The sequence below is a fragment of the Limanda limanda genome, chromosome 8 (assembly GCF_963576545.1).
Source record: "Limanda limanda chromosome 8, fLimLim1.1, whole genome shotgun sequence".
Classification (NCBI taxonomy): domain Eukaryota; kingdom Metazoa; phylum Chordata; class Actinopteri; order Pleuronectiformes; family Pleuronectidae; genus Limanda; species Limanda limanda.
In genome coordinates, this window is record NC_083643.1 from 15383664 (window position 1) to 15455752 (window position 72089).

The 72089-nt window shown below is 42.9% G+C and overlaps 3 protein-coding genes across 4 annotated transcripts in view; all 3 read left to right on the plus strand.

Moving 5' to 3' along the window:
* The window catches only part of roraa (RAR-related orphan receptor A, paralog a), a 171770-nt gene extending 145146 nt beyond the window's left edge, over window positions 1-26624 (plus strand). Inside the window, exons 3-11 of the mRNA XM_061076896.1 lie at window positions 12522-12607; window positions 14159-14300; window positions 16519-16914; window positions 17543-17664; window positions 17771-17903; window positions 18872-18979; window positions 19932-20042; window positions 20255-20367; window positions 20763-26624. Of these exons, the coding sequence (XP_060932879.1) occupies window positions 12522-12607; window positions 14159-14300; window positions 16519-16914; window positions 17543-17664; window positions 17771-17903; window positions 18872-18979; window positions 19932-20042; window positions 20255-20367; window positions 20763-20927 (1376 nt within the window). The 3' untranslated portion in view covers window positions 20928-26624. The remainder of the gene's footprint in view (window positions 1-12521; window positions 12608-14158; window positions 14301-16518; window positions 16915-17542; window positions 17665-17770; window positions 17904-18871; window positions 18980-19931; window positions 20043-20254; window positions 20368-20762) is intronic.
* A 2637-nt stretch (window positions 26625-29261) lies between these two features.
* Window positions 29262-38037, plus strand: ice2 (interactor of little elongator complex ELL subunit 2). 2 transcript variants are annotated; one of them, XM_061076568.1, is made up of 15 exons: window positions 29262-29357; window positions 30456-30557; window positions 30643-30970; window positions 31049-31174; window positions 31264-31398; window positions 31592-31708; window positions 32019-32178; window positions 32817-32998; window positions 33085-33895; window positions 33982-34148; window positions 34733-34862; window positions 36007-36091; window positions 36254-36304; window positions 36844-37087; window positions 37678-38037. In XM_061076568.1, exons 1-15 carry the CDS (start codon window positions 29344-29346, stop codon window positions 37831-37833), a joined length of 2808 nt encoding a protein of 935 aa, XP_060932551.1. In that variant the 5' UTR covers window positions 29262-29343; the 3' UTR covers window positions 37834-38037. The 2 variants fall into 2 exon arrangements, with proteins under 2 accessions (XP_060932551.1, XP_060932552.1); XM_061076569.1 differs by having other exon boundaries at window positions 30711-30970.
* A 264-nt stretch (window positions 38038-38301) lies between these two features.
* LOC133009099 (annexin A2-like) lies at window positions 38302-42938 on the plus strand. Its single transcript, XM_061076503.1, has 13 exons — window positions 38302-38337; window positions 38947-39004; window positions 39127-39220; window positions 40024-40118; window positions 40202-40315; window positions 40465-40555; window positions 41060-41139; window positions 41228-41287; window positions 41731-41824; window positions 41904-41999; window positions 42211-42269; window positions 42517-42639; window positions 42731-42938. Exons 2-13 carry the CDS (start codon window positions 38957-38959, stop codon window positions 42788-42790), a joined length of 1014 nt encoding a protein of 337 aa, XP_060932486.1. The 5' UTR covers window positions 38302-38337; window positions 38947-38956; the 3' UTR covers window positions 42791-42938.
* The last annotated feature ends 29151 nt before the right edge of the window (window positions 42939-72089 follow it).

Sequence of the window (72089 nt, forward strand, 5' to 3'; positions counted from 1 at the left end):
TTATATTAAACAAAGGGGAAAGACCATTGATTATTTAATTAACTTTCAATTAATTCTCGTGAAAAGGACAGGATGTCAACTACAAGCATAGCCGTGCTCCTTTGTCGAGGAGCTGTTGTGTTACGCCCGTGGGCAATCCCCCTTGCATCTTACGTGATGCATCTAAGCCACTAAAGAAATCTAATCTTAACTACACACAAAAAAAAGTGAGCGAGGGAAGCTTTCTCCACTTTCCATGGGCGGCAGGCACTTGGCTGTGTATCTAAATTTTAGGGAGCTAGTGTTAACTCTATATTTGGATTCCACTGGAGTGGATTAAGGATTCTTTACTGCAAACCCACAGGATTCTCAGAGACATAAAAGAGAAGACTGTTTGCATCCATGCTATACAAATAATTGCAGGTTTCAAATCGAGTGTAATTTCAAGCACCAGGCTATAAGGGAGAGAGTGGCCTTTGATTATACAAATCCACAATTCATGGGGGATTAGCACCCCAAAGGTTAGCAGTTGCTAATTACAGGAGATTGGTTATACATATCTAACAAGGCAAGAAGACAGCCTTATTAAATGTGAGGATTCATCAGGAACAAGGATAAGCAGCTGTGATGATTGGACGTGTATTTGAAACAACATGGATTGATGCTCTGTAAGACCCCTCTTCACACAGCGGAAGGAAAGAAGCACTGTCTCCTCCGGTGTCTTTATAAACAGCCTCTTGTGCGATATGGGATTTTCAAGATGCATTTGTGATCGCAGACTTGTGCAATCATATAAATTAACCTCTCAGATATTCTTCCTGTGTCTCTTACTGCAGCAATTTCTCTTTTACTGTATTTTGCTTGAAGCGTTCAGTGCCACATTACCATAATCCTTGGTTCCCTTCCACAAACCACCACTGGCTAAATGAATCTGTTATTTTTGCCTGGAGCCGAAAAGATGCAACAAAATGCAATGCATTAAAGGCACTGAAACTTGTGATAAGCCTCCCATTTTCTCAATAATAGCCTGTCTACAACAGAGTTTTTACCCACAGTTAGAAGTATCAGTCCACTTGACCTTTAATAATATGAATGGTAATAATCGAGTTAATAAAAAGGATTTAACTGGTGCGATCAAACCCTAAACCTTTCCATGAATAAAAAACATAATTCAATTCAGCACTCAGTCATTTAGCCGAGCGGTGGCTCGCCGGCGCTGTGTGTTGTTGGTTTCCTGACCGTAGCGGACCTGGCCAGAGTGGCCTTGTGTTTTCATATGGCCCTAAATTAAACATGTCCGAGCCGAGCCAGGCACTTGCTCTGCCACGGGAAACACTTTTTCATCTCCTAATGAATGTGCCTGAGGGTGTCCCACAGGGTGCTCCACTTCACCCCTCATTAGGCGCTATGCTGTGTCTGCCTTCATGTTGAGGAGCAACCTCCTGGAGAGGGGCCTCCCACTTCATCTGAACATCCCACGCTCCCCTGCCCTGGACCAATGGACTGCACTGCTCTCTCCCTCTCCCTTCTCCTTCTCACTCTCTACCTCTCTCTATCTCCGGCACTCATCACAATCCAGCTCGTCTTAGACCGGGGATAACAGGGATGAGAGGATGGCCCGTCCCCCTAATGTCATTTTAATGGCCTTTCTTGGTCTGTTGTTGTGATTTATTGCCATACACACTTTTAATGTACTCCTTTGTCTGCTTAACTATCTTTTTCATAAGTCAGAGAAGTGATTGTCTAGAAGGATCACAAACTAATCAGACTTCGTTATGGCGTTATTGAGCACTGATGGCAGACATTCTGTGTAGTGTCCTGCTCATGCTAAAAAATTCCCTCCTAGTGCGGTCCACTGTCATGTGGAAAATATTGACAGTTTCCTATCATTGATGAAGCAGTGAAGCACAAACAATTCGTGGCTGTTGTGAGGCAGCAGGAAGGAAGGGATGGATATTCTGTCTGTCAGATGACTCCAAGAGCTTTTGCGTGGCAGCAGAACAGGTTGAAGAGCCGATTGTTATTCTGGGGCTTTTGGGATGTGTTTATGCAATCATTAATCTTGGCACTTGTTTATTTGCCTGGGATTAGAAAACCACCATGCATTCACCGGCAGTCAGGGAACCTGGTTCACCAAAAGGTAGCAACGAGCGCTCAGGCCTACCTCTGTAAGCACAGCGTGCAAGGAGGGAAGCATGCTTTGCGCATGGATGCTTAATCCTGCCATGTTAAACAAAAGCAGGCCAGTGTTTGTAGGACTATGAAAACAGCAGTGCAGGGGGAATGTGCCTCACACGCTGTAAGCTGTCTGTGAACTCTGTATGGCAGTAGACTCTCCTCGTGCACCCCTGTCATCTAGGAATGTCTTTCATACGGTCTGCTACAACTAGAGGAGGAGGATGTCGACAGTGGCATTGCTCAGCAACTTATCCACAGTGTAGGCAGAGATTATTCCTGTAATCAATAGACCAAACAGGAAGCTAAGTAAATGGCCTGGTTTTAAACTATAATACAAGAGGGTTAGATATCCTAGAAGGTGTGTCACTGGACTGCAACAAGCATCTGTAGTAGAACTGTATAATGTGTATTAACATTCATTGCCTCAATATACTTACCATGGTCCGATAACAATTCCTTGGACGGGTAGGTGCTGATCAGGTTACGGCGTAGGGCTCTGCTTAGGGTACACATCTTTGTGTAGGCTAGAGCCTAGCTTATACACAGAAGCGTGAATTGGGCATAGAGCATAACATCTGGGAAGTGATTTAAACCTGACTGTAGCTTAATTGCTAGCTAGATTTTAAAGTATCTCTGGTATTCTAACAGTAACCCAACCGACATTTAAACAGCGTCTCTCTTTGTTACAGTCTATATTTTTTACTCAAATATAATGTTCTTTCAAATACAAAAAAAATTCTAGCTGAGGAAGGGATGAATAAGAGCCACAAAATATTAGGGAAAAAATCCTTTCCTCTCATCGCGCGTCATCACTAGGGTTGGGTACCGAGAACCGGTTCCAATATGGAACCGGTTCCAATACAACCGGTACCTACCCGGACCGAAATGCAACGGAGATTTCGGTGCCTCATTTCGGTTCCTGAGCCAATTGAAGACTGAGGTCTCCGCTCGTCCCGCCTCCTCACACTTCCGCTCCTTCCTTCACGGGAAGCGGCGGCTCCCGCCGGGCCACCGGGGACCCCCGGCTCCCGGTGGACAAACTCTTGTCCCCGCGCTGCCCGCGCCCCGCGTGCGTCAGGGCTCCAGTGCAGGTGGGAGAGGGGGGACCTCTCCCCGGCGCTGGCTGGCCCCGCCGGGCGCATCTCCTCCGTGGCGGTGCGCCGCGGGCTCCGGGTCGGCTTGCAAAGGCTCGGGGCGGGAGGAGCGAAGACCACGGCGAGACATGTTTCATAAAAGCGACCGCATTTTAGGGGGACGAAGGCGGGGGGCCGAAGCCTCCCTGCGACAGCCCCAGCCGCGTAGACACGGGGGTCTCTGAGTGATGGAAAAGCGACCCTCAGTCTTTATTTGGCTCAGGCATCGAAGTCAGAGTCACGAGTCAGAGTGTGTGTGTTTTGTATTTATTTTTATTTATTTAAATATAGTGTAAACTTTTGTTAACAGTTCGTATGTTATTCATAGTTTTAAGTTAAAAAGGGTTTTGTATTTATTTATATTTATAATCTACTTTAAACAGTTAATATATTTGGCAATAAAAAAGCCTTTCTTAGTCAAGCATCGTTTTGTGCGATTTTTTGAAAAAAGTATCGGTTCCGGCACCGTTTAGGCACCGGTATCGTTTTAAAAGTATCGGTTAGGAACCGGTATCGGATAAAAACCAAACGATACCCATCCCTAGTCATCACTGACATATCCAAACAATTTTTTTGCAGTCCATCCACTGGAGTTCCAGGTCTGATACTGCCAGGGGAAAAAATGAAAAAAAAGATTTTTTTAAAACCGCTTTACATATTTCATCTTAACCAAATATTTCACATGGTCACGATCATAATCAGCTTATTCATTTTGCACATTTAGCGGCATTAAGGATAAATGGTGCATGATGGAGGTGTTCTCAGTCACTTATTAAGACACTAATAGCCAAGGGCACTGTATATGGATTAGATAATGGCTCTGTCTCATTTTAATTTGCTCTATGCACCTGGAGGAGAGAGCAAGAAAAAAAGTATTTGAAGGCCAACTAGCAGCTTTGTGTGTGTGTGTGTGTGTGTGCGTGTGCGTGTGCGTGTGCGTGTTACTGCGCATAAAAATTTGCTCTCTTTTAAAGAAAGCAAAATATAGTCCCAGTAAAAAACAGAAAGAGTGAGACCAGTGAAGCAGATTCTTAGAAAAAACTCTTCTACTGGGGCCCCATGACACCAGTGATCTGTGGAAAGGTTGGGTGCCTCTAGTTTCAGCTCTATCAAGCTCTGGATCTCTGAGCAGCGGGATTCAGTATCCCAGCTAATGTAACAAGGCTCATTTGTCTCAATCACACATCCCTGGAAGTATCGGCTGGCCATTGATGTCATTCATCTTCCCTGTCCTTGCCTGCTCTTTTTCAGCTGATGAATACCAAAGACCTTCAAGCAGAATGGCCGAGGTGCTGTAAAAAGTGCGCATCAGCCTGGCTGTAAAAGAAAATAAAAACTGTTGAATAACAGAGGTGCAGTCTTTGTTGAGGCTTGGTGACAATAACTTCCATTGCAGGAAGAGTGGCACATGTTTAGGTAGCGTGCAGGGTTTTTCCATTACTTCTCTGGACTCTTGCCCGCCATATTTTAATTTGTCCCACCATAATGAGCCAACAGTTTTTACGCTGCATTGTAACATTACTTGATGTTTTTTCTCTGTTTCTGAATTGTGAAGCTGTCTGCAGCGCTATTTGCCACGTGTTTGCTCACACTAGAGTCCATTGCGTTTTTACCATCCATGCAGTCACACCTTCTAGTGTCAGCTGCAGTTGTGTGCTTACCCACAAGTTGTATGCAGTGAAGTTCTCCCTTGCATGCGGAGCTTGCCACTCTTTAGTCTGTGTACCTGTCACTTACATCCATAAATTGACTTCTAAATTCGTCTCTTCTTGAATTCTGTGGGGAAAACTCAGACTCCTTCACTTTCTTCACATTTTTTCATGTAACCGCTGAAATAGTTTGAATGAATTTTTCCCCTCATTACTTTTCACTCAGTATCATATGATGACAAACTGAGATAACACTTCAGTATACCTGCCACACTAACTCCACTCCTATCATCACATTTTTTAAAGATAGTTGTTCATTTGTCGTGATTTTTTACGGTGTGGATCGTCCTTTTTTGTACAGACATTCCTGACACAATGTGTTTTTCTCCCCCTCTCCAAATTTAATTTAAAATGTTTTGGAACAAAACTCTTCACTTCATTTATTAACACATGTCCTTGCACAGAGCTGTCTTCAGCTGATGTCAACGCCAGTGGAAATAGTGACTTGCGTCATAACTGGAGGCTTATGCTGCAGCTTCCCTCTTCGATGGAGCAAATCAAGATCATGATTACTATCTGGCCCGTGCAGCCAGTCTGCGTTGTCTGGAAACATGTTTTCCTAAGGAGACCACAGAGGGACAATTACTGTCAGCTGAACTATTCAGCCTGCTCTCCATGTGTGTTCTGGCTGCGTGCCTCTGACCCACTGACCCTTAGCAGCAGCATGAGATGGGACCTCCAGTCTCCCTCCAATTTTCCCCTCTCTTACACCCTCCCCAATATCCACCAGAAGTGAGGCACCCAAAAATGTCTGAGATGCTCACATAAAATGCTCTTTTCTCTGTCACCCCTCCGGCAAAAAGACAATGCAGGAAGTTGTATGGATGTAAGTTTTGATTTCTTTGTGTGAAACAGTAGAAAGATCCTTTTCAAAAACCCACAGCTGAATTCTCAATGTCTTACAGAAATGCATACTAATACAGCAATTACAGGAGGAAGGAAGTTGTACAGTGTGGCAGTAGCAAATTCCCTGGTGCAATAGAACAAGGCTCTTTGTTGTTATGTAAAGGTTTCTGCGTGTAATTGCAGTGGATGTTTTGAAGGATTCATTATTTATATATTCTTGTTTTTCTAAAGGAGCCTACTAGGCTGCCGTCCCTGCAGGGAGATGGGAGGCAGAGAGGTGCTTGACTAAGACACTGCACCGCAATCAGGGCCTTAACCACTGCCTGCTTAGTGCAAGTGGTCAGACTAAAGGTTCCGGAGATTCACCTGAACCTCAGCGAAATCTTAAAATTCAAACTGGAGCTCCTGCACCAGTCAATCAGGTGGTCCTGTGTGATTTCAGCTTCAGTGATTTTGAGTTTTGGTGTATCCCACTGCCTTGCTGCACATTGCATGCGTAAAGCAAAACAGTTCGCAAGCAACTCTGACTCACAATGTGAAAACTTCCATTGATATTCAAAAATACATTTTAATATAGTATATTGCATATGTCATCTCATGCAGGGCCCGAACCAAATTATCTAAATAGTTAGACAAAGGATGTAAATATTTGCAACACATTTTTTATTCCACTCTCCTGGCTTTCTATGACTAACTAGAGGCTGGTGGAATGCGTAAGAGAGCGCTGTCTCCAGATTGTATTTTGCCATCAGAGTAAACAGTATGAGCCTTTCTCCCTCCTGGCACACATGCACGCCTGCGCGCACACACACACACACACACACACACAGAAGGGGCGTGCCCTCCGGTCCCCAGCACCCGGGCACAACTTCACTTGTCACTGCAGTCACAGACGAGAAGGGGATAGGTGGGGGAAGATGGATAGAGGGAGGAAAGGAATGGGGAGAGATTCGAGCTCAGGTGGGGCAGACAGGGGAGGGGAGACGAGCGCCGCACACATGCTACCCTTCATGGTGCTCGTCTGCTCGGTAAACCGGGGCTTTTGTTGTTTCCCCCAGAGTGCAGGCGCGCAGACTCCCAGCCAGGAAGCTCGTCAATCTTTGCCAAGACAACACATAAATTAGTTCCCAAATTACTGTTACGCCGGTGGAGAAAGAGACGTGGAGAGAGATGTCTTGTGCTGTGGTTTGGGAGTACATCCTTCCCTCTCCTGCTCCCCGTCATAGAGGGTGTCAGAATGCACTTCAATAAAACAGTCAAGAAAATACAGGGAGAGACATGAAGAGAGAAGCACTGCTGTGTTGTACAGGCATCTTGAGTTGGGCAGTGTTGAAATATTAATAGGCCTCACACACAAACAAACACAGAGATGCACGCATGAGTTCATCCAAAAAGCAGCCCAGGGCGATGGTCCAGACCTGAGCTTAGCAAAGTCACTGCACTGCTATGAAGAAATAATAGGAAAGGCTTAAAGAGCCCATCTTTTGAAACAGAAATATCTCGTCAAATATAGCTAGTCTCTAGTGAAGGGGGATCACAGCTTAGGCAGCTAAATGATTGGAGGGGAATTAGCTACACGCAGCATAGAGACATCAAAATGTGTCAATTATGTCTTTCCTTGCTCTAATCCCTCTGGTCAGAGTATTTTTTGATGACTTCAGCGTGTTTATAGACTGAATGGAAGCTGTTTAAAGTGATGATATAGAGTTTTGGGTCTGCAGGTGAATTTCTGTACAAACGCTGTGCGCTTTTTTTGTGCTACAAACCAGCCAATGCTATTAGAGCATCTCTCTGGTAATATGCCAACTGCCTGCGATCCCTAAATAAATAACACATTTATACTATTCAGCTTGTGTTCCGTGCCACGACTGTCCTTTGCCGCTGACATTCAAATAACCTTTCTTCTGCTGCATAAATGGGAATTTAAAAAAAAGTATTGTGTCGTGCGACTTCACATGATGGCAGAGCCCTGGCAGATGAAAAGAGGCAGAATTCTGATTCCAGCTCTTGTTAGGCTGTCGTCTCTCTACAGCTCGATCCAACTGTCATGGGGATCTGTTTAGAGAAGACTCAACCGACAGCTGATTTCCGACGCCAAATGAGAGGTTCATGTAGCAAAAAATAAATAGCTGCGCATAATGCCGGAGGATCATTGCTTAGTTCACGTTTCCCAGCCAGCGTTTGTCTGTTGACCATGTGTAAAAGCTCTGTTTTCAAGAAAATCTGCTGCTGTGTAAAGCAGACATGTGATCCTTACAAGCTTTTATATGTTTTTTGTTCCAAAACATTGCAGAAGGAGAATGTATTTACACTGTTTGTCTGATGAAGGGAGAAATTGTTAATCGGCTAATGCTGTGCCCTGTCCAGTTCCTTACATAATCTCTGACATGAGCCCACTTGCTTGCGTCACTCTGTCATTGACAGCTGTCAACGCGACGCAACCGACACACACACACACACACACACACACACACACACGTATAGACTCACACTCACTGACACACTGCCATGCACAGAGAAGCACACATGTTTTTTCTTCCTACCATTTCACATGTGTTCTTTTCAGAATGGCGTGCGTTGTACATCTACCGTGAATCAGAAGGCAATCAGAAAATGATTTAATGGTCCAATCGCGTAATGGGTTAGGCTCTCAGCATTATGATGCTGGCCTGGGCATGGCTCTGTAATGTAAGGGATAATCATAATCCTCCAGCGTTATGTCAGTAGTCCAAGGGTTCAGTGGGAACAGCCAGGAGATTTTGACCAATGATTTTCCATGTTTGCACAAGCCTGTAGGATTTTCACCTCTATTTCATTTTGTCTATGTCACCAGCTATAGCTTACATTTTAGAAACATGAAATTACAGAGAAGTAAATCAAACGTTTGTTTATTTTGCAAACATCAGGTCCTTTCCAGTGTATACTAATTATTAAATTGACAGTGCACAGTAGTATCATCATGTCCAAATATTACACCAATTTTTCACTTTATTTCTCAGCTTCACAGTGTTATCGTGTCTTATGAATGATCCTTTATATCTTCGAATGAGGCAATACTAAGTGTGTAGTGCATAGAAAAAAAAGTGCTCCGTCTGACAGTGTCTTGTTTGTTGGATGCTTATAATAAAATAAAGTATGACAAGGCCCTTGTAAGCTGTTAGCGTGCATTTGGCAAATTGTTCTCAATTTTCACATTTGTCTGTCAGTTTCCAGGTCTTTGATAGTGTGGTGTAGTATCCAGCAGTGTGGGTTGATCTCAGGTCTGTGGAGAAGACGGTGAAGGACACTGGGCGATCATGCAGAGGCCACGCTGCCCTATTGTACATGTGCTCTGAGTGGCACGTCATCCCCTCAAAGGGCCTGAGAGTGTGGTGAATCAGTGTCCTTGAACTGCTCAGCCACAGACAGACAAAGAGCAAGCTCTAACATTCGGCTTGACTGTCTTTTCTTTATGCTCATGCCCATTGTCCAAAACACCCACGCCGGGCTGCAACGCCGGGTACAGGAAATCAGCGTTTAGCGGCTGTCCAGCTCTTACGGTTATGCACACGGTGTGATTGTGCCGCGATGTGATTCACGCATAATCTTGGCGTCTTAGCAGGTGACTTTGAAGTGGCCTGCATGCAGAGGCCATCTCGCAGTGCTGTGAGGAGCAGCAGGCTGCTGGGATGGGCTTTAGCATGTCTCCCAATCTAACTGTGCCTGGCTTTGATGTAGTAAACCGAGCAGGCAGGGCTGGCTGGCAGGGAGGGAGGCAGGCAGTCAGACAAGGAGTCGAGGAGGCAGACGGCCACAGTGAATGGGATCAGTGGCACTGTGCTGGTCAAGCTCAAGCAAGCCAACAGCTGCCTGTTTCACACCAAGGGACAGTTAACTCTGCAGCTCAAGTCAATAGATATTGACTGCCAGATTGGGAGTGCTCATAAGCAAAGCGTTTGACGGGGAATTCACTTTAAATCATCCTCAGTGTCTCATGTGGAGCTGCAGGGACCAGTCACTCAAGAGGACAACTTTTGACTTGATGGTGTAGGTGACTTAATGGTGTATTTGATCTCCATTGTGTCGCTGCTCTGTATTTATTCTCCTGGCCCCCCTCTTACTCTTTTTCAAAGCAGCTTATTCCAGGGCAGAAATAACTATATGTTCACGCTGAGGTCTTTTCTTTTACAAGATACTACAGAGCCTGCCTCAGTCGGTCCAGAGACAAACCATTTTTACTGTTGAGTGCACTGAGCATCCAGGGGCTTGTGCAGCGGTGGAGTGAGAGGGTGTTAGCTGGTGAGGCTCTGTGCACTCAGGGCCTTCTTGCTGCAGATAGGGCTTTGTGAGGCATGCTTGTGTGTGTGCATGCCCTTCCCGGCCTGGCACCCCCACGTCTCTACTCCCACTGCTTTCACCTGATGTGGCACAGCCTCTGTCAGGCCTGAGCAAACGCCTAGCCAGCTTCGCTTCTTCAGGAAAGATGAAGGCATCTCACAGCTATGCTGTGGGGGTGGGGGAAGCTAGCAGCAGCCTAAGCCTGGAGCTATCAGAGGCTGGAGCTCTGAGCCAAAAGCCTGTGGGTTGGATAGGGTGGGTGGAAGCCTGGCTTAACTTGGCAAGACAACCATAGCCACAGCCCTGCACTGCCACCCAATGGCTGGGGCCTTACACTACAACCTTTAGTTCAACCAAACCACAGCTAGTCATAATTACAACACGCTTCAGTTGTTGTGAGTGCATGTCAGAACAAATTATGTAAGTAATGAGGCTGAAAATGCTAAAGGAGTCGAAACACACTGCACTGCTAATGCTCATGCAGGGAGAACACAAAAACAAACAATAGAGTGCACTCATACAACGATAGACCTAACCGAAATAACAAGCAACTGTGCGCAGTAAGGAAAAGATTAATTATAAATTAACCCTCTCAGTTAGGTTGTCGGATCCCGCCTCCTGCCTGGATTTCACTCTAATCCGGGCCGACGAGGTGCAGTGCCCTCTATTGTATGTGAGAATCACAAATCACAGGAGGTGTTGTCTGCAAGAGAATTAATTGTGCATGTTCCACCACTCCCTTTTGTTCATTTTACTAAAATGTAGGCTAATTCCATGTAAACATGGCCGGTCTTGTTGACTCCAGCAGTGCGAGGAGAACAGACACAGATTCCTGAATGAATAGAGTGTGGCTCCGGGGCTAGTGGATTAGAGGCTCTGTGTTAAGGGCCTCTCCGGGGCATGCCTCAGGGACAAGGACATTATCCACATGACACACTACAGGCTCTGAGGCAGCTGATTAAAATGGGCAAGGATCTCTGGATTGAACCCCAGCAAACATACTTTTGATGTTATCACACTGTATTAAATAGGGTGGTTGTTAAGGTATATGAGGGATATTTGAAGCTCCTAGTCTTGGTTAGAGACACAAGGCTTCATAGGCCTGGCTGGAGGGGAGAGGCTGATGTAACACTTTGACATAGTGAATGTACCAGCACTTTTTAATAATTCAAATTTTTAATGCATATTATTAAGGCAAAAATCATAATTTTCTCCCTTAATTGGTATAGACTTGTGTTGCAATAGCTCTTTTGGCTCTGATTGGTTGGCTCCGTGGCTGGTTGGAGCAAAACCATTACGTTGTGAGGAAATATCCTGCAGTGATCTTTCCTCGATTTAGATCTGATAGCAGAGTTCGTCTGGCGCTGCAGTGCGCTGCTGGGATGGCGGGACCGAGATGTTGGAGATGTGGAGGAGGACTGTGAGATAGAGATCTCTGGAGGGAGAGAGAGGGGAAGACAGTGGGGGAGGTGGAGGTGGAGAGGGATGTAGCATCAGTGGCTGCAGTGATAAAGCTGAGAGCGTTGGGACAAGCTGGGAGTTCTGTGCCTCTGAAGTCTGTGTGTTCTGTCTGTTCTGCTGTGTTGCCCTGTGGTCTTCTCCTGAAGAGAAGGCCAAGGATGGATGAGGCCTGTCCTCTCTGTGTTTTGTCCTCTATGGCGGCTGAATCACAAGCCTGTCAACAGCGTAACACCACAGCTCAACCCCCACCGAACCCTTTTCTATAGCGTATAGAGATACACACAAACACACACACACACACACACACACACACACACACACACACACACACACACACACACACACACACACACACTCTCATACAGTCACTGCCATCGCTCCATCCAGCGCAGTGGGCATGTTATGAATCTTTGTGGCCACAGTGGATTTACGCCTGAGGTTTTTATGGTTTTGAAGTTTAAGAGGCTTCATGAAGTCAAGTTTTCCAAGAGGGAATACAGCTCCTCGTGTGGCTAACAGAGCCTTTGTCATTAAAAGGCTAGTATTAGTTCTTCTGTGATATATTAGGGTTCGTGGGCAGTTGGGTTTTTCCTTCTAAGTTGTGTTTAGGATGCAAATTGACACCATGTTTACATTGGCTGCTTGTGAGGACTTAAGATGGCCTCCCTCCCTTCACACACACACACACACACACACACACATGCACAAACAACTCCGTAAATATTCTGTTACGGCTCCGTGGAAGTGAGGATTCAAAAGCCATCGGATGACATGTTTTTAGAAGCACAGTGCTCTTTTATGTACCAACATGGATCCATGGTGCGGGTGTTGTACAGTGACTCGTGACAGCAAGATGTTGATTTTATTTATTTATTTTGTTCCCTTTTCTTCTCTGCAGCTCAAATCGAAATAATTCCCTGCAAGATCTGTGGAGACAAATCATCAGGCATCCATTACGGAGTGATAACATGTGAAGGCTGCAAGGTAAGCATCATGAGACTGAACCTGGGAAGAAGTGTGTGTGTGTGTGTGTGTGTGTGTGTGTGTGTGTGTGTGTGTGTGTGTGTGTGTGTGTGTGTGTGTGTGTGTGTGTGTGTGTGTGTGTGTGTGTGTGTGTGTGTGTGTGTGTGTGTGTGTGTGTGTGTGTGTGTGTGTGAGTGCGTTGGGACAGGAGAGCTGAGAAGGAGAGCACGGGGGGAAATTGAAGTTGTTAAGAAAGTTGCTTGCTAGGAAAAAGATTTGAAAAATGTTGCTGAAGTTTTCCCGAACGTTTGGAGAGGGGACGTCGAAGTGTAAACACCACGAACATGATCATTAAAGTGGTCAAGCACCGTGGAGGACATCACAGAAAACCACAATTAATAGTACAAAGTCATTCCCCTGCCTTGCTCTGTCTCTCCCTGCAGGGACATGTCTTTTCACTGTGTTTTCTGCCTCCACTGCAGCCTGCTCTTCTTGAAATGAAATGATCAAAAGGAGAGTGCTTTGAATTATAGCACATTGTTGGCTGTTTGCTACAGTGTGTTGCTTCAATTGAAGCCGCCTTTTGTACTGTTACAAATGCACCAGCCAGTCATAGAGAGGGGAATTTTGTGCTTAGAGTGTATTCTTGTCCCCGCGCTTGTCACCAGGCACATCATTAGCATTCCTCAGCCAGGCTGCACCTTTGCTGTTTGCTCCTGTGTGTGTGCGTGCGTGCATGTGTGTACGCGCATGTGTGTGTGTGTGTGTGTGTGAAGGAGAGAGAAAAAGAGAGAGAGAAGTTCCTTTCAGCCGTCCCAGCGCTCCGCTCCCTCACACAGGAGCTGGAAGGAACAAAACACTAAAGAATAAACTGCTGAAATCTATCTTTAATGATTGCTAATTAGTCCAGGCAGAGAGGCCTTTAATGATATGTGCGAGTACAAAAGTTTGGACCATAAATCATAGCATTATTAAAGAGTGCTGCTTGTCACTGGCAGTTATAGCCTGTTTCCGTAATGGCCTCCATTATAAAGCAACTTGGCAGCTGTCAGCTGTTTTCTTGTAATTAAACAGCCAATGAGCAGCTAATTAAGACATATGTGTATGGAGCAGTAGAGTGGGGCATGTTAATGACGTGCTGGAATCAATTCATTAAGTCAAAGGATGAGGAATCCAGTCGGTGTGCATTCGCAATCCTTTAGCACCGCACATGCCAGTGTTGCGTAAATCACTAATAACCCCTGTGAAGAAAAATACCATCCACACGTTATCATTCCTACCCAAACACACCTCCCTCATGTTGTACACACACTGCTGAAATGCAGTGCTCCTTAAATGCCACACATTACAGCCGGGAAATACCAGCGCGGTTGTGCTCATAACGAATCTATTTGGCAGCCGTAAAATACAAAATATATCACCACTAGGAATACAATAAATCACTATCAGTCGGTAATGATCTTTATTATCACTAAAGGACTTTGAAGACACGACTTCATCCTCTAGCCTCTGAAAATGTTTCCACCTACACACCAGTTCATACGAGGTGTTTTCGTGCTCTCTCCTGTGCAGGGCTTCTTCAGGAGGAGTCAGCAGAGCAATGCAGCCTACTCCTGCCCCCGTCAGAAGAACTGCCTGATCGACCGCACCAGCCGCAACCGCTGCCAGCACTGCCGGCTGCAGAAGTGCCTGGTGGTGGGCATGTCACGGGATGGTAAGTGCCTTATGGAAGGAGTGATGTGCGGGTGGGCAGATGCAGCAGGGTGGTGGGTAGACAGAGGGGAAGAGCTCAGGTCGAGTCCCTGTGTGGGAAAGACTCTGCTCTGCCGAAGTGCCTTTGAGTCAGGACTTCAGGGATGATGCTGTGGACTCAGGGAGAGGAAGTTAATTCCTTATGGGGAAACAAGTTAAAAAATCACTGTTATAAGTTATTGATGGTGTTAAGTTAAGGATTTTTAATTTTATTATATAAAGAAAATTCAGCAATTCATCTGTTTTTCCTTAAAGTAAAACGAAGGAAGACTGAAACACTTCATACTTTACTTTACTTATTTATTTCTATCTATGTTATCAGCAGCTAATTTGCTTTCTCTACACATTATCTCTGAACTTTATATCACCATTACATTTTTTAAACTGTGCTTATCACTAGAGGATGTTGTTTACTGTGACCTCTGGAATCTTACAGCAGGAAAAACAACTTACTGGTTTAGAAGCACCAATAAAAATGCAAAAATCTGAAGGTGTTTCAGATATAAAGACTGAAAATAAGGGTATATAACCTGAGGAGGGTAAAAAAAACCATCCTAGCTTAACTTGATATTGTTTTTAGCTTATTTAAATTTACAGCCATATATTGAGGTGCTATTGTTAATTGATATCTTGGACAGACAAAGAAAACACACCCTTAGTGGCTGCCAATTTTTTTGAAGCAACATAACACGTCCTGTAAGGAAACCGGTCGCTCTATGTTCACTTCCTGCAGGTGAGTGCTTCTTTGTCTGCGGCCCTAATTTGTTGCTTTGATAGAAACTAGGTTTGATGAAATAGGAGGTTGTCATTAGTGCTGCAGCAGCTGAGATGCAGTAATGGGAGCACACAGGTGGGGATGTGTGCTGGAGGGCTCCTGCTGTGCTGCGCTGGTCCAGACTGGGCTGAGCAGATTCCATCGAAGATGTTTTCACACAGACAAGTGAAAACCTGAACGTTCACGCACAGAGGCTGGCACATCCTCCTGCACACACTGCTCTGCTTTAATTCACTTACACACGTGCATGTATATAATCATGAATATGAATGAACACATAAGTACATTAGCACTTATGAGGGCCTTTGCACAGCCACACACATTGTCACTTGCACTCAGACGCACACACACACACAAACTCGGGACAGACGAAGGTGACTCTCGCCTTCTCTCTGCACACCGGAGCCCATCTGCCCGCACTCTCCTCTGTAAAAACACACACACACACACACACACACACACACACACACACACCAGACATATCCAGGCCCCTACAACTCTTGCCAAGGTGTCTCGTTCTAAGATCTACTGTTTAGTATAGAAACCTTAAAACAGGAGGCGGTGACTTTGTGGAAGGATGGGACATGGGCCAAGGAAGAATCCTTAAAAATGTTGGTACAGATCCTGATCAGGGGCAGATCCAGGATTTGGGGGAAATTGGTGTAGACCCAAATGAAAATCTGTATCTGGTGAATTAAAAATGTGCTTTCACAAGGGGACTGTTGGGCCTTGGCAGAGGTCTGCACTCTCTGAATGCTCTAATAACATCTGCTATTAATGACCACCCCTGAAATATAAAGACTAGCTTTTGTCTTTTTCAAATGTTATCTTATACGTGATTGGAGTAGGATGCTAATAGCAGATGTCTGTAGGTCTAATAGTAACATACCACTTAAATATGAACTGTCAGAGGAGCGCACATATTGAAAAAATGGCCTGAGTGTATAACACAGTTTGTAGCCAGTATGGATTTAATGTGCCTCCTTTTCCACTGTTGTCATTGTGTCTCAGACTCCACGATTTACTTCCTGATGAAAAGAATAAGAATGTAGCCGACACTGTGAGATCATTTGATTTGTCCTCAGAGGAACTCCACAGTTTCAAGCATTTTCCAGACACGAGTGTTACACAAAACCCCACCGTTGAGACTATTTCACACAGTGGAAAGTTTTTCACTTAATGAATCAGGAACTGGGAGGTTGCGTAAGGACACTGTTTGATTTGTCATTGACTCTTTAACTTGGGTTTTAATTTAAATCTGAAGAACAAATGTTGTGTTTAGTGGCTTATTTCACTTTTTTAAATGATATCCACATGTGGAATGATAAAGTACAGGAGCATCTGTTCAAACTGTTTTGGATGTTTCACTGGATTCTCACTCATATTTCTGTCCTGCTCGTCACAGCGGTGAAGTTTGGCCGCATGTCGAAGAAGCAGCGGGACAGCCTGTACGCTGAGGTCCAGAAGCACCGGCTGCAGCAGCAACAGCGTGAACACCAACAGCAGCCTGGCGAGGCGGAGCCACTCACACCTAGCTACGGCCTCTCAGCCAATGGCCTCACGGAGCTCCATGACGACCTCAGCGGCTACATGGACGGTCACACCCCCGATGGCAGCAAACCAGACTCTGCGGTCAGCAGCTTCTACCTGGACATCCAGCCGTCCCCTGACCAGTCAGGCCTGGACATCAACGGCATCAAGCCGGAGCCCATCTGCGACTTCGCCCCCGGCTCCGGCTTCTTCCCTTACTGCTCCTTCACCAACGGAGAAACATCCCCCACCGTGTCCATGGCTGAACTAGGTAAGGAGTGCGAGAGACAGAGAGGAGAGACGGCAAAATGGAGGGGGGGGGGGGGGGGGGGACAACTCAACCGTGGGGCAAACGACACAAAGGTTGCTTAAAATAGCAGGAGGTTGGAGACTCATCTCCAACACTCATTAAAAGAGCCTCTTTTTTGTAATTAGTTTCCATTAATTAGGGCCAATCAGGATCCAGCAGGGCAGGCGTCTGGGGAAATCATTTTTTTAGGCTCCCCTGTGCCCAGGAACTCCTTTTAACAGATGTGTTTTCAAAATCATTTAAATTCTTATACTCAATATTTCTCTCAGAGAAAATGTGACCTTTGTTTCAGTGAGTAACGTGGGACCCCTCCTCCTCTCCGTGCATTTGTGTCATAACTAGATTGGCTTTGCCTCAACCTTAAGCTATGAGCTTCCTGCAGGCAGTAAAAGCAAATGTCAACAAGCCTTTTCCCAGTCAAAAAAGCCCACGCGCATCCGCCTCTCCTCCTTTTTGAAGGCTCAGTAAATAAATCTTCTTTTCCTGTGGCACATTTCATCAGTGAGGTCTTCCCTTTCACACAGCCCTGTGAGTAACAGCCAGATCTCGACTGTGATCTTATGCGTTTGTGACAATGGTTGTGTTACAGAGCACCTGGCCCAGAACATCTCCAAGTCACACATGGAGACATGTCAGTACCTGAGGGAGGAGCTGCAGCAGATGACCTGGCAGGCCTTCCTGCAGGAGGAGGTGGAGAGCTACCAGAGCAAGGTAGCTTGACCAGGGCCGGGGTCTGTGCCGGTGTCCGCAGCAGCTGCAATAATCAAAAACATTCTTTTACAGTAGATAACCCACTCTCTTTCCTTTCTGTCCTTAGCCCCGGGAAGTCATGTGGCAGCTGTGCGCTATCAAAATAACAGAGGCCATTCAGTATGTGGTGGAGTTCGCCAAGCGCATCGACGGCTTCATGGAGCTGTGTCAGAACGATCAGATAGTGCTGCTGAAAGCAGGTATGACAGCCTGTCAACATGGCCTGCTGCTGTCAAACTCACCCACCACCACCGCCCCCCCTCTGGCATTGTCACAAGGGCGTAGCTGACCTGACTGCACAAAGCCCTCGTCTTCACACGCACAGACAGTGTCACAGAGAGGAGACCCTGCCCGGCCTGCTTCCCCTCTCTGTCTGTCTGTCGCCCTCTATTTTCCTCTGTTCGCTACATACACAGAAAAAGATGGACACGGCATTAGATAAGCAACGTGTTTCTGAGCGCAGATAATACCTATCACGACGGCTGCCATTTCCCTCTCTTTTCCCAGACACCAGTGATGTCTGCCTGCGCCCATGAAGACATACTTAAAGCACAGATACGAGTGTGTGCACACTGTCACCTATATTTACTTGTAAATAGAGACGCTCATACGCTCACACACAGAAAACAAACACCTCTCCTGGGTCTCTCCCTGGGCATTATTTACATTAGCGCAGCCACTATGAATAATGAAATAAAGACTGAGATCCCTTGTCAGACGTGGCATTTTAAAACAGTAGCATCTTCCTCAGAGGCAGTAATAGCTTCTGTTACATTTTACTTGATCCTCTTATCCACTCCCACAGAGTGGTACAAATTACAGGATAGAATAGTTCCCTACCTATGTCACTAAATAAAGGTTGAATGAATAAGCACTGTCACTGCTGAATGAAGCTCAATTCTTTATCTTGGCATGTCATTATGGAACAATAGCCTTCTGTTAAGATATTATCATCTGCAGAGGTGATTTTTTTTCTTTCCCTTTGATGGCAGTCGTCTCTTATTTCAAAGTCGTTGTGTTACTCACATTGTTGAAGAATAGCACAAAGCGTGATCATGTGTTTTGCATCCCTGACTGATGTGCAAGTGTTAGAGAGAGAGAGAGAGAGAGAGAGAGAGAGAGAGAGAAAAAGAACACAAAGCTGAGTCTCAGCATCTTGTCTCCACAGGCTCTTTGGAAGTCGTGTTTGTCAGAATGTGCCGTGCCTTTGACTCGCAAAACAACACCGTCTATTTCGATGGAAAATATGCCGGACCTGATGTGTTCAAGTCATTAGGTAAGTGGAGTGGGTTTGTTGCATGTGCCAGTTGGCGCGAGCGTGCATGTGTGTGTTTAAGTGTCCTGCTGCCTGTGTCTCCTTTCTGTGTCTTTCTCCCTCGCTTGGTGTAATAGCCAAAATTAGAGTGTGCTGTTCTGCTGAAGGCCTGGAAACAAACACTGAGCACTGCCTCACCTGGCATTGCTGTCTCTGCAGCGGTTATTTATGGTAGAACAGAGATGTTAGTGAGGCTCGGCTGCATATGGCTCCTGTAACTGCGGAATAAATAAAGCCAGACGGGTAGTCTTTTGGGAGAGAGCTATCAAAACCATCATTGATAGTCTGACATAAAACATCTCCGGCAAAAAAGCAAATAGCATTTGTGTTTGACTGCCATGACATTACTAAGAGTCTCCACCATGGATTCTCTCCCACTTCCAACTTGCTTTTGACGAACAAGAAAATGTAAATGTGTCCCATAGTGACGGTAAAAATGCGGAATTCTGTTTCTTAGTGTGAGTTGGCCAATCCCTGTACCTCTGTGTGCGTGTTTGTTTATGAGTGAGTGTGTGTGTGTGTGTGTCTGTCCCAGTGTCCTGTGCGTCCTGTGCAGAGGGGTCTGCAGCGGGGGAGGCAGAGTGATGGGCTTCACGAGCCGCGGTGGCATCCGTCTGTCTCTCTCTATCCCCAATAATTGATTTAACTAAAAGCCTCAATAGTGACCTCATTCTGGCTTGCATAACACCACCCAACTGCCAAAAGTGACTCGTCTGGGAGGCAAAACTCAGTAAAAGCATTGCCTGTTCTGCTTAAGACGCTCCCATGTGCTGTCAGCATGCCGTTCTTTTTCATTCCTTCCCCCATCCTCTTCCCTCCCTATGTGCCTCTCTCCCAATAAAGATCAAGAGTGAATGTTGTTCTTTGGTCTTCCTCATCCTAAGCCCTCTCTGTGTGTCCTTTGCTGTGGCAGGCTGTGACGACTTGATCAGCTCCGTCTTCGAGTTTGGGAAAAACTTGTGTTCTATGCACCTGTCTGAGGATGAGATCGCCCTGTTCTCCGCCTTTGTGTTGATGTCTGCTGGTAGGTGTCACTCACGGTGCAATGGAGAGAGAGAAAAAAAAACACGTAGACACACGTTCACCACAACAGAGAACTCGGTTGCCCTCCTGTTTCCCCCTCTATCAATTAACAGAGGCACTGCATCATTACTTTTCACACCAGCCAACCTGATGGTGAAGTGACCTACATGTGACTGCGCAGTAACAGAAAGTTTGTGATAATTAACTTTCCAGATCGGTCCTGGCTCCAGGAGAAAGTAAAGGTGGAGAAACTCCAGCAGAAGATCCAACTGGCCCTCCAACATGTCCTGCAGAAGAACCACAGAGAGGACGGAATTCTTACAAAGGTACAGGCACACGCCCCATCCATTATCCCAGAGAGGGGCTGACTGCTAACAATGTTTTACCCTTGTAGCAGTGTAATCTCCCACTGTTTAGGATCTTTATCCACAGGCCATCAAGCAGTTTTAGTGCATTAGATTAAACTGTTTTCAGGGGAAGCATTCATAATGTTACACGTCTTCTTTATCAGCAGAGAAGTGGTAATTTATCAATTGTACCGGCTCCGTAATATGAAATGTCAAGTTCTCCTCGTGTCTGAGCGCTTGTCTCAATATTTACAAGTCTGTTTGCCCCAGTGTGAGACGGGATACGCTGTAGGGAGGAATGTTTTCTCACTACCATTGCTCCATGTCCTTGCCTCCCTGTGAATCTAAACAGCCTGTCTCCTCTCTCTCCACAGTTGATATGCAAAGTGTCGACACTGCGAGCGCTGTGCAGCAGGCATACAGAGAAGCTCACAGCTTTCAAAGCAATATACCCAGACATTGTGCGTGCCCACTTCCCCCCCTTATACAAGGAGTTGTTCGGATCAGACTTTGAGCAGTCCATGCCCGTTGACGGGTAGCAGCCCTGCCAGGTGCCAGTGTGCCCACCGTAGGGGAATGTGGAGGAGGAATCTGAGACACTTTATCGGTGCCCTGCACAAACCAGAGTGGACAGACGGCACGCTGTTCAACTTCTTCTTTTACATTGGAGGGGAGGGCTTTTAGGGAGTTGATTCTCAAGGTTTACTTTATTGAATTTAGTTCTCTGTGGAAGACTACAGTTGGACCCGACACCCCGTGGGACATGAAGAGAAGATGGGCACAAATAAGTTTTGTCTGGTTGAATTTGACCTTTTTATGCACATTTCTAACATGGAACTCAAGACCCCTTCATTTCCACCAATATTTATTGCATTACAATGGTGAATCTGACTTGTAAACATAGAAACAATTAAGGAGCCAGTATTGACGCTAAAACAGCTGAAGACATCTCAAACAGAGACGAAGGTTAACGAATCAACATCAGTATTATTTTTCAGATCACACTCCCAAAACTGCTTCAGAATTTGTTCTTTCTCTTTTCATCCTTGAACACATGCCTGACAAATGCGCACACTTTGGTCAAGTTCAGCCATGTTTCTCTGGCGTTGATTGGTGTCTTTTTTTGAACGCAGTGCTTGGAATGAAAACTCACAGCAACTTTAGGGGGAGGCTCCGTCGGCATGGTGATGCACTCGGCAACTCTCTACGGACAATCGTTTAAAAAAGAAGAAAAAAAGAGAAACATAGAATTCTGGTAATTCTAATGAAACCACAATGATTTTAGCTGTCAAAGACTCCATCCACCATTGTTGCATAGTGAAATCATGTAAGGCCATCTGCTATTAATCCTTCTCTGGACAGGTGCCCAGGAGAAGCGAGGGGCACCAACACAATGAAAAGGGTCCATTCCACCTGTTTTATAATGTACTACAGGGTATATGGTCATAAGTACTTACTATACAGAAAAAAGTAATGTTTATAGAATCTATTTTAAATAACATGTATGATATTAGTAGTTAGACCATTCTTAATTGTTGAATTGATAAGGCACTTTTATTTACACCTTTCTTTAATTTAAGACGTGTATATTTACCTAGTGATGTGTTGCATGTGCACAAGAAATACAAGTTGAACCATGGTCACAGAGGCTAGTCCTGGGAGCAACAGCTGATTCTGGTGTGGAATTGTTAGGGCTGCGTGTCGGGGGGGCTGGCGTGGCGGCTCGCGGGCCGGCAAAGAGGCGTGTGGGAGGAGGCGGCGTGGAGACACTCAAATCACCGGCTCGCTCCGAGGTAGCGAGAGCAGTGGAGCTCTGTGACATGCACACATACGATAACAGCCAACAAACCCGTTCTGTGTCACCAACACTTTGACTGAACGGCATTTGTTTGAACCCTTGTAAAATTCAAGAAAACAGAGCTCACTCTCATATTCACATATACTCCTCATATTTCATTCGGTAGTTTATGGTGAAAAAATATAATTTACCTAGTGAAGAAAATCTCAGTCACGTGTAACAAATCAATCTTGAATATGTGGCTGGACTGGGATGATCACGCATTGATGGTAATCCAATTGTTCCATCTAGTGGAGGGGAAAGATACAGCATGCTAGTTACCAGCCTATTGAGAAACACATCTTCTAACCTAAAAGCACATTTATGAGTCTCTCTCAAAATATTTTGTGGGTTTTTTTATCTTTATTTTCGAGTGTCTCTATCCGCCTCCTTGCCGCAGCCTCGGCCCGGCAACGCCACAACAGGACACAGAGGAAAACAGGGAAGGGAAAGTGAATATTCAAAGCCTTGTCTGGTAGTAAAGCTTCTATTTTTGTAACATGTTTTGGTTAACGAACCCACGAGAAAGAGCGAGGGAGAGAAAAAGAAGTCAGGTAGCACTTAACTATATTCCTGCAATAATTAGACTAGCTGTTGTTTGTACGATTAGGGGAGAAACATAAACATGTTAGGACAAGTGCTATTTTCAGAATGCTTTGTTGTTGTGCTTCTGTTTCGTTGAGTGTGTCTTTCTTGTCAGTGTGGTTAGTAACGTAGTAGAAAAAAAAAAAAAAACCTGGATGTGCCAAACAGTAGTCGTTGCTTCTGCTTTCCAGTCTACTTGTCTGTAACGTAGAATTGATTCCTAAGACATTCCAGCAATCTCAGTAGCGGCGTCGAGAAATATCGTTGAAAAAAGGAAAAACAGGAAAAGAAAAAGAATTAAAAAAAGAAAAAATTTAAATATTATATCCCTTTAGAAACCCAACAAAGCATGTTAACACATCCGTCACCAACCGTAACATAGGATCCAGTTCTTTGTCTTTTGTGTTCTTGTTTGCACACTATCATTCCTCTGCCGTGCAATTTGTGCAAGGTGTTAATGCCTTGTGCTGTCACCCCTCAGGGAAGAGTTTTCTTTTTTTTGTGCTTTGTGTTCGAGAGGACATTTGTTTGTACTCATTAGGTTTTGTTTATGTTTTTGTTCAGGAACGTTCCATGAGAGGAAACGTTTGAATATTCATCACTGACTTGTTCAGGATTTTACATTATTGATCCTCTAACGGGGGCCTCCAGCCACTCACAAAAAAAATAAACAACACAGCGCCAAGTAAAAAAAATCCCATCTCATTTGTATAAAATAAAAGTACAAACCCCATCATTTTCACAAACCGTGGTTTTATGAGTACACACAGCATATTTGTGACACACAAAAAAAAATCTGATTTGGTTTCAAACGGTGTCATCAGGGTCTTTTAAAAAAAATGTTAACCCTCTTTGTTAGAAAAACCAAATATTCTTATGCAATACTAAATCTCTTGTGTTTTGGATTGTAGTAGATATGCTGTACCTAAGTAATAATCTCTGTTCTCATCCAATGCTATTTGGATATGCACAAGCCCTCTATATGACTAGCAAACCTCAGTCTCCCAGAGAAAAAAAAAAGAGAGAGAAACCCGGTCTGGAACCACTGCTAGACAATCCAGGTTGAGCGGCCCGGCAGGAGCAACAGAGAGGAGGAGGAGGTGTGAATGCTCAGGGAGGAAACAGGTAGACGAAGCAGCTCGCTTTCCTCTCGCCTGTTGCAGAGCATCGTAATTAGCTCTTTTGTGAATTTGTGAGCACTCGACTGATAGAGAGAGGAGGTCACGAACAAGCAGTACGACGCACACTGTTCCGAAAACAACCGCGAGACGGACATTCGGCTGATTTCCTGTTATTTATTCGCATAAAGAAAATGTGCTTTTCTTGAAAGTTGTTCGATTCCGTACGAGGTTCCTTTCTCATGAGGTGAAACATTTGTTTTAATTCAGGTTTAAAAAGCTGAGCGACTTGTACTATGTTCTACAATAGAAAACACACAATATGCCTTGTGTTGCAATTACGGGTCTCTACAGTGCAGTCATCATCCTTTTTTGAATTGACCTTTATTCACACGGCTGACGCAAACTAAAAAGTAATAAAACCCCATTACTCTGTTTCCATCGTCTTATGTACTGATACGGCTGCGGTAGTGGCGGGAAATGGTCGTCAAACACATGAACACTTGTGTCCAAGTATAAACTGCACCTTCGCACAGGCCTGTAAAGTGATGTCCTTCTGTATATTCTCACTTGAGAGATCCCGCTCTAAGCAAGGGGGTCGATGCTAAGTGTGCTATTCAATCAGTGTATAGTATACAGTCAAATGTGCTGGTCCTTCTGTCTCTGCTCTGTTGTCTTTGTACAAAGCAATAGTATGTTTGTGTGAGTGTGTGTGTGTGTGGGTGTGTGTGTGTGTAAGTATTTGTGTATAAAATAAACCCCAGACAAGGCTTTAATAATTACAGAGGAACAGGGTTATGTGGATGAGGAGGTCTTGATTTTATTTTATTTTTTAAATAAAGGTTTTGGAAAATGCTGAGCTTGATCCATCCATGATAGGTGTAGGTGATATTTAAAAAAAAAGCATGACATAATGCCTTCAACAATTCATAGGTCTGCAGTTTGCTGTGAATTAACACGGCCCCCAAAAACAGGCTCCTCCCTCCGGCTGTGCGGCCACAGCCTGAGCTGATTTCTGGACTGTAAATTGTTAAAATGAGTCGCAGTGACCATAAATTGTGAAGATGAGTGTTATGTCACGCTTTGAGTTGTGCAGGAGTCTCGGTGTGCACAGTCGTCACATTTTTAACAGAACTCATTTCTCTAAAGCACAGCTGATAAGGATTAATGATTAAAAATACGTTTAAGAATATAGTTTTAAAAAGAAAAAAAGCAACTTCTAGCCATAATCGAATGTCAAGCAATAATATATGTCTGTGTATTATTTTTGATTCTTTTGTGCATAATAGTCTTTGAACATCTGCATGTAAATACACCTCTTATTTATCACTTTATTTTTTGGGTTTTTGTTTTATTTTTGTTGTTGACTTTGTGGATGTTTTTACGTTTCATCTGTATATTTGACCAGTTCTGTTCCCAGGTGGAGAACTAAGAACTTGACATGGCCTGTATGCTGTATCTCTTACTTTCTCACTTTCTCTCTCCCTCATTCTCCGCTGTTTCTTCACCATATTTAATGTTATTACTGATTACGTGTATAAAGGTAGCTCTGTAACTTCTGTCTGTATAGGTAAGAGGAAAATACTGCTACTAAGGCCTACCCAGTGAAACTATTTATCTGTTTATCAATTCCACCATAATGTATGATAACTCTGTTTCTAGTTTGCTCCCCTCCTTTAGGATTAGTTTGATAGGGACAGGGTGTGCTGACCTTTATTTTGTGTTGCCCTGATGTGTGGTGCTAGGTAAGTTAATTTTGTGAACAAAGTATTGATTCCTAAGCCTGGCTGCCCAATTAGCCCATTCATTTCATGGCATATTAATGTATTATTGATATTAGGACTCAAATAAAGAATAAGAGTAATTAAAATGATAATAATACATTTACCCAGCCAGTACCTGTATCAGTGTGCTAGTCCTGGGGTAAGGCACTTATTTCCTTCTGACGTATAGCAAAACTAGTATCCGCTAATTAACAAGCTGTTTAAGGTTGCCTCTCTGGTTTGTGGAAAATATTGATGATGATATTCAAACAGAAACGGCACTATTGTGTTTTCTCCCCCTTACTTTCTTGTTAAAACCACTCACTAAGACTGTAGTTTGTCAGGTTTTAAGATATTAAATATTTACCTCTCTTGTATCTGCACAGCTCTTCACCTGATGCAGGGAAGTGGTGCTCGGATTTCATTTAACAGAGTCTCGGTATGCTTATGTTAATCCCCCCCCTTGTTAGATTATCCCTGAAACAGTGGTTCCTTCAAACCAGTGGCAGAAACGGTCTTGCACCACGTGAAGTGTTTATGAAATGTACATGAGAGAATCGCCATTTGAGGACAAAGTCTCTGCACTCTGTAGCAAATATCAGTAAGAATATACTTGCAATAATACACAGCGTATCACACTGAGTGCCTCTCGGTGTAACAAGATGCATACATGGGTTTGATTGTCTCCTCTTTTTTTGTGGTTTTTCCAAAACGTGTAATGATGTGACAATGTATTTTGTACATGAGGATGAATTCTCACTCTCACTTCAAATGTATTTTTTTCCTGATTCTTCCTTTTGTGTGGATCGTGGGGTGAAGCCTGACATGGAAGGGTTTAAATGTACAGTCGGTCTGTACATGTCATCCCTCACCTAGTCTGAGAAACACAAATGGGAAATTTCATTTTATGGTCAAATAAATGCTCGCAAATAATATTACAGAAAAGTTCACTCCTAGATTGTTTGCTTTGATTAATAATCCGGCATTTCTTCATGTTCTGTTTGTTTTTGTATCAACTTTTTTTATTTTTATTTAACTGAGAGCAGAAGATTTTCTGATGCATTGTATATCAAGTATTTGCATCTGTTTGTAAAAGAGGAAATACAAAACATCTGGATTTCTTTAATGTTCTGTGTTCAATGTGCACTCAGTCGGTCGGGGTAACTTTACATGAGGGGCGTTTGGAGCAGGGGTTGGATTTGGATTATTTCTGTTTCTTTTTTTTTCCATGCAAAAGCCGTGCAAATTATGGGAAAGCCGAAACTAGTGTGTGGTTGTCAATTTCTAAGTCACTCGTTTGCTACTGATGTTAAAATGGGGACAGATGATCATGTACCTTTTTATCCAGCTCTTTTGAACTCTCTTTAGCAGGTAGTCTATTCACAAATGTAGTTTTGCTCCTTCTTGTCTGATTCTTAAATATGAAAATAAGTATTTTGATTCATTTTGTAAATACAGCTGTAAAGAAAAATAAGAAATTTAATGTTGTCTTTTAAATACTTTTCATTCTAATATGAATGTTGTTATATTGTACTTAGAAACTGTACCTTTAATATTACCTTTATTAAAAGTGCATTGGACACATCGATTTTAGATGTGCTTTATGTGCTGTTATCCCATAATAAAATTTACCGCTTGTAATGGGCTTTTATTTCCTGATTCTTTCACTGTCTATTGTCCCCTTCTCTCTCTATCCCTATGTAATACAATTAAACTGAATATTACAATTCACAATAATTTCATTAGGCCTTAAACTTCAGGTCTAATGAGAGACTGAACCTAACAAGAAATTATCAGCAGTTTAAATCATATTTTAATATCTTTAATTAGAAATGAATATAAAAAATATAATGTAAATATATCAGTCAAAACATGTAATGTGTTTATCCTAACACATTAACACTTTAAGCTGAGAAACCATTTCAAAAGATGCTGACTCAATTGTTGTGATCATAATATATATTCAATTTTTTTTATTCAGACCTTAATGACATAGTTACAAGATTCAAAAATGAAAATAAATCGAAACCTCAAACCTGTCAAACTGTTGTGATTGAAAAGTTTTCTGGGTGAAGAATGGTCCAATTTGTCTGGAGGGGAAATGGACACACCGTCAGTGGTTGTTTCCTTGTTTAACTTAATTTTCCTAAGTAATATCAATGGCCATTTAAAAGAAGTAAAATAATCCCTTGCAATATAATGATCTTCAGTTGCAATTTATACAAAGTTAGAATTATTTCTTCCTTATTTGTCAGCTCCTTAGAATATCAGAACATGTGTCATCATTTCATCATTGGTCTAATGTGGAAGTAAACCTTGAGAGAAATCTTTCTCTTCCAGTGTGAGGTGTTGAGCTGTTTAATCCAGATAACACTGTGTTTCGAGAAATAGAACTTTGAATAGAATTGTTCAAATGTGTTATTAATACCTGGAGGAGACGTCGCACAGGTCCACATTAACAAACAACAGAACCTGAACCACATCTTGTATTTTTCATCCCTCACGGAGCAATGGTGGGTGAAGAGAAAAGAGGAGATAATTAGAAGCTGATGCGAGGAAGCATCTGCACTAGAGCACATTTACTCTGATTTGTCCCAGTGACAGAGAGCAGCTCAGGACAGTGGTTGGGATTATATACTTCATCCTCCTACAAACAGGGATGTGGCCATTTTAACTGTTTGAGAGAAACTGACGACAGCACAAAATGGACAAGAGTAAGAATTCATGTCGGGGTGTTCTTCAGCCAATACACTGAAACAGTTTATTTTAGCAGTTATATTAATCTTAATTATTATTGTGATTATTATTAATCATAATAATCCTAATGTCAATAACAATTAATATTGTTATAATTATACACTATTTATGCAGCACTTTTCAACACACAATTACAAAGGGATTAAAAATATTCAGAAAGAAGGCAAATAAGATCTGGGAATAAAATAACACCAAAATAAAACAATTGAAAAACAGCATTAAAAAAAATCATTTTTAACATCTGTTCTATTTTTATTTCTGATTCTAACCATCCTCCCTCACTCTCATGCCTACACACACAAACACTCACACCTACAGTACACACACACACGCCTACACACACAGGAATCACACACACTCCAATCTTTACTTGTCTGTAATCAGTTTTTGTGTGTCCTCCCTCCTGGTGTCAATCCTGAGGGTCTGTTCATGTCTGGTTTTGTTCTATCTCACTTATTTTGTTTTGCTTCACAACAATTAAAAAAATAAATATAACAATAAAATTATAAAATAACAAACTCTTGTAGCCAATAAAAATGTTATAGTCTGATTAATAATTAAAGAAGTGATTTAGAATATGATCGCCTCACTCTAATAACTTTGAGTAAATATGTGTTTGTTAAACCTTTGTTTGCTTTAAATTAATAAAACATTATCAGCTTCTGTTTCTGGGGGAAATGTTTGAGACGAGCACCAAAGTTTTCTTTTAACCAGTAAAAACACGGGTGGAGTGAGGTTAATGTCCGGTGGGGGGCAGCAATGTACACAAAGCTTTAATATCAACATGGAATCACCACACGAAGAAATGTCGCCTGTCAAACGCTTGTTAGCCGGCTAATGCTAACTGATGCTACACTAACTCTGATGCTGGATATCGTGCTTTCGGTGACCAGTGATGGAGATGCAGTGGTGAGCGGTGTTCAAAAGCTTCTTCTGTCACAGGTGTTCTCACAGGTCGGACATTTCAACTGACCTGCTCTCAACGGTAGCTCATAGTAACCATCAAACATGCTGGTTAGCATGCTAAGCTAAGCCCGACTGAGAGCTGTTGTGGCTGACAGCTAACAGCTAGCCGTGCTAACCAAACATCGCATGCTAATATAACATAAACCAGACAGTAATAAGCACCATGATGGTGTTTGTAGCTTAGTTCTGTTCGTGTTGGTTGATCTATTGAAACATGAACGGAGAGAACTAGAGAAGAGAAGAGTCCCAGGCTGGGACAGGGAGACAGGGACTCCATCACAAGTTTACTAAGTGAAGAGCTATCATTGGTTTGTTGTGGGAGTCTACTTTCATTCCTCCATCACTAGTGACGACATTAAAATGTTAAATCACCTACCTCAACTCAAATATCCACATGTACAGTGTAACATCTGTCATCATTTAGAAGTGGACATATTGTTTATACATATATAGTTTAAACGTGTCAGATTGCTACAGATATAATATTGATCACCAAGTTGATAAAACATTGTAAGGTTATTGAAAGCTGCCAACTAATAACCAAAAACAATCATAGGATCCTCTTTTATTAGTCCCACTGTGGGAACATTTGTAAGATGTTAATTGTAAGTTTAGATTATTTAATACAGACCACGTATTTAAATACATATATAATCAAATATAGATTTACTTGCCTGCGTTCTGCCCAGTATCAATATATACTGGATAAATGTATCTATATCTTAATCCTTTTTCTTTTTTTTACTTTATATATTTCACTATGACATTTACTGTTACATGGGTGTTACAGGAAATATTAAAGTCGTTGTCATTGCTTTTACTCACTTCAATTCATCCCAGATGTATTTTATTTAACAGAAAACATAGAGTAACTCTCCCTTTACAGTGCACACCAGCCCATAGCAGCAACAAACGCCAATTGAGTTATTGTATTGTGCACGTCACAAGAATGTGAGTCTGTCCCAGTACAAAAGCGTGGTAATGTAGAACTTTGTTATAAATCATTTACTGATATCATTTCCTGTCTGTTTTTAACTTAAGGGAAGATCCTCCAGTTCCTGATGGTCCATTCTTCACCAGAGATCTCTATGATAAATATTCCCTTGCACCTAATATCAGAGAACTGTGGACATTTCTCCAAAGGTATGACAATAAATTAAAATTGTATTATACTGTGGTTTTACAGTCTAACCAATGAGACTGAATTTAAGATTTTTCTCTGACTCAGTCCTGAAGAGAACATAAAAGAGGGAAGTGATGTCGGGGCTGCGCAAACCTCCAGCTCTCATCCTGCAGAAGTCGCCGTAGAGTTTAAAAACAAGAGCTGGGACAGCTGTGACAGTGATGATCCATTTGCAGACAATGGTGCAGAAGGTCCAGGAGAATGCAAGGGTGCCAATAAATCCAAAGTGAAGGTCAGTCAGGTTGAGAATGAGGCCCGGGCTGCTTTCCCTGAACCCAGACTGCCCTACCCGTGTGTGTCCACCCTGTCCAGCAGAGACCAGAACGCGTATCTCGGCTATTTGATGAGTAAGAAAACCATGGCTCCTCCACAGGTACCACCTTACTGGTTTTTAGATCTTACCAGTCTCTTTTGCATTGCTTTACTCTCATCATCTGCTCTTATATTTCAGTTTCAGGGTTTAAAGGAACAAGTAAACCAAGAAGTGATGCAGTTCATTTGTTACTTGCAAGATGTGGCCAGAGTGTGTTTTGATGACTACAACTTCATATCACACGGAGCTATGCAATATTCCGAGGTACTGATGCTACAAGAATTGATTCTGTGGTCAGCTCAGTGTGAGGTTTGTTCACCAATATGACGACAAAGGGCTCAAATGGTTTTCAGGAATTCTTCAGGAGCTGTTTGGATTACATGACAACGATTCCTCAACTCTACCAAATCCACGAGATGACGAGTTTGACGGGGGGCACGTTCAACCCAGGGCTGACGCTGACCTTCGAAAAACAGCTTCTAATCATGGTAACGCACTTTTGGTCGTGTACTTGTGTCACACCTGAGCTGTTTCCCTGCACTTCACTGACTTCACTGCATAAATGCCATTGTCCACGGTTCTGTTCAGCCTTTGAACTTGAAGTATTGTATTGCAGAATCAGTCTTTTACTGTTGATTCACTTATTCTTTTTTTTTTGTTTCCACCCTTTTATTTCTCCAGGGCAATGTGGATATTACAGACCACAAGATAGTGCCTGCTGATGCACGGCTTGCATCGGATTATCACAGTGTTTCATCAGAGAATCCTCCAGCTAAGAAGGCTAAGGACATGCACGCTGTAAGCAATTGTCTCGCTTTTTTAATTACTCCAATAAAGTTACAACGATGTTTTACTGCTAGAATGGGATTCATGACCGCAGGTCTATTGTAACTCCATTCCAGCTCTTGCAGTTTTCACAAAAGACACCAGAGGGTGTTCACGTCTTGCTCAGCAAAACCAGTTCTAATTGTGTTTCTGAGTGATTCCAAGTCAGACTGTCCAGTTAAATGTAGACACTTTTGTATCCACTGGTGTGTGTTCTTTGTTCTTTGTTTGACTCTTTGATACTGTGGTTGTTCTGGTGTGACCCTGTCTTTTTTCTCTACAGACAATCAGCAGTGATGGTAATGCAGAGAAGCTGTGTGCACGTTATGAGCCTCATGTGTGTATGACTCGAGAGGCCTTGGTCAAGCTACTGGACAACCATGGTCCTGAGTTTGGGGAGCCGTGGGAGCTGCCTGTTTGGATCAAATCAAATCCAGGAAAAGGTACAGCTTCGTCATTCAGGAACTCGGGCTGTCATGGGAGAGACAGTTTAATTAGGAGCAATTTAGGGATAAAACTTCCAGTGGGTAAAAGTGCTTTAGATGACTTCATGCCTGTAATCCCTCTTCTTTTTCATCTTCACCTCTCAAATCATTCAAAAATAATTAACCTTATCCCTGATCCGGATCCACACTAAAATGTAATGGTTTCCTGACCCACATCACGTAACTTCCAACAAGTTTTGTAGAAATCTTCTTTTTTGTGTAATCTTCTTACAAACAACAATCATACAAACCAATTAACAAAAAGACAGAGAAGGGTGAGGTCATTGTATATAGATAGTTCACCTTACCTGTGTAAATATATTTAAATAAGTTAGAATTTTGACTTATGGCAACTATACCTCTGCATAGTTAATAGATTTAAACAGTTAAAATACTGTTCAGAAATCGAGTAAAGGTTTGAATTTGACGATGCATTTATATCCGATTTTTATGTGAAAGATGAAAACGTCTTCATGTTTCTGAAAGAAAAACAAAATGAAGCAGTAAGTAAAGATAAATCACAGTGTGCATTGACATCAAATGGCCTCTTGGTGGCACTGTTTGTCATAGTCCTGTATATCATATATCATCCACAGGCAGTAGTCTGAAGAAGACGGTGTACATAGACTCCCCCCTGCTTAAGACTGAAATGACAGTGAGAGAGAGGAGTCGCTTCTACCATGAGGAGAGTTTGAAGCTCTCCATCACAAAGAACGGAAGAAAAAAAGTCTTTCATTTAATGACAGAACTTCCTGTCAGTGAACAGCAACCCACTCCGGTATGTTGACGCACAATTAGCAGTGAAAAAACATGTGATATGTGCTTTTATATCATTGGAGAAATGTTTTTCTCTTTCTAAATCAGGAGAGCTCACAGAGAAATGTAGTGTCCTTTGAAAACGAGAGTCTCGATTTTGAGATGGACCTCACTGACCTGGAGACATTCGGGGAGACGTCGTCCGTTAAAGTCTCCAAGAAGCAGAAAGTACAGACTGAGCAGCATGTCGGTGTTAAAAGTACAAAAGCTACAAGTGTCCCAGCTGTAAGTAAGAAGGAAACGTCCAGTGGGGATCCTGCAAACAAGAGCAGCAGTTCACTAGAAGAGATGAACGATGATCCCGTGATGAAGGAGGCAGCTCAGCAGGTGCAGAGTGAGACCTGTGAGCCGCAGACTGAACAGCTGAGACACGACTCTGCACAGACAAGTGACCGAGACGTCGCTTCTACAGGAGAATCTGATGATGAGAAGCTGGTCATTGATGATTTGTCTCCAGCTGCACCAACCACATCACAACCTCAGCTGAAGGCTTCACCATGCTCTGCTGACCCCCCCGTGACCCCGGCCTCTGAGACCCTCCCCGTGAAGTCACCACAGTCTTCCCCTGAGAAATCCACGAGGCAGACGCGTCAATCCAGAAGATCTCAGGCCGGCGACCAGCTGGGAGAGATCCTACGCATGCAGACAGCAATGTTCCACACACCAGGCAAATGCTCCACCACTGTGGCCCAGGAGAGCGCCCCATGCACGGGACCCCCGGTTCACTCCAACCCAACGTCTTTGGTTAAACCCTGCGTGTCCTCGTACTTAGAGAGAAACCAGGACCAGGACGGAGAGACCTGCTCCACTCCACACACATCTGCACCCGGGGTTCACGTCAACACGACCGAGCACAGAAGTGAGTTTCAAGTAGATGTTTATTGATGTGGATTTCAATTGTGGCTGTATCCTTAATTAACACATTAACACATTAATGTCATGCAGAAATACTGTCACACGACCTGCAGGCTGGCGCAGAAGATGAACAAGACTACCAAGCTCCAGAGGAGGGGAACCTGCTCTACAAGCTCCACAGTCTGCAGGACACGCTGCTCCTGGTGCGCAGCTCGGTCTCACTGACTCACTCAAGACAAGTCGGCAGCCAGAACCAGGTAGACGTGTTAGTTTACACCCGTCCTCCAGAATGTCATAAAACTCAGGGATCCGGACGTTCTCTCCAGTTTGCCTTTCACACATGAAGAATTAAGCAGGTGATTCTGCAGTCAGACACGTTCACGACAACACAGAAATGTTGTTCAGACGAAGGGAGGCGCAGGAGGCAGGACATGATTTATGCATTCAAGACAGGAGCGTTTTTGTTTATAGTGCATTAACTCAGGTGTCAGCCCTTATCACCAAAAGCTCTGGAATCTCACCGTCCTTCTAAGTTGACATCTTTGTCTTCTACGTGTTTGACACCTCTTTTTACACCCTTATTTTTTCCAGTTGTGCTTCTATGGTTTGTTAGAAACATCATCAATGTGCCCACTTGCTGGTGGTGAATCCTCCCGATAATCCCCTGCTGTATCCTCGTGACTCACTCGGACATTATCCAGAGGTTTTCCTAGGGGGCATGTAGGAGAATGCAGTCTTATGTACAACCCCTCCGGATAATCTCCTGACTGCATGTGTTGTATTTGTGTATAAAATCAGTTCATGATATCTGATATCTTTCCTCTGCTTTCTGCTCCAGTAGTATGTACCAGTGCACGTGTTGCCCAAGCTGGAGTACCAGTTGAGTTATGGTGTGGAGTGTTTAACTCACAGCGAGGCGTGCCAGCTGTGGACAGAGACATTGCTTCACTCCAGCACAGTTTCATTCATAGGTACGACTTTTACTGCCATAACTGCCACTACTTTACTTGAGATCAATGCAAAATGTTCCCAAATCGTTCTCAGTTCTTGTGTAATTCCAGTTATTTTTCAACATAAAAGATTAGAGAAAGGTTGAAGTAATTTGACTCAAGAAAAAGAGTTTTCTGTTCTCCTTCCCTCACGGAGTTCAGTAGAGTCCATGAGGCATATCCTCCCACCAACCAGTGGAATATTCTGCAGATGACTCACCATCCTGCTGCGACTGAGTGGTGTTTGAGTTTACTTTGTTGCCATATCAACAAGCCACATCTGATTGTGGGGCATTACAAAAACTGCAGTTTGCCAAGCTCAGCTAAATGTTGTTTTTAACCTTGAATAACTTGCCTAATGGATTTATGATCTGTTGCTCACTCATTGATCAAGATTAAGGCAGAGACACCACTGTCTTCACTGTGTGAGCTGCTTTAACTTCTGTAGATGATGCATTGGAAAGTATTTTTTTCTTAGTCTCTAAATTATAGCCCTTTGTCTCTCAGTACACACTGCGACAGAACAAGCTTATCTACTGGTTCCTTCAAGGCCGATGTGATGAGGAGCTCTGGCAGAAGTGGAAATAACTCGCAATCAAGCATTTGAGTTTCCTTTTTATGTTTAAAAAAACTTTTGTTTATCTAAAAATGGACAAAGTGTCAGAGCAGGATTAGAATAGCCGGTTAGAAAACAGTGATGATACACTAGACTGCTGTTCCCATAATATAGATTATCTACTGTTGGATGGCAGAAGACTTGGCTGATATAAGAGTTCCTTCTTTATTCAGCGGCTCCCTGTTCATCATGTGCTTCATCATGTGGCTTCCCAATTGTGTATTTATGGCTGTGCAGGCTTGCCGGCTCTAAAATAGTCTATAATTGAAGGAAGGCCTTTTTGAATTCTAAGCCGGGAGTGGGAGGCAGCAGCACAGACAGGACCAGCGAGCGTTTCTTACCCCCCCCCCCCCCCACACTCAAAGCTTGTACCAACGCTGGCAAATCATCAGACTAATTACTTTGTAAGCTCCAGGAGAGTGACTGATGAGGAGGTGAAGCTCTCCATGTGCACGCTCATTAGCTCCTTCTCTCAGCACATCCCTTGTTCCTCCCTCTCTGTCTCTGTAGCTCACATCAATACACACTCATCAGAAGTAGCTCTGCTGAGGAAGCTGCCTGACAACTGGAAACAGAACATCTCCTGTGGGTTCACGTGAGTGTCGATTGTCAGCTCCAGTCAGTCTAATCAATAATCCTGATCTTTTCGTCAGTGGTGTCATCGCCTGTGTTTTTGTTATCTGAGTCAGTGTTGAGGTTTCCATCTCGACCAAAGTAGACAGACTGTAATTTGGTGATATCTGTGTTCCGCCCACAGGCCGTCCAAGTGTCTCAATATCCTGCACCACCTACTGAAAAAACTCACCGGGTAAGTTTCGTCATCATAGGTTTGTTTGTACACGTTTATTGCTGAGCTACTTTCCCTTATTTTCCTCTTTTTTATATCAGATATGATCTTGAAAGAATGTTTACAATGAACATTTCTGCAGAAAGAGTAAGAGATTCTATTGGTTTTACTGCAACACAAGCACAGGATTTTGTTTTGATATTTGGAGAAGGGTGGGGCCTCTTCGGAAACTTTTTCCAAATTGGAGAACGTGATTTGATTTGTCTGGGCACAGATTTCTTCACGCTTGGTTTAGGATGATGACGTTTCTGTACAGTCAGGATTGATAGCCTCGAGCTGAGGCTGTGACGTTAGCATGCCCTCGTGTTTGTGTTGGGGGGGTTACACAATCAATTACTCAGCCCCTCTTAAAATATGTGTCATCTCCATTCTGTATTCACCTGTGTTCCAGTCATTTGGCAGGAAGCCAGAGATTAGTCAGGGGTCTGAAACATGTTTGAATATGTGCCTTTTTAAAGCAACACACCCTCAGTGAATTTTTAATTTTTTTTTTTTTTCAGGTTGGATGAAGGACAGTACCTGATTGCACACAAACCAGGGGAGCCTTTTGTGACCTTATTGAAAGCAGCTACTGGGAAAGTGAGTCGGGGGGCTTACAACCTGCAGCAGGTCCACGGCGCCGTCCCACAGCCCCCGGCCTCGGGCTTGTTGCCATGGGTACCTGTTGATCCAGCTGTGGTCCTTCCTTTCCACCATGCACACGGTCGTGTTCCCTGCACCTTCCCTCCAAAACCCTTACCACAGGTGTGTGCTTCATTATTATCATTATCAACAACACTATAGACAGATTACACTGTGACAAAAATACCACAACAGATTCAGAGACCAGGGCTGGGAAGGTAATGACAAATGGATGAAAGGTTAAAGTGTGACTGATTTGTGGTGAAGTGTAAGGATGTCCACACCCTTGGACCCACATAGACGTCCCTACAAAGGAATTCTCTGGAAGCTAAAGTAGATACAATGTGCAAAACACTTCGTTCATTTATCAGACAGGCTGAACCGGCACACTACTGCATAGTTTACAAGCCCATAACTAACAACAGGGACAAAAGAGAGTGTCACAGTTTCAGCAACAGCTCTGTGTGGTTTGTTGGTGCAGACGTTGACACATTCACAGAATATCTTTCTAAAATTCCACTCAGTGAAGACGTTAACTCATCTCTTGGCTCAACACACAGCTTTTAATAAGACTAGTTTTCTCTCGTGTATTCAGCCACTGACAGATCATCAGATTAGCAAATAAAAACATTGTTAATGTGGATATATTGTAGCTGCTTGAATTTAGCCCCCATTTATTCAGAGATCCATTTTTTTCTCCCTTTATCCAACAGATGGTGAGAGATGGGTCATCACAGGCCAACGGCCGAGGAGCTGGTCAGTCCAAGAACCAAAATAGGAATGCAGGAGGGAACGTGAAGAACAAACGAGGAAAACGCGCGGCCAGGCGCAACAACTATATTAAAAAGCTCATTCAGAAGTCAGTTTAACATCTCATTTGACATCACAGGTTAATCAGAGGACAGAACACCAAGAACCTCTTAAGATTTCTCACTGGAAGTACAGTGTGTACTTTATAGTGAAGCACTTTCTACAATGTAAATTCTACACTTTATATTTTTGTATTGTTTTGATATGTTTTGTATATTTTGTCAGTTGAAATGTTTTGTATAAAAAATAAACTGTTCATATCAGTGTTTGGTTATTATCTCTGGAGGAGGAAATCAGGTTTTGACATCACTTTAATAATCTCCTGAAAGCACAGAGCTCTGGTCGTTTGTATGTTGTCGAACTTGAACAAAGCTTAAAAAACCCTGAATTCCCTCTCGTGAGCTTCCAGTGGAAAAGGTTGGATTCCAGGAGAGAGGAGGGAGTCTGAGCTGGGGGCGGTGAAAGGGGAAGTCTTTGTGTGTATGAAAAGCTAAAGCGTCCACACCCATCTCACTTGAGTCGCCTGGACATATCTCTTTATCATCTCAACTTTTACACCTCAGGTAAGTTTAGTGTGGTTTTTATATTTTGATTTAGAACAAGAACTCCTCACTGAGATTAACTTGACAGAAAAGTTGAAGGGGACGTTCCAACTTTAGTCATGAGTCACAAGATGATTTCCACATAATTTCAGTTCAGTTTCTGTTCTTGTGCTGCGTTTGTGCTCTTTCTAGTTTTCTCTTAAGTTATAAAAAAAAGAAGTATTCCGGCTCTTCACTGTGTATTAGTGTGCACTAATACACAGTGAATACCCAGCCTGATGTAAGGTAGCAATTTTTCCAGGGTGTGTCTCTTTGGGGTTACTGTAGAAAATGTGAGTCATACTGAACCAGGGATTTGAAAATTAGTGGTTTCTCAGTATGTAAACGATTAAGCAGAGCCTTCCCAAACTGTAAAACTGCAACAGTAGAAACTTGATTAGATTAATCAACTCTCTGAGGAGTTAAATGACTGAAGTCATTCAGACTTGTGCCTCTGTTTAGAAGCCACTGCCTTAGTGGATCAAGTGATAACGTCTTCAGGCAAAACAAACGTGACCCATTCAACTCAGACATCTGATCTGAGAACAGTGAAAGCGGATTGTGTGTTGACAGTTTTGTCATCTTTTTCAGGACCGTCAGAATGGCTATGGTATCAGACTTCCTGGGACAACTGTCTCTCAACGTTGCGGTAATGCCACACTTCTCTTCTCCTTTTGTCCAATATCGATCTCAGAAATTATACAGCACATCACACACACTGAAATCTGTTTGTCTGATCATGTTTTAACCTCTTCGACTCTGAATTCTTAGACCAAAGAGCCCAAGTTCCCCACTGTGGTCACTGCAACGGACTTTGACCCTGACAGAGATGCTGCCAGAATTGAGACAGCCATCAAAACCAAAGGCAAGATTATAATAACAGTGCATGACTCTCTAAAACAGCTTCTGCAGCTTCTCTCCAGTGGCTGGTATTTGTGAGTCAGCATCGTGGCTTAAAATCGTTTGACCGTGCTGGGAACACCTCCAAGTCTGTGCCTCAGTGTTGGCAGAGCATTGTTCTGGACGCTGGCTTAGAGCTGCTGGCAGCAGTCTGACCGACAACCCTCCCACTCTCCACCATTTTGTTGTAGTGACGATTCGAATGAGTTATGTGTTGAGAGATTTTTCTTTTCTAGAGCGGGCGTGAGTAGGAAATACCTTGTGACCATGTTGAAGTGAGCCTGTGTTGTTCTACAGTGCAGAGTTGATAAACATGTTGCTCTCAATCTAACTCTGGTTTTCATAGGACACTTAATAACAGGTGAACTGTCTTCTGTCCTATTATAATGTAAAATGTACTTTTGAAAAAGAAAAAAATTAAACTAAATCCACGTTCAGCCAGCCGTTATAATCCACAAGTCTCTGAAAGAGTATTAACATTGTTCTTAAAATACAGCTCATTAAGTGTATTCCTAAATATTCTTTAAATGTTTTATCTTCAAGCATCTTTTAAAAAATGTTTTGCAATGTATACAGCAAACAATTAAAAATACATATAAACAGGACTTGGGGCTGTGGGACTGATCAGTTTTTATGTTGTTTATATGTTTTATTTCTCAATTCTTCTGTAATTTAATCAAAATAACTTCAATATAGTTTTAAAAATATATTTAGTGGTTGAATTCCCCGTTGTCTCATTAATGTGTGTTTGTGTTTCTTTTTCATTAGGAGTGGACGAGCAGACCATCATTGATGTCCTGACAAAACGGACCTACGCTCAAAGAAGAGATATCGCCTTCGCATATGAAAAGAGGGCGAAGAAGGTACAGTAGATACTGTATGCTCTGATCATGTGATCATGGGCAGGGACACATCTGATGACACTGTGCCATTTGAATGTTTTTAGGACATGATCACAGCCCTGAAGGGGGCGCTGTCTGGATCCCTGGAAACAGTGATCCTTGGACTGATGAGGAGCACGTCCCAATATGACGCCTCAGAAATCAGAGGATCAATCAAGGTGAGGACTTGGATTCAATGAATCCCACTGAAGGATTAGACTGCCCTCTAGTGGACATAAGAAAACATGCCTTGTTTTTCATGAGCCATATAAAGAGGTGGTGAATAACTATGAGAATCTTTTTGGAATGAAGATTTCTGTCTCTTCAGGGTTTAGGAACAGACGAGGAAACACTGATTGAGCTTTTGTGCTCACGCAGCAACGATGAAATGGTGGAAATCAAGACGGTTTACAAAGAACGTGAGTTCAAAACATCCCAGCTGCTCATTTACCTCTGAATGTGGTGCTCAGGTCAAAGGGACACATTTCATACTGAAAGAAAAATGATCCATGGATGAATTTAGCTTTAAACCTTGTGTCCATGTGCTGCAGTTTATGTCCTTTAGAGACAGAATCCCTCACTGCACCCCCTGTCTTTACCCTCTGTAGTGTGGCATCAATGTTATTTCTGATTATTCTAATATTTATTCTTTTTTTATCAAAGTCCAGCACATCAGAGTGTAGGTCACTTCTTCTACTACATCCCTCCACCAGCAACATGAGCAAATTATTCTCTGATAATAGAAGATACTTAGCCACAGTGAAGAGGAGGATCTTTAAGAATATGTAATAAATTCTGAATATGAAAGTAAATTTGAATTAAAATATTGACTTATTTAAGGATAGTTAAGGCGGTAACTCAGCCGTTATGTGATTGCTGTGGTTATGGAGCTGACTCTAAAATGAAATTATGAGTTCCCACAGTGTTTAAGAAGGATCTGGAAAAAGACGTTGCAGGTGACACCTCTGGGAATTTTGCCAAGCTGCTCTTGGCTCTGGTGCAGGTGAGATGTGGCATCTGACATTCTACTGTGTGTATTAAATAAGATCACATGTTGAAACTGACCTGAGCCGTGTTTCATTCCTGCGCAGACCAAGAGAGCTGAACCAACCTCTGTTGTAGACTTTGAAAAGGTCGATATAGATGCCAGAGTAAGTTGCCATTTTCTCTTTGTCTGGAAATATTTACTCATTAATTTTAAAATGTTAACATTTATCATAAAATGAGCAGTATTCATCATCTTTGAAATGTGGATTTGTTAAAGTTTGAAGGTGAATTTGTGTCCTTCATCTCTTTCCACTGTTTTATCCTGAGATCAACGTTATGATGGTTATTTGAGTCGTGTTGGATGTAGAGGTCGATTGAATATATTTACTGACTTCACCAGACTTTTAAAATCTGTGTTTGGCCAGTGTCACACTTTAGCCCAAATATGAGAATAATTGAGTTGTTTTATTTAACCAAACTAAGTGATGTGGAAATCTACTGCAACGACCAAACACATTTGGAAACCGGGGCTAATTTAATTAAACATTGTGTAACCAGTTATTTTCATTGCAGACTTGTTTACTAGTGTTTTGTTGGTTTAACTCAGAAACTCTACGAGGCTGGAATACAGAACAAAGGAACCGACGTGGTGGCCTGGATCTCCATCATGTCTGAGAGAAGTGTGCCACACCTGCAAAGAGGTGATCGAAGAGTTCACCTGTGGAATCATTCAGTGTTGTTTTTTGCTTTGTTTTAATCATTTCATCTTCTGCTTGTTAGTGTTTCAGAGGTACAAGAACTACAGCCCCTATGACATGCAGGAGAGTATTATGAAGGAAGTCAAAGGAGACTTGCAAAAGTCCTTTCTGGTGCTAGGTACATTTATCTTTTATCATTGATTATTAATTTCAGTTAATTGACAGTGACCCTATTTATTCAGGTTAATATCAAATAACTATTATATTGGTAATATTAAGAATTAACAATGTACAGTATTATACACGTATTAAATACTTGTATTATATAATTGTATAATAATTCAAATTGTATTGTGGATATTTATTCCGATTTTCTTTCTTTTTTTCAGTTCAGTGCTTTGAAAACAAACAGCTGTACTTTGCCAAGAGACTGAGTGAAGCCATGAAGGTAGTTACAGCGCTCTTCTCCTCCTCCTGTTGAAACTTGGCTTTTTTTTAAAGCCCACACTTTCTTTCTTTCTTTTCGGAACAACTGTAAGAAGTACATCTGTTTGTGAAAGTTACATTTTGCTTCAGGATCACAGAATCCAAAGTTGGCAAAAAAGTCATCTTACAGCAGCGTTGCATCAGCTGCTGTGGTTAAGTTTAGAAGGTCTACGAGTTCGGTAAGTGCTGACTTGTGCTCGTCTGTGCAGAGCAAAGGAGCCAAAGAGAAGGTGGTGACCAGGATCATTGTGTCCCGCTGCGAGGTGGACCTGCAGAAGATCTGCTCCGAATACAAGAGCAACTTTGGACAGACTCTGCAAAAGACTATTTTGGTAAATGAATAATTCAACCTGCCTCAGATCCATTACTGACTTACAGACTCGCTCTGTCATGCAGCTCCTCTAACCTGCTCTGTGTCTGCAGGAACACACCAAGGGAGACTACCAGAAGGCAATGCTCGGCCTGTGTGGACCAGAGCAGTAGAAATCAATCATCAGTATCAAAAGGGTTTCACCTTTCCACCACTGGAGAGGTGAATATCACACTTCAGAGGAAACTCTGCGGCTAAAGCCCATCCAAGTTATTCCACACAAACGCACACACACACACTCTCACAGACACACACACACACACACACACACACACACACACACACACACACACACACACACACACACACACACACACACACACACACACACACACACACGCACACACACACACACACGCACATACATACACACCTAAAGGCAACATTTAAGAAGATAACGTTTTTTGCTATATGAAGAATCTGTATTACAGCTTATGTTTGTCGGAACAAACTGGAAATAAAGTTACATTGTTGAAGTATTAAAGCCCACTTAGATTGTTCTTACTTGACGTTTCTATAGTTTTCCACTAGAGGGCGCTGTAGGAGCATTAAACACAGCTGTAGGAGGCTCCAGCTCCTCTGTGGCCTCAGAACATCTGATACCTGTGATGAAAAGCAGAAAAGTTTCAACATAATGAAATATTTCATCTCCAATTGTTGTTTCATTGTTTTCTTTTCCTGCTAATTAGAGGTCATCAATGAAGTGAAAATCCAAATATCTAAGTGCTTTAAATATTTTACTTGCACATGATAAAAATAATGTTTTTTGTATCTTATGACATTTAAAAAACAATCCTGGTTTATATTACTCCTGAGAAATTTAAAACTTCATGTGTGTAAAAGTATGAATGATTTTAAGAATACAGTATCATGATCCATGCAAATACAGATAAATCTTCCTCATTTTCCACTTTGAGCTTCCGTCAAGATGATTTAATCATTAGTGTGTTTTTCTGTGTTTGTTTGGTGCTAATATTTTAATTAAAAATGTTAATTTTACCTCTGGCAACGATGATTTGCATAACCACTAAACAAGCATCTATACAGTGTATTTCTGCTGTTTAGTTTGTGGTCTCTCAGGATGGAGAAGTAACCACCACAGTGTTGTCAAGGCATTTCTACTGAAGTATAAGGAAGAAATGGCCCCAAAAGGCAGGAGCAGTACTGCTGATCTATGCAGCGCTGAGGAAGAGGATGTGAGGGGGGGAACACGGACCCAATAATCTAAAGAAAATGAAGCGGTGTACTGTAACTCAAATATGAAAGCAGATCATCTATTATTGGGGGGGCAATTGCCTGATAAAATAATGCTTCTGTCTAATATTTTCACTGGTTCAGTAGCTAGGGAGAAAAACGGCATCAATTTTTAACAAGGCGCTGGATTTATGATCATTTTGTAATAATATTGATGAGAACATTAGCCCTTTGTGATGGTTTATGTTTATTGGCAATAAAAAAATAAAATATAGTGTAAAAGAAGGTAAAACAGTATTTTTCCAAGCTGGAAGTGGGATTTATGCGTGAATATGGTGACAGATTAATCTCTGCATCATAAAGAGGAAAGTAGCCCCATATTTTTCCCTTTTTTATATGGATGTACAACATGCTGTTCTGTTCAAGGCCAGCCCACAGGGACCTGCAGCAAACCCAAGGGGAACTCTCCTCTCGATTGAAACGATGCAATTTACTGTCCCAAACGCTGGCACTTCATCATTCAGAGGACTTTAACCCCATGAATGTCAAACACAGAGCATGCTGGGAAGGAGATGGAATACCACGCATTACCATAACAACTAGAGGCAAATGCCAATCACTCACGAGCCTAAAAGGTGAAGAATAATACCACATAATCACCCAGTAACGTCTGAATTTGAGGATAGATCGATGAGATCATTTAAAACATTTCTTAAATAATCTAATATACCCACAGTGAACCAGTGACCAGTCCCAGCTGTTAGTTCACTGTGTCCTGGTGGTTTTAAAGGTCAGACAAATCCTGTTCCATTTTTCCAGCACTTGTCCCAGTTAGATCGAACATGTGGGACCCCCCCCCCCCCCCCCCCCCCTCGCTTCACCTCAGAGACAAAGCCCGGGCGGCGCTGCAGGCATCCAGCAGCATTAAAGTTTCACAGTACAGCTGTAGAGCTGCTGCCGGCCCGCCAGACATACCAACTGCACACTGGGAAGATATTAGTTTGTGCTTTTTATTAATTCATCACATCGAACAGAACTCGCAACTTAGAGAACCGACAGCTTCTTAGCGTTCCTTCTCATCTCTCCCTCTCTCTCCTTGACACGTGTGAACCTGGCTCAGTATTTCTGTGCAGGGCACCAAAGGGTATTTAATTATAGAGTAGTGGGCCACCAAGGTCTTCTTTTAATTGTGTGCATCTGTGAGTGTGTGTGCATCTGTGTATGTGTGTGTGTGTGTGTGTGTTTGCCTGCAGCTCTGTAGGTCGCAGGCATACTCCTAAATGAGAACTCCTACAGGCTCAGCTGGAAGAGCTGCTCCCTCAACACATCTTCAGAGCCGCGAGAGCCCGAGTTTGATTAATATTTTCTTAATTATCATTATTTAATTCAGCAAAACCAAAGCTTTCTTCAGTGACAGCGTGGCCTTTGTCTCTGTGATGCTGCAGATCCCAGCTCATTAAGGCCATGCACAGATCCTGTATATGGTAAATAAGAGGCAGTGTCTCAACGTGGCCGCCCCAGGGAAAGTTGGCACCACAATGAAGGACATCTCCTTCTGAAGAATGGCGCTCTGCTGATGTTTCTCCCCGCTCAGACCGCAGAGCTGGATCCTTCGCCTCTGGCAGCGTAAGGCCCGCTTCCTTTCATGAGGCTCAAACTGAGACAACAGCGCAGGAAGACGAGCGATGTGCAGCCGTCCTGCCATCAGGCTGCCTCCTTTGTGCGGCCGACTGGTGATTGAAACAACACAAGAGAGCAGCAAAAGGCCTGTCTCCTCTCAGGCTCCGGCTGCAGTCAGTCCATCCGCAGACGAGAAAGTTTATAAAAGAGCTTTGTGGACACGCAACACAATGTATGTCTTTGAAGAGTTTGGCTTCTGTCATCTCGAGGGTTCCAAAAAGGTTGTACGTGACGTGCACTGCTTCGTTTCAACCTGTTTCCTACAGAATGTACACACAGTGTGCAGTTATTAGCTGCACATTAAATCAATCACGTCTGGTTCGAGTCACAATCCAGTTTGTTAAAAAGCACGCCCTGGAGACACGACTGGGTTTTATGTAGTTTATCAGATCAGCAGTATTTGCAGCTCAGGGCTGGATGGGATGCTGAGTTTTCTCTTTGCTTGAAGCTTCCTCTCCATTTCCATGTGCTGAGGGGATGAAGAATACCCTGTGGCTGGTTAACCTACATGCTTTCTACCTACCATATATCCACTGTCTCCGCTCCTTCAGCTGCTCCACAGACCGATCTCATCCCCTGAGCCGATTCTGCCACACGCCACTCACGCAGGAGGGAGTTTTCTGTCAGGGAGCCGCTCTGAGATTGTAGTGATCCTCTTGTTTTTGATCAAATGTCAGAGACTGGATGCAGGGTTTCTGCTTCATGTCATACAGGGCTAGTGAGAACACTGTGTGTGTACAGTTTAATCTTTTGATGGGGCTTCGTGGCCTCCAGCCAGATGCACTAATGATAATTTTCTGTGAAGTGCTTGTAATGGTCTGGCCCTGGCTTCAGCGGCCCGGCCGTTGTTTGCACATGCCACCGAATCAGTTTGGGTTTGTGTACTTTGCGGCGATGATGATAATATACCAGGAAGTGTAAGGGGGAGGACGGTCTTTATCAGGGTGGCATATTAATGTTTATTTACACCATGGCTAATAAGATGTGTGCTCCGCATCTAGGTGAGACAGAATGATGGCGGGTAATTAAACTGCTTTGCTTTAGATTCATCCATTATCCATACTCCAGCCTGCATACATAATGTAATAATGTAAAATAAGGCTTGTAGCAGCGGCGGACGAGGTGACCATTCCGAGGTGTTTTCATCCTCGGAGCACGGAGTAAATCACTGCGGCGTGTCACCGTGTGCAGGATGTATAGAGATCAGGATGATAAATTTGGGAATTGTCAAAATATGTGTTGACGAGTGAGTGAGATATGATCCTTTGCATAATGCAGTGTTGCAAGAACACAAACAGGCCGACAAGACTCATTTGCGTTGCAGCGTTTAGCTTTCAGCCTCTAACCTGTTGGTGGCTCTGGATTGACTGAGTGGGTCCCTAATCCATATTAGCATGATGCTTAATCCCATCTCAGGCAGGCCCCATCACCAATGTCCTTGTGGAACTAGCCACTGGACCCTACACACACACACACTACACGCACGCAAACACACACAAACACAGCCTCACCTTCATGCAATGGAGATTGAAATCAGCTAGGCAGACACTCAAGCATGAACCAAATGTCAGCGACAAGCCACAGGGAGAGAAGAGGAGCCCATGTTAATTATTACAGAGAGAAATCACAGTGTTTCACCTGCGAGACACGACGTCCAGGATATCTGTGGATCATGAAGTCATTTTCTTTTCTTCCCTCTGGGGGATAAACCAAGAGGAGACGCAATTTCAATGAGTAGGTCTTTAAAAGCAGTGATTAACTGTGTGATGGATGTGGTGGTGGTGGGTGGGGGGGGGGGTTCTACAATCTTCTGCTCATCACGAGAACTGTGTATACTTCTCTAAAGCGGAGAGTAATGATTTTGTGAGAGTTTATCCACTGAAAGATCAGCGAGTTTGAGAAAGCTGCAGAGTTCTTTTGTTCGTGAGGTTGTCACAGATTACAGATATTGTTTGAACCCGCACGCTGGATCTCTGACAGGAGAAATGCAAAGTTTTGAAAAGGTGTCTACAAATTTCTTCCCTCTGCACCACTTCTCTCTCATTTGGCTTTCGAACGTGTGGGGAAAAAACTGCCTTCCTCCTCCTCCTCCTCCTCCTCCTCCTCCTCCTCCTCCTCCTCCTCCTCCTCCTCCTCCTCCTCTTCTTCTTCTGACAACACGTTTCCCATGTGACACTTAACCTTTGGAGATTTTCCATTCTCTCTGATCATTCACTGTTTGGTTCATGTTAATTAACCCTGGAGCACAGCAGAGAGATACAGGCTTTGAAGCAGAAGAAGAAAAAAGAGAGACAGACAGAAGTAAAAGCACAAATGCTCTTGTTGGTTTTCTATTTTTTCAACAGGGTGATTAATTCCCCTTTGCCTGTGAGACTCTTGGTGCTACAGAGGATGGTGAGTGGCGTGGGTGTTGGAAAGGGTGCAAGACGGTTTGTGTCGCTGTCCCCGTTACTTCCTCTCCCTGTGAGGAAGTTGGCCGGAGCGGCCTGGCCTCCCTCAGGTGGCCATGGATATGGAAATCAGTTCAGAAATAGAACACAAGATGGATTTTGAAACCTTCAGCTTCTTTGAAAAAAAGGAAAAAGGATGTTTGTCTGTTTCTTTTGATTCTTTTTTGGCTCCCGGCAAAAATGGTCTTTTCTGCGCTCGCTTGAATTACACAAAGCACGTTTCCCAGTGAAAAGTGCCACTGGTGGCAGGCAGAGCTATATTGCCTGAGCCCAAAGAATATGCTGTGCATGTGAAATGATTTTGTTAACTGTTATCTCGTCTCTACTGGTTCAGGAGACGCTCGGAGTGAAGAGTGTACAGCAGGATCTAACCTCTGGCCTTCATGCCTCCTGTCATCATCAGCCGTGTTACAGCTAAAAATATACCATCAGGTGACATACAGCACATTTACTCTGGCATGTTGAACTCTGAAAGGGTTTTTTTTTCTTCCCCCCCTCTCTCAAAAGAACCTTTTTCTTAAAGCGGCAATGGGTTGAAATCCACCACTCCCAAACAGTGGAAATATTCATGAGGCAATCCGCTGGAGAAGACGAGCCACAGCACAACCAGAGGCTTTATTCTGCAGGTTCTCGGGGCAAATCTGTTCCTGTGCTTTCTATCTGACGCTTGTCTAAAGCACATAACAAAGACAGGAAGTGTGATTAGCCATGGAGAATAGGAGTACAGCGCTCCCTCCAGGATAAGTCTTGAGGTAGGACTGATCAAAGCTATGCCCAGAGACAGAGGGAGACTGAAGCAGCACTTTTTCAATGGCTATCTCTGCCTTAAGACACAGGAGGGGAGGGGAGGGTGGGGGGGGGGGGGGGGGGCTCTATACATATTTCCTTTTCAACGCCTATGTCGGAAAGTTGTTAATACTTTCTTGCAGAAGGCTACAGAACAATCAGTTCAACAAACTGTCACCAGAACAGAAATTCTTATTTGTCTTTTGCAATTAGATTCTTTTGTAAATGACATGATTCCTCATTAGGTTTCCATTACAGTAAATGTCTGCAAATACCCAGTTTGTTATTTTGTGTGTCTCTCATCAGTGCAATCTTACGTTTTACGATCTCCACGTCATGGGGCACGGTGACTCCAAATTCATAATACAGGTGAGAAATGTCACACATAACAACTTTATGAGTTGCACGTCCTTTTAAGTTTGCCCGGTGTCTTTTAGTGCAGGAGAAGAAGAGATGCAGGTACGTTCAGTCGGCCTCAGGGTGTGAGAGCGGCAGGATGAGGCTGTGGCTGCTAACTGAGAGGCCTTCATTATATCTGTGTTTAGAGCTCACCTCTGTGAGGCTGCTCATATCAAAAGCACGGCTTTGATTTCTCGGCCTCAAACACTTATAGGTGTCGCATGACACCCGCCTGCTGCTGCGGAATTCTTTGTTTTTTTCCTGTTGGAAGTTTCTCCACCATAATCATCAATATTTGATTTTTCTTTTTGCAAAAATCTCCATATACCTATATACATATCTATGCATGTGCACACTGTTTATTTTCTTTAGTTATATTTGTAAATAATCTCTTGATAGCAGATTGATACCTTTTTCGTCCGGAGAACACAGATGATGGAAAAGATCCAAATGCATATTTTAAATAACGTGATTATTTTTTGTTAATTTACATACTGAAGCTTCACACTCCTCCAGCGAAGCTAAAGAGCAAAGCTCACACACTGTTTATTAATACATTGTTAGCACTTTGGCAATAGCCAGACAACCGTCAATATGCTTATTCATGAAAGCACAAATTTGAATTTCTGCCTTGGCCTGTAAGCCTCTGAACTAGGAGACTAAATATATACTTACATTTTATTTCAAAGAGTGCGAAAAATCCTCTCTGGCAAAAAGACTGGCTATGAAGAACTTTACTCAAGGATAGGAAGCACATCATTAAAACGAGGGAGAAATATTAAAAAGGGGGGATATGAAAGCGTGAAGATCTATTCGCCTTTGGCTACTCCGAGTCGTTTCAAAAACATCTTGAGATCTTTCCCTCCCTCAGACCTGCACTCTCCCTTATTATTTGACTTTATTTGCTGGCTTCACACTGATTCCAGCTTCGGAGTTTCCCACTAAATAATCAATCACATGGAGCCTGATAAAGGCAAAGCAGTCCCTACGAGGAGGCTCTCTCACTGCACGCAGCACCAGGCGTGAGTGATTGGGCACAAGTGCTGCGGTCCCTTCATGTCTGCTTGACACCTCAGCTTTCATCAAAGTCCTCGAATCTTCGTGTCCTCAAACGCATCCCCAGACGGTGGCCTGGTCGGCCTAATTATAATACACAGAAATATGATTGCTGAGGGGAGTCGCCTTTATACAAAAAAGTGTAGGTATGAGGTAATTACCTGTTTTCGCCACCCTCTGTCTTTTGTCTCTCTTCATCTGTGGCGTGGACGGGTGGCGTGCTGTCAGCTCACACCAGAAGACGAGGCAGGAGTGAGGGACATTAACACATTACTCCCGCTCCCTCATGGATAATGGAACACGGTTTCATTTGAATGATAAACAAAATGACTTGGAGACACTGGGAAGATCACTCGCACCTGCCCCTCCCTGCTCCCATGCAAAGCTGTGTATTATGCAAAACAAGGGTTTTTGCTGAACTCATCTGTGTATCTCCCAGGCATTTTGGACAATTATAAGTCAGGAAAAGTAACTCCACCTTGCTAATGTTATTCAGTGTTGTGTTCACTGTCCTTTTATCAGAGCTCCGCCACTTTCATCTGCAAAGTTCTTCACCCAGTCCTGTGTTCTTCGCATTAGCATAGACGTGTAACTGGAGCCCCTTAATCAGAAACAACAAAGCACGGAGGCCTCGGTGTGTCCAGGCTGCTAAATAATTCTCGACCTTGTCAAAACAATCAAGTCAAATATGAAAAAAAAAGACCTTTTATATATTGATGTAGCAAAGTATACAGAGTAAATATATGTTCATTTACATGGGAAAGAATATTCGGCAGCACATAGCTGCAGCGGTGTTTATTTTCATTTATGAAGACTTTCAATTCAAAACAAACTGAAGTTATTTTAGTTTATTTTGCTGCCAATAAACAGCTGGGGGGAATGTTGTTCTGCAGTGACGCTCCCACAAACAAAAAGGTATTTCAAGTCTCCTGAAATCTGCAGCGGTGCGGCTCACGTACCGCTGCCGTGCTTGAAGAGTGACTCCTCAGAACTGAGTCTAAAAAGGGAGCATTGAATATATATTGGTTAACATCCTTTAACGGCAGCTACAATTAATGTGTGAAGCTGCGCTTGAATTCCACTTTGTGCCACACACCTGCCAATCACGGTGTTTGTAGAGCTGGATCACAGTGTTGTTTTCCTACTGTATTCAGCTCTGTGTGCATTTCCACTGGTGTAAAGAGAGATTGTATTTACTGGTCTTTTGAAGATGAGGCGGAGCCGCACTCACTGTGCAAAGACTCGCAAATTGCAAAAAGGGAACGGGAAAGGAAAAAGGGAGATGCAGAGTTGGAGAAGCAAACTGTGTCTTATGCGCATTGAAAGACAGACGAGACAAACTGTTCCCACCCTTCGCTTGCACAGACTCTGTGTTTGTGTGTCCTCTTTGCAGAGTCACCATCTTGTGTTTGTGCGACAGGAGAGAAGCCGACTGCAGCCACAGAAAAACTCCCTCTAGATGTGACAGATTAAAAACTCAAGAGAGATCATGATTACGTGTGAAACTCCTTTTACAGTACTAGTGCAGTGTCTGTTTTAACCCTGCCTATTTGGAACAGGCTGTTTACTTGACTGGTGACAAAATGTGGAGCTACTGCAGAATTATTACCTGGCATTGGTGATCATCAAGTTAGACAACTTTGTGTTCATCCTACCTAGTTTATCTGCAATTACTATGTTTGAGTCAATAATTGTCATCAAATGAAACTGAATTTGTTTTCGTACTATTCACACATATATTTTTTATATAAGATTGAATGATGTATTTAACTAAAGCTACTTCTGCACACATTGCCGATCAGCTACTTCAGATCAGTTCAGGTCTGTTTAAGCAATAGACATAATCTGAACAGCTTTTCAAAATAAACGCGTTGTATTTCAACTCAATATAACGCATTGGAGCAACAAAATTATTACACCTTTTAATGTCTGTGTCAGTCCGATATGTTGACATAAGAGGAGTAAAATTATCAAAATGATCTGGTGATGATTGAGCCCCAGTTTGACCCAGTTGGTGAACTCTGCTGTAGTTTATCCGAGGACGTAGAAGAAGACATTTTAACCCTAACCCTTTTATTAATATTGATAGTATCATGTGACCAAATCGCAGCTAATGTCACACTGCACCTCCCTGGGCCAATAAGAATAAACATGTGTGAGACTGATCAGATGAATGGTTAGCGAGATATGCTTTCCTCATACAGACATGCAAGTGATTTTAGAATTAGATGTCGAAAAAAAAATAGTCTCCTCCTCAGCTTCTTTCATTTCATCCACCCAAAGTGTCTGTTAAATTGACTTCCAGCATCTCTTTTCTCTGCATGTCTAAAGAAGCCTTTGGTGTGTGTCTGGTTCTACAGGGAGCTCCAGCAGTTCAGGCTCCACAGTTCTCCAGTGGTTACAGCCGTGTACCCAGAGAGGTGCCAATCCAGACGTCTCTCACCCTTTCTGATACAGAGCCCACAAGGCACGGCGAGGCACAAGTCCCTGATCAGGACATGCTACCGTCTTCTATCAATGTTGACCAGCCACACTCCTCGTGGCTCTGGCACAGCGGCATCATGGGAACTTGTCTAATCCCTCTTCTTGATTATCTCAGGTCAGTAGATGTGCTACGTTCCCACCTTGAGAATAAGACAAAGGAAACACACCGAAGGTATGTAAAGAGGAAACACTCCGAACCTGTGGCTTTTTTTTCTTCAGTTGATGAGTTCAAACTTTGCTTCTCCTGAGGTGCGAACCTTTTCCGAGAGACGCCTCGGCACGATCTGATCTGACATCATTCCACTTATTTCCAGGCTGCGTCGGGGAGGTGAGGATTAAAAAGATAAAACGCGGGCTTTTATGTACAGGCCACTTTGCTAATTAGACGGATTAAATTGCGCTCTGTGAGGGGAATTCATTTGCAAGTGAATGGCAGTTAGCAGGCGAACGTGTATGGCAGATGACACAAACCCCCGAGGGTATTCCATGGTTAGTTTGGTACAATTTAGAAATTACACAACTCGTTTACTAAATAACAGGCTCATTTTTCCCTGAACTGCTTCCTTTAGTGGCTCACTGTCACTTGACTTTCAGATGTGTAGAAAATAGGTTAGTCTATTCCAGTGAATGAAGCCTCCTGGTAGCACCACTCACTTCAGTAATAGATGGCCATTTATAATTCATGAGGTGGCTAGTCCCCCAAGTTAATTTTGCCCAAGGCACTGTTTATTTCTGCTTTGTACTTTGTTTAAAGTCAGTTGTTGACAACTCTTGTACATGTCAAACTATCACCGCTAATAATTGCTTAAGGAGATAGAACTTTTGCAAATGTTGGTTCCACCAGAGGTACACTCGCCTCGCCCGATGCAGAACTTCTTCAGATGAATTTTTGATTCATCTCCTTCTCGCTCTTGACAAAAAAGTCCTCTGTAATTCAAAGCAATAGCTGTGAGAGGAATTATAAAAAAGAATAATGTAGTATGCTCACCATAACATCCTAGATTTCATGTGAGATCGGAAACGTCTCTCTCACTCTCTCTCCTCTCCCATCCCACCCTTTCTTTCTCCAGCTCGCTGACAGACATTTTTACTTTTTTGCATATTGACCAAAGAGGAGCTGCGCCGGTAGACGATGACTGTCACACGCTGTGGATTGACAGGATCTATTGTAGGAGAGCGACGGCCTTGGGCACTACCTCTGTGGGTCATCCCCGTTCCTCTCACCGTGCAGATACAGCGACATTCTCTCAATACAAGCAGTCACTTGATTAGTGCCAATTATCCAGACTGTCACTTTCCCTGGTGAGGGCGGCCCAGGATGCGCCCCGTCCCCCACACTTCCCGTCTAGAGCGGACGTGCACTAAAAGTCTGCACTCGTAGCTGTAGGCTGTGGGAATGATTTCGAAGGCAGAGACGAGGGGGGGGAATAAAAGAAATGCGGGAAGCAAGTTCTGAGTTTGACAGTGTGATGGCATTGACTTCCGAGACAGTTACAAGGGGAGTGTCACTTCTCCCACAAAGACGTCTCCCCAGGGCTGCACCGTCTTCCATCAGTCAGTCAGTCGCTAACTTAATATTCAGTTGTACACTGTCTACAGGACCCAACTGGGTTACATTCACTAAGGTATACAGAGTTCACTTGTAAGTCTGTTGGTTTTATGCGAAACCAGAGGTACTAACTTTAATATAAATGTGCAGAAATGTAGCACGAGTGTTAACAAAAACAGTCAACTCTACCAGAGCATAATTCATGTGGCTGACGGAAAGAAATTCGGCAACAATTAGAATCGTGAAGTAGGAAGGCCGTAAATCTCTGGAGCCAGTAAAATCAAATCCAGTCCAAACATGTGTTAACAGCTGGTGCCAGACCTGAACAAACACGGCAAACAAAGACAGGGCACAGAGGTCATACATGTGGCCTCGAGAAATTCAAAAGAATGCAAATATTATAATCAAATGACAAATTCAACAAAGGGTTTTTATGGGCCACTGAGCAAATCTTCCTTTTTAATGTCTTATACTTGTTTCCTCTGTTCCTCAACCTCTTCATTTAAATGTCAAAAGTCAGATTAAGTCCATCCTCGTCTCCTATGTGGTTCCAGCCTCACTCTCCACGTCTTGGCTCCACTATTTTCCCTGGTTCCAAAAACACAATCCCAGTGTTTTTTCGAGCGCCCCTCTTTAAACAGTGCTGCTGTGTGTTTACTGATCTATTTCTTGACGCTTTTATGTTGTTACTGTGTCTCTTGTAACTTCTCAGTATTCAGCGGCGGAGAAGTGAGACGCAGAGCAGAGCTCCTCTAAACAGCAGAGGTTATCCTCAGTATGGATGTCTGCAGGGGAGTAAACACCATTGGAGCGCGCGAGTGAATATTTTGTATGAGAGGATATTAATTATTCATGCCCGCCTCATTGTGTATGATGATGTGTCAGGATGTTTGCCAATAAACAACAATATTCCTTGTAGGATTGATCCAATATGAAAAGTTGTTGAGCTAGTTCTTCTCGGTGTGAAGAAGTCTGAGGAATGCAGAATGTGGGAGAGCAGGCACTGGTACTTATTTATGGAAATATCAATATTGTATCATAATGCCGTATCCTCTCCTCTTAGTATAAACAACACCATCAAAACGGGCGCTTCAAATCTGGACTGTGAGAATGTGGCGTTAATATGAGGATTAAGGGAGACGGGAAACCACTGTGTGCAAAGCTGTGTAATCAGATCGATTTGAGGCAGGAAACTGGGTCAGTGTGGTTTCTGGGATTTTCGGGGATTGGCAGAAAAGTGCACACTTACGAAAGGAGACACAAAAGAAATACCTTGTTTCTGAGGTGTTTATTCTGCTCAAACAGAGGCGCTAACTACGAGCAGCACATTGTTGGCTCTCCGTGCAGAGTGATAAGCCGGCCTGGTTTGTCTGCAGGGGGAGTTCTGCTCTCTTTCATGGTAGCGGTGCCCCCGCCACCGTCTCCCTGCGCCGCCCGGGGGAATACATCACCACACGGGCAGGACAGCAGGCCGGCACAGGCGTTATAATTGCCATCTCCTCCTAGTACACATTGTGCACTGCAGAGCACGGTGATTAAATCAAAAAACTCCTCTGCATCCCAGCTCTTTACCTTGCAGGCAAACAGCAGGCTCCTCTGGGATGGGGTCATCATGGCCCCCTCTGTGTTCTGTGATCTTTACAAAAAGGAGGAGGGGAGGGGGGGGGGGATGCAGTCTGCTCACTATTATGTATCACTGCAGAAAAGAACCACGAAGAACTGAATGGGTATTAAAATCAATATTCATCTAAAGCTTTTCATTCACCTGCAATGATGAGGTGCTGGATACAAATTTTAAACGGCGGAAAGTAGAATTGCTGCGTGTGAACAACAATTTCACGTCGTGGAATAACACCAAATTTTAATTATTGGTAACGTTTCCATTAGCTCCTTTTATTCCTGATGAAACACCGACAGTTTGAGCGCATCCTCGATCATTAGCATCCTGATTTAAATGTGCGTGCGATCATTAAAACACAGATAATTCACCTGGAGCCATAAAGAAAATTAGAGCAGGGTTTTATTCAGAGTTATCGTCCTTGGACAACCCGCACATACACACAAAACACACCATTATCACTTGGGTTAATGGCTTTGTTAATTTGAAGACATTAACAACTGCTCGGCTGTCCCCAATGAATGTGTCATACAAGCCAGGCCTTGTATTGTTAAATGGGTTGCTAAGTAGATTGATTTCTTTAGCTGCAAAGCGCAGCAGTGATGTAGGCATGCAGGTTAATTAAACATTTACACACAAACACCCAACAATCTATTGTGCACCTTTAATTTATGACATGTATATGCACTTTCATCAGGATTTTCTTTTGAGAGCATATGTTTGCTTGCTCCGTCCTAATTGGCACCATGCCGGGTTTTTAGCACGCTGCTGTTTCTGAGGGGTGACTGGGATTGTGGAGCTCTCCACACTCGCCCATAACAGGGACAAAGCGGCTTCTCCTCTGCGCAGGGAGGCACCAGAGATAAAGATTCACGCACCTGCACCCACACCTCCACCTCCGCTCCTTTTCATCTCAGGCACCAAGCACAAGCAGAGGAAACAATAAAAAAAAAACACTGATTCCTAATCAGCTCTCTGCACATGCCTCCACCTCTCAGCTCCTTTTCAGCACACACACAAACGTAAAGTGTACACATTTGTACACAAAAACACACACACAGTCCACCACAGAGACCTCCACACGGGGCTCTGATGAGTAGAAGTGAGCACCACACCTTCAAAAGAAATGTGTTTTTTCCTTCTTATTCAGAAAACTCATGGGGTCACGAGGACGGGGAAACTTCTTGCGTTTTTTTTGTTATTTTCGAAGAATTTCTACATTTGTGAGAGCAATGTGGGATTTGGGGCCAGGGGCGCTCGATGGTTTCCGTCTTTCATGTATCCTCTGCTGACAGAAGCTGAGCTGACAGGAGAGCAACAAGGGAACAATCAATCACCTTTCTTCTCAACTTTTCTTTCTGGCCCACATATGTGTTGGTTAATTTGTTAACACTGGGTTTTTGTCTCTCTCTTTTTTTTCGTACTTTTCTTTAGTGGTTGTCTAAGTGATGGAGCGTAACACTCCTGCACTGCAGCAACAGTGAGCTATGATGAATTCCAATCATCACTCCATATGCCAGGCCTCATTAGCTACGGATGTGTTTGCTTACAGCTTCGCCTAAATACCTCAAGTAGTGGATGCATGTTGTTTTTCTCTCCCCTTTTAAGTTCTCTCCCTCGCTTATTCACACACACACACGCACACACACACACACACACACACACACACACACACACATGCACAGATACACGACGCACACACACCCTGGAAAAGCCTTTAATACACTTGCCAAACGCGGGCCCTGGGTAAGATTCCTTGAGGGCAATGTGTATCCACAACAGTGTCTCTCCCTCAGACATGTGGCATGGGTAAACAACACAGTTAAGCCTAAAACAATGTGCGTCCCTGATGACTGCAATTATTTATGAAATCAAACACAATTCAGCTCTTCGCCAAGTGGGACAGCTCTCCTGATCACTCAACAAATCTCCACTCTTTCACTGCTCATGATAATCTCACCACTCGGTGCAGAAAGGGTCGTATTTCTGTTATCGTGATCATCAAAATCATGATTATCAGCACACTTACCTTTCACTTGCATTGATCCTGGACGCATCTACATTAACGGCATCCAGACCAAGCTGAACATGTGTAAAGAATGCGACCTCGAGGCCCTTTCTCCTCAGCCTGTCTTCGTGGGATGATCGGTGGTGACTTCCACCAGGGCGATGGCTAAATTATTCAACCTGAGGTGTTATTGCTCCAGATCGGAGGAGCAGAAATGCCGGTGTCAGGACAGTATGCGTGGACTGGAGGCATTAGCCTGCAGTCAGCAGATGCTGCAGATGGAGAGCTCACTTTGTCATCCACTTTCTCAACACAACCTGTGAGGAGCAATTAACTGCCGGTGCAGACAACACAGAGACGAACTCACTTCATTTCCAAAAGTAAATTAGAGAGGTGGAGTGAGGGGCGAGGTCGTTCATCACACTTGCTCCTCTTCATCTCACACTCTGAAGAGTCTCAGGACTTTAATCACACAGTCAACTCTCCAGACCTTTAACACCGCCCGTCAGGCGCACACAGGTGCCGACAAGCCGCTGTCACCCGGGATCTTTCCTCAATGTTAAGGTCACTTAACTTCGTCTTAGCAGTGATTCTCTTTCAAGTTGTGTAATTTGAGAATGTGTTTGCACCTCTTTCTCACATGTAAGTACAAGAGCGCCTGCTTGTACACCGTGTGAGAGTAAGAGTGTTGGTTCAACAACAGCCAGGTCAGTCTCAGAGTCAGGTTACCAGCGGAGTTGTTTGTAAAAGGTGAATGCTCACGTAAATGTTAAAAAAACAATAGGAAAAAAACAAGCTCATCAGAACTATTTAAGACATGTGGTATTCTTTGTATTTTTACTAAAGAAAAAATCTATTTATATAATTTTCTAGGATTGAAAGGTGTATTTTTCACATGTAGAAGGAATATGTGCAGAGAAATGTAACGTGATGTTCTCCTCAGATCCTAGGTATTAAAAACAATACATAGAAAGGATCAACATTAAATATTAAAAAGTTTAAAATACAATTTAAATGTAAATATATCAAGTCCAAATATTAATTGTCCTGCAATGAGAGGGATCTGTCAGACATACAGACCATTCTGATGGCCTGAGGAATGAAGCTTTTATATTTTATGACAATACTGATTATGTTATGATGCCATGCTTGCTTTTGAATCCCCCACCAGAAACAACACAAATATACACAAATGGACCATTTGTAAATAATCATTATTTATAAGCGTTATGATTAATCAAAGGGAGGAGGCAACACTCTCGCAACATTGCATGAAATTCCGTGGACGGACACGGCAAAGCGATACCCTATATTTGCAGCACATATAGTCGAACCCCATAAATCACGAGCAGAAGATAAATATGGGAGGGCGACTAAATTAAATGGTACTTAGCCTTGTGAAGTGCACTGTAAAAGATCTGAGGAGGAGGTTTAGAGAAACAAGGAGGTGCGCGTCCTCCTTTCTCCAGCCAGCGGTTGTACCCCTCAATGATCTCCCTTAACACAGAGGAAACCAAAAGATCATAACAAGACCTTGTGGAAACGTATCTCATTAGCCGCCTGCATACCTCTCCCATCACTTCACGGAGCCCTCCCTGGGAATATAGAAAGAGGGCTTTGTCTGCTCCGTCCCAAAGCTCTTGTCAAAATCTTCTTAATTATGATTAATTACGCAGCTGTAAAGAGTTCCTCTACCTACCACGTATACAAATAATAGAACACTCTCGCTAAACACTACATAATTCATTAATTATAGGGCTGTTTGCTGCAGTGTTAAAAAAAAAAAAAAAAAAAAAACCTGCTCACAATGTATCGCTTGTCGAAAGAACAATGTTTTTCATATTTTCACAACGACTTGAAAAACATATCCATTTCTGAGAGAAGTATGCCCTCGCTCCAGGCTCCTCTGCATATTGGAGGTTTTCCCTCTGTGGGCTCAGTTGTTATGGATGCTGTTTATGGTGCTGTTATGACAAGTGTGAAGGGCAGGCATGGTGAAAGATGTATCGCTCGCTTATCTGCTCAGTGTCTGCATATGTTAAAGGATTGTAAATGACCCTGTATCATGACAGAGACTCACAACAAGCACAACCTGTTTTTTTTCCCACCTTTATTCTCTATGATAACTTTTTGACACGGGGTGACAAACACAGCTCGGGAGCCTTAGATGTCAGTAAATTCATTGAATTTGTGGTTGTTGGCGGCGGGGAGGTTGTTATTAAACACTCCTTATGACATCAAATTATTATTATGTTTTTTTTTTTTGTTTTGCCAAAAATTCCCACTCTCGATAGAAGTTCCTCGCGAGTTTGCAGAAAAGTCGACGAGCGAAAAACAGCGAACTGTGAGTGAAATAGCAGCAGTGAGTGACATGAGGCAGACTAATGATAAGGTTTATAAGTTTTGATAGTTTTTACGGCCTTTTCGCGGAGCTGAGGCACATCACTGAGATGTGCTCTTGAGCTGCACAGAAGAACAATGTGCCTTTGAGACACACTCGCTGCACTGAAGCAGCCTCGTCCTTCTGCCTCTTGCTGCATATGCTTTATAGCCGACAATAAACCATTTTAGTGCAAAATAAATTGGGATCGTATTGAAATGCCGGCGCTATATATGTCATCGAAGACATACAGTTATTTTTTAGCAAAGCTGGGGCATAGTTTATCATCATGTGAGTGCCGCGACGGGTCTGTTCCACATCATTGGCTTCTCTTGCTTAGTTAGATTGTGAAGGTCAGAGTTCTCAAGCCTTTTATGGCTGTTTAACTTTGGAGAATTATCACATGGGCAGGACTTGGCTGATATATGCTGCACAGTCCTACATCAGCACCGGCTCGTATATATTCTGCTTTTTAGGTAAAGGATCCAAAGCCATTATTTGGACCGAATCTTCACACAAAGTGGATACAGAGGCCTGACCTTGTCCTGGAACATTTGCATAAATGTCTTTACTTGCCAAATATAAAAAGGAAAAAATGTAATTTGTGTTTTAGTGAACACAGAAAAAGACACATACATCATCAGTGTGGTGTAGAGTTAGGCTGTGTTTGTGAAAATGATCTCTTTTGAGGATCAGTCCTCTAATTTCTGGTGTAATTGAGACATTAATTGGTTTTCTTCTGATGGCAATTAACTGGACTGTGCCTTTGTAGAAGTCTTGTGTGCTCAAGTTAATCTCATTATTTACGGACATGTGTTGGTTGTGTCAAAGGAATATCTCTGTCAACATTTCCTGATACAAAACTTAAATTAACAGCGACTCTGGAACAACATATTTGCCGACTTACAATTTTCTGGTAAAACTATTTGGCTCTAATTGCTTTGTTGAGTTTAAAAACTTTGCAAATATAATTAACAGCCCCAGTAAATGAAAATGGAATTAGCTCAGAGTACAATCAGAAAATTACCATAAGAAAGACTTTAAAAGTTCTCCAGATGAAGGCTTGAGGGGAGAAGGCTTCTCCCCTGAAACGGCAAGGTGACATTTTATTTCCAACTGCTAATTGATGTTCTGCTGATTAAAGCACATTTTATGCTCATGACCAGGGGGGGTGGGCTCTATTTCTGTAAGCTATCAGTTTGCAGGCATGGATTGCAGCAGAGTTACAAGGAAGGGCCGAACCTCAGGTCTTCTCTTGTATTGCATCAGAGAACCTGTTTCTTCTGGGGAGACGGCAGATTTAAAGAAGTGCAGGATTAAAGAAGAGAGAAGCAAAATTAAGTTTAAACCACAAGTCCTGCATCATCTGAAAGTCTCACTGTGACAGGGACAGTTTTATTGCTTTGGTAAAGACTCCTAGTTAACTTTATTGCGCGTGAGTGTATTTGAGGCATATTATATCATATACAGACCATTGTATTGTAAAATTAATGATCTTAGTTCACTTCCAAACAACCTGTGTGATTAATCACGGCACAATATTTGTTAGAGCACAACAGACTAATAATTCAAATGAGCGGCATAACTTATTTATGGAAGTGTACAATTGATAAAATGCCAGGAAGGAGTAATCTTTTAAAGCACCTCTTACAAAAACCTCTTTGTCAGAATAATCAACACAATCTGCATAATTTACATTACTTACTTAGATGCATGTACAGCCTGAGCTTAAAGTAAAGAAGTTTGTTTTCTCATGTTTGTGCCTATTAGCCACAAATTAATTAATCTACCATCCAAACCCCAATTAAGCCACGAGCTATATGAATACATCGCCCGTTTCCCAGAATGCAGCGGAAGCATCGCGGAAGCTCCATTATTTTCACAAACATAATCACATTTTGTTGCAACACTCGGTCCCACGAACACAAAAACGCCCGAGCTAGTGTTATAATGTATTCAGGAGCTATCCGAGCTGTTTGGGTAAAGAAGTGAAACCTGAGCAGGGAAGATGATTTTAAGTTCATGCAGGGCTGATTTGTTTTCTGCCACTAGGGGGGGATGTGCTCCTCACAGGTCTCCCCACAGAGAGTAATAATGTGCAGCTATAAAGTACTGATGAGGCGGCTCAGTGAATACTTATGAACAGTCCTGTGTGAGAGTCACTCTCTCAGCCTTGGTCATCTTATTCAAAACGCTCTCGCTCCAGTTTATAGCCCATGTATAACTACACGGCCCGAGCACCAATCATATCATTACCAATGTCTCAAACTCAAGTGTTCATTCAGCTCGGCCTCCTTCAGCCTTTCAGATTCCTCTATCCATCAGCGATGTGAAAAACGTCAGCTCCTCCATTTAATATTGTTTGTTTTGTTGTTTGTCAACACAACGGAGGAGATGTGCTTTTCTAAAGCTCAGTGTTAAAGAGGCGCCCCGAAGAAGAATACACACAGCGTTGCCATGGAGCCCATTGATGTGCAAATGTTTTCATTTAAATATTTTTAAGAGGATCAGCTCAGATTACGCCAAAGTTTGACAGAGATAATTCGATGGCTTGTGTAGCAGCTTTGTTTGTGGAGACCATCATTCAGGGCACGTCAGACCACCTTCACAAGCCTTCATCGCCTTTTTAATGAAGTTTACTTTGAGAAATAGACCAAAGCTACTATGTTGTCTTCACTAGATTAGAAAGGCCTCTCAGATTTCACTGAGAATGGGTGTTTTTAAAAGTTAATATTTTCAGCATAGCAGCACCGAGAAGCTTGATGAGGAAGAAAGAAACTTTTAGTTAACTTGCTCTCTCATTCCACTTAACAACGCTGAGAAACAAAATGCCAACAAGCCGTTATATTGTAGCATCCAGTGGATATATTTGCTCTTTTTCTTGCATTATAGATAAATGTGCCATGGAGACCCCCCAGTATTTGGGACAAGGGAGAAGAGCTTAAATATTTATGCCTAAGCCTCTGGAGGCCCACTATTAGTAGTAAAATGTTTTACTTTCTGGGGCTGTCACTCTGCTCTGGCTCCCATTAACAACAGGGCTGACAGGGACCTCTGGGTCAAACACTTTGAGGCAACAAAAGACCCCGATGAAATCACTCAGTGAGACCCAAATTACTTCTGTGTCATTGCTGAACAATATTTTCTCCCCAAAGCATTCCTGCCTCTGTTAACGCCATGACCCCGTCCACTGCATATGGAAAGGATTGTTTGTCTATCACACTGGGGGATGGAGATGAGGAGAAGTTCATGGACAATGTTCCTGGCTGTGTTCGCCCCTGCGAGCGGCGAGGCTGCCCTCCCTCTGTTTTGTTGTGCTTTGTGGAAAAAGTTGATAAAAACAGGTTGTAAATGGAGATGGGCAGTTGGAAATGAACATGTTGGGGTGGAGCAGTGAAGCGGGAAATCCAAATATACAAGACCTCAAAGAGAACTGGCCAAAGCAGTGAGGGGATCCCTGGGGACGCTGGGTGTAATGAACTGAAATTCAAACTATAGGAGCAATTGAGAAAAAATTGTCCACTAGTTTTGTAGTAAATGTCAAGATTGCTGGATGTGCTTGAGAAAAGGAGAGCAATATTTTCTTATTTAAGCTTTTTTCTTTCTGTTTCTGTTCACTCAATACAACTTAAAAGAACAAATTTAAATATCAGACATTTAATTAAATGTGCAGAATTTGCATAGCTCCAAGTGTTAATTCTATATTTGCTCAACCTCTGTTTGTTATGAACTTAACTATTAACATGATCATAATAAATCAGGAAATCCTTTACGATGTATCCACATACACATTGTTATCATCCCAAAAAGAAGATTGACAGAGGGAGCTTTCTTACAGAAAGCCGCCGAGTAATGTTGAGAGAGGCACAATTGGATGAGCCGCAAACAGCATCAGAAAGGACTGAAAAAGGAAAGAGCAGGCAGGGAAGCTTCAAATCCCCTCTCAACCCTAAGTGGGTGGTCCTTTCACTGTGGGTAACTGTGCAGTCGCCAGGCATTCGCACGGATTTTTTTGTGGAGGACTGGCTCTCCAGACGCAACATTCACCGTCTCAGGCCCATACATCCACAGAATTAGATTCATGCTACACTGACTTTATTTAAGCTAAGAGTCCTGGCAGTGGCCGCATTAGATGACAGCCAGTTCTCTGGGCCTTTTCTCTGGATTAAAGGATGATTCAGGAGAGGGAAGGCAGAATGGCTTAAGAAAGAATTCACTCAGGGAGAAAGAAGTCCATAGTTTATCTGAAAAAAGTAACAGAGCGCTGCGGAGGTTGCCAAAGTGTATTGAACACTGTGGAGATGTGTGAAGATTGACAGAGAAATATGTTGTATAGCCTCCCACCTCTCCTCCTCCTCCTCCTCACCACACACACACACACACACACACACACACACACACACACACACACACACACACACACACACACACACACACACACACACACACACACACACACACACACACACACACACACACGCACACACACACATACACGCACACACACACACACACACGCCTATCCTCTCCACTTTTTATATACAGAGGTTCACATGTTAAAATATCCCAGAATAAAATACCCCTGTATCTCAATGTGTATCAACATAAAAAATGTGTTAAATCTTTTGGAAATTTATAATGATTTAATCCATATATAATACACTTATATTAATTTACATTATTCTTAAAATTTGCTCTTCATTCATTTTTATCAAAGCTGCAGTGTATTTTAGATTTTGTGTAACATAATCATACTTTCTTCATTCATATAAAAGTATAGCATTTTAACACCTGCTTTTACCTCAATACTTAAGCTTATATTAAGAGTTGAAATATAAAAACAGCATTAAGAAAGAAAGTAGCCAATAAATGTCAAACATTATATTTTTTGTCATTACTATCAATAATCACCAAAGTGTTCTTGTGAGAAATGTGTCTTGGGTAATACAATTATAATGATTAAGAAAGAAATAATAGAAAAACAAGATTATTTTAAGTTTCGGCGCCACTTTTTCTCCATTAACCAATATTTGAGCGCCTCCCCGACCTGGAATGGAAAGGAGCCAGCCCTCAACAGAACTGTTTAAGTTGGCCCCACAAGTCATACATTTGAATGATTTCAAAGAGGCCTCCAATTAAAAGCTACAAACATGTCTTTGGAATGCGAACTAACACAATTAAAAGTGCTTCATGAGTGTATTAGAGGAATAAGTTGTGAATTAGCACTTTGAATACACAATGCTGTTTTCATTCCCGAAACCCTTTCAGTCGGTGAAGAAGCAGAGGGAAGGAGGTCTTTTTGAAGTCACTCAGCTCTCTTTCTCTCTTTTTTCTCCCTCGGAGCAAAAGAAGATTGAGTCAGCCTAATCTGCTCCTTGTACATTTGAATGTCTTCTGCAAAGAACTCATCCTGGCCGCTTGATAAAGGCCCAGGTGCAGAGACAGTGGCCGTGCCTAACTTCGTCTCTGTGGGGGCTGTAAATCACGGGGGGAAGCCCACCCTTTGAAGATACGAGCTTGCTTTCCCCGCTGATTTGTGGCCAGAAGGGCAGGCCCCCTTTTGCAGCCCTGCACAACGCTCTCGTCAAACCAGCGCGGCTGTCAGGGGAAGGTAGACTCATAACTCGTCGATATGCTCGAGGACCCTCGGGACAGAGCGGGGCTCCTGGCTGTCAAAGGTCAAGTGGAAAGGGGCTAAAATGACACCATGGGGATTTAAGCACAGTCAAAAAAATCATGTGCAAACAAAAATGTTTACTTTCCTCTTAAATAAAGATTATGTATGAAGTTTGAGCTGAAAAACAGGTGTTGAAGGCGGCTAACGGTCACAAGGAGGGCTTTTTGGACACGTAGAATGTCGTAACTCTACAAAGAATGAAACGCAAAACAAAGATGTGAATCTTGCGCAAGCTTTACACAATAATTACTTGAGATACTTTACATGGGAATCGTAAATAAGACTTAAAATTCATTCATTGCTTCAGGGCCTTTATGCAGTGTCAATCATATGTGTCAGCCATTTTCCACAAGATGTTCTTCAGCTAAGTGGTGTGAATAAACACTAAAAGACAAACTGCCATGTCAGAAGACATAAACAGTAGCTATATAAATTACTCGCATTGTGTAAAATCAGGCTCTATTTATATATTTGCACACTCTACAATGTAAACCACATTTAACATACCATGTCACATGTGAAAGACGTTTGTCCTTAGGTTCCTGGTTCACATTTAGGCCTTTTCTGTCTTTATAACAAGGCTAAAGCCATTAATCCATCATCATGACACAAACACACACACACACACACACACACACACACACACACACACACACACACACACACACACACACACACACACACACACACACACACACACACTGGCCCTGCTTTTCATTTGTCCACTACAGTGCCATCTAATGATGCCAAAGAAAAGAAATTAGCCGACCATTGCACGCTCCTTTTGACAGAGTCATTAAGGTGGCCAGTGCAGGGGTGAAGCGGAGCCCTCTGAAGCTCACTGTGACACACAGGCTTGCATTCCTCTGTTTGTTATTTAGATCCTTATTTACACTTGTTGTCAGGGACAGGCTGGAAGCACAGCAGTGGCTTCCTCCATGAGCTGGCTAACAATGAGCTGTGGGGAGCAGCCCAGCGAGGCATTTAGCTCGGCCCTGCCCCGTCTCGGGAAGAAGGGGCAAGGAAAAGTTTACTGCCTGTGAAACTGAGACTTTCACTCCCCGCCACACAACAGCCTTCCTCTCCTGCTGATCTCTGTCCATACTGTCAAGTGCTAGAGACTAAAGTTTGATTCATGTCCGAAAAAATGAAGCCTGGCAAGTTTATTCTCACCCTTGAAATGACTCTCTAATCAGAGATATGGTGACACATAGCAAGGCTGGACAACCATAAGAATAAATAATAGTCATTCTTCTCATCTGCTCCACTTTGCAGTTCACAGCAAAGAAAGATGGAGGCAGCAAGGCAAGTAGATTTCATTTGTGGTTCTTAAAGTGCTGCCCTGGCTCTTTCATCACATTTCATCACTCTATGCGTTTGCTAATGAATTTAATGACCCAGAAAAGTAGAAAATGAGAGAAACACCACTTTTTAAATGTATCATCACAAAAACTGCCACAGACAGTTGGCCTCCTCAGCACACAGTTTTGGAAAAACTCAACTCTTAATGAAGATGATATTAATTATTTGGGAAACTGCTATCAGGTTAAATCTGTGTTTGCATAATTGCAAATATTCTCTGTCTTTACTTACATTTCAGAAGATACGAAAGAAACGATAGATGAAATAATTATAGCTAGAGGAACCACAGAACCTTGAAAGCGTTCTTAATGACAGCACATTACATCATTCGTAAAGAAGCCCAATTCCCAGGTGTATTGGTGACTCTTATCATTATTGCACTTTAGATTAATGAAGTGTGCAACCTATGATAGGAGTGCACAAAAAAATCAGTTTAAAAGTGGTGTTATCTGAGCCTTGTATGGGTGTGTGCACCCATTGTAACCTTTTTGTTTGGCGACTTCCTGAGAAGACAAGCGGTGTGTTCGGAGGTATCAGCAGCTGTGTGCTACGTGCCTCTGATCCAGGCAGCTATTGACTTCCTGAGATTTGAATTAATTACTTGCTTCACAAGAGAAACTGGATTGTGGTGGAACCCCCTAAGAAGTCCACTCATTCTTCGGAAACTGCCCCATGGACTTGCAGATGGTTTCACTGAGATGTGCTTTCCCATAGAGAACAATTACACAGGGGATTGTGGTGCTGGTATAAACCTGGAGCACATAGTCTCCATTCTGAACATTTCAAAACAGCCATAGGGGAGGTTTGTGACTTAACATAAATTAGACCACCAGGGAATGGGGGAGATGTGAAGTGGCGGAAGGGCAACATTGCAGATAAATGCGCTGTGCTGAGAGCTTCTCCGCAACAGAAGAAACAGAAAATTACACTGTGACACCATGGTATCAAATAAAAACCTCATCAAAGCCTTTTAATGTTTAATAAACTTGATCACTGCAACCTTTTCTGTAAGCGCATCCTGACGCTGTGCTGCTCTTGTCAATACCCTCTGTGTGCTCTCAGTCTCAGAAAGGAAACGCTGACGAGAGCAATTAATGACGTGAAGAAACAATTACAGTTGATACTTCTGGGGCCCGTGTGTTAGTCTGAAAGGGATTAAGTTGCTGTCGCGTTTGTATTCTGCTAACTCTCAATTGGCTCAAGGCCTCGTGTTTGGTCTTGTTAGTGCCAGCGGCCCCGTTTCCCAGTGAAGAGTACACTTCAGCTGTGATGAAGTATCCAAGAACGCAGAGGTTACCAGTGGCTGCTAATTAACCTCGCATTGTGTTCGCTAACAAAGACACAAAAGAACAAAGTGGAATTTCAATGCAGGAGATTATCACAATCACAATGAGCGTAATGCTGGATCATGCACTTAATAGGGATTTTCACACTGGCCATGACAACATGAGATTGGATCAAAGACAGATGAAGTTACATTAACAAAACAATGCAGCCTTGTTATGCAATAACAAGCAGCCATCTGGGCCTTCTCTGGGTTAGGGACAGACTCCAAGTGCACAGCTACGCCGGAGCAGTACGCCCTCCTCAGCAACTTCTGCGAGATCGTATTTGATTGTGGGAACTTTATTGCGGCTTTGTTGTGTCAGAGAGGAGGTAGCATCCTTCCTCAAACACATCAAGACAAAGAGGAAACGGGCTGTGTGTTCTTTGCTGGTTATTGTTGCCTCTGTTTCTGTCCCACCGGCTGAATGGCAATTACTGTTGACTTCCTATCCAGCACAGAGCCCTGGCCGCTGAGGGTGCCCTGACCCTGCAGTATCCAGAGGGGAGAGACAGGAGCTGTCAAAACTCGCACCTCTCCCCTGGTCCCGTGGGGAGTGCTCCTCCAGCTGCTGCCCCACGGGGCTCACTGCACACTCCTGCTAATCAGCTCCATCTCATCTTTGGGAGGAACTGGCCTCAAGTGGATGTAGGCCCTTTTCTCACCTCTGCTACCTAGTGCACCTTTGAAGTCCTGTGTAAGTGTTAGTTTATGGCTGGAGAGGGTACGATAAGATCCCATGGAAAGGTGATAAATTAGCTTTTCGTCCCACATTTAAAAGGGGAAATAGCGGGCTGCTAAAATCCACAGATTCTGTTACAGTTTTAACACCTAAGAGCTAAAGCACTTGAGAACCAAAAACATCACAGCGTCAAAACTGTTAAGTACCTTCATTAAAGCAACTTGTTTGTATGAGCACTTAGCTTCCACTCTGAGCTTCTGCATGAACAAGCATTTGGTCCAAATCAAACAGCAGGTTTTTTTTCAGATTGAAAGATAAATATAATTAAATTTAAATACCCTGAAAGTGTTGCAGATTCATTAGACAAGATCAGACAAGCTGGGACACAGCAGACACTTTTGGCTCTCAGAACACGCCCCTAACAGGCATGCCATATTTTACAATGAGGAATAAATATATATATCTTCATCGTCGTTCATTTGGACACAACAAAATACTTCCGAAAACCTAACTGACTTTAAGAATTTGATGAAATCACTTTGACAGTGAAATGAAGAAGACGCCAGTGTAACTTAGATGTCAGATGTAATGGCTGGAGGTTGACAGGGCTGGAGCCTGAAGTTTGATGAATGGTTTTCAGTGGGTTGTCTGTTTCAACCTGCCCAACACTTGCTCACATTCAGGAGCCGATAACAAGAGATCCATCTACATGTGCCGAGACGACACAGTGTTGCACCACATATTGTGAACTGGAAATGGAAAACGTGCCAGTGACTGTCTCTGTGTGGAGCTAGTATCCAGCTAGAAAGATATGTAAATGTATTATTCAAGTAAAGTCTGTTTTATTTACATTGCTGAAAATCACAAACTACAGATTTGCCTCAATGAGCTTTACTGTTGAACAAGGTTATCTGTTTTCTGAGACTTTACTCCCATTGGGACTAATTTCCCAAATAGAAGAAAGAAATTATGGAGAAATGTCAATGAGAACAACAAAGGAGGGATTACTGTTTACAAAATGTTTTTATCCAAACCAACATAGAAAATGGAAGTTTTCACCTAAACTACCATAACAAAACAAAACAAATAGTACAATGAAATGTTGATAACTAGATATTAGGTCATTCTAAATCCCTAGTAGTCAAAGATTTGATAATTCTTTATTTATTCTGTTTTGTTGCAAACCAATTATGTGATCATTTGCACACAAATAAAGATTTTCTATCAGGACTAAAAGTAAATTATTGAACAGAAAGATGTGTGGTAAAATCATCCTCTGATGGCTTCAGAAATGATCATTCTGTGTCCTGCTAGATCTTAGCACTCTATTTAACACCATCGACCACAAGATTTTATGACAGAGAGTGTTTCCGGAATTTGTTCATGTTAACACAAAATTTAAACAAGGAGTTCCACATGTTTCTGTCCTGGCTGGGGGCAATACTTTTCTGCCAATATAGTAGATGCTGTTGGACAATATTTTCAGCTTCTATGCAGATGACACCCAGCTACATTTGTCTATAAAGCTGGTTGAAATTGACAAGATATTTAAACGTCAGGAATGTTTTAAAGAAATATACACTTGGATGACCTGCACTTAACTTTTAAATCCAGACAAAACTTATTTTGCCCACACCACATGCACCATTAATGTTACCTTTTGACAAACTTTCTGTTGGACCATCAAGAGACAGATAAGCACTCTAATAAATGGTGGAGTTTAGAGATAATAGCTTGACACTAAGCCTGAGGTTCGTGGCTAGCAAGGTGGACAGAGGAAACTGAAGGTGAAACTCAGGGTACCAGATCTCAGCTGGATCTTGTAGACACCACAACAGCTGAGCGAGGGTAGGGCACAGGTAAGCAGACAGAGGTTAACCTGCAGCACAGGAAAAACAGTTGTTGGCAAGAGCAAAAGAAAACACAAGGAAATATAACTCAGAAGTGTTTCGCTGCAGTGTTGTACCACAATTGTGAATATATACAATCTGGCCAAGAGTGTAGAAGATCAGGGGTTTCAGGCGCTTTTTGATGAGTTGGTCAGTGGAAGATATGCATGGGACAAACTTGAGCCACAAGGAAGAGGAAAACAGCCGGAACCCAAGGAAACGCAGGAGACGCAGTACAAATACCTGACGATCATCTAAACACATAGTAACTTTGGAAAGCATTACCTTGGCCTCAAGTCCTCCAGTAAGAACATCTTTAGGACAGCCCCTTTCCACCTATGCAATATTGTGAAAATTAGAGACATCCATGTCTTAGAAGAATGCTGAAGAACAAGTCCATGCATTTGTTGCCTCTAGACTGGACTGTGTGATCCAAAACGCTGCAGTGCGAGTACTGACAGGAACAAGAAGTAGAGATGATACTTTTTGTATATTCTCCGCATTGACTTCCTGAAAAATCGAGGTAAAAAAGAAATCGCACTCCTTACAAACAAAGCCCTTAACAGCCAAGCTCCAATGTATTTTAAGGAGCTCATAGTACCTCATTATCCCAATACATTGTTTTGCCTCAGGCTCTGTAGGATTACTTGTGATTCCTGTATAAAATGGGAGCCACCTAAGTTTATAATTTTCATCATTGCTGATCAGAGCCAATAAGAACTTGTTGGACCTGGGAATGCCCATTAGATCCATTCCCATTGCAGACATAAACCAAATGTTAGTGTTTTTTTTACCAGTGGTTGAACTGGTGCAAATGCTGCTACTTATATGTTATCAGGTACCAATTGATACAAACACATTACTGCTGTATAGT

Coding starts and splice junctions, on each gene's coding strand:
- ice2 (XM_061076568.1), top strand. Junction 36,092..36,253: donor AACATCTCCTGTGGGTTCAC/GTGAGTGTCGAT, acceptor TTCCGCCCACAG/GCCGTCCAAGTGTCTCAATA. Junction 37,088..37,677: donor CTCCAAAACCCTTACCACAG/GTGTGTGCTTCA, acceptor TTTATCCAACAG/ATGGTGAGAGATGGGTCATC.
- LOC133009099 (XM_061076503.1), top strand. CDS start 38,957: ATGGCTATGGTATCAGACTTCCTGGGACAACTGTCTCTCAACGTTGCG. Junction 39,005..39,126: donor AACTGTCTCTCAACGTTGCG/GTAATGCCACAC, acceptor CTGAATTCTTAG/ACCAAAGAGCCCAAGTTCCC. Junction 42,000..42,210: donor AAAGTCCTTTCTGGTGCTAG/GTACATTTATCT, acceptor TCTTTTTTTCAG/TTCAGTGCTTTGAAAACAAA.